At 43.2% G+C, this 72,089-nt stretch overlaps 1 protein-coding gene and 1 long non-coding RNA gene across 3 annotated transcripts; both read right to left on the bottom strand.

The window, feature by feature from the left end:
* Positions 1-6,099: 6,099 nt before the first annotated feature.
* Positions 6,100-25,500, bottom strand: EMP1 (epithelial membrane protein 1). 2 transcript variants are annotated; one of them, XM_066355465.1, is made up of 5 exons: positions 25,347-25,500; positions 11,238-11,350; positions 9,368-9,464; positions 9,114-9,254; positions 6,100-8,065 (listed from the first exon to the last, which is right to left on the bottom strand). In XM_066355465.1, exons 2-5 carry the CDS (start codon positions 11,313-11,315, stop codon positions 7,899-7,901), a joined length of 483 nt encoding a protein of 160 aa, XP_066211562.1. In that variant the 5' UTR covers positions 11,316-11,350; positions 25,347-25,500; the 3' UTR covers positions 6,100-7,898. The 2 variants fall into 2 exon arrangements, with proteins under 2 accessions (XP_066211562.1, XP_066211571.1); XM_066355474.1 differs by having other exon boundaries at positions 11,238-11,331; positions 25,327-25,495.
* Positions 25,501-34,340: 8,840 nt separating this feature from the next.
* Positions 34,341-37,933, bottom strand: LOC136389342 (uncharacterized). The gene is made up of 3 exons (XR_010748299.1): positions 37,858-37,933; positions 35,080-35,190; positions 34,341-34,818 (listed from the first exon to the last, which is right to left on the bottom strand). It is a non-coding gene; the product is annotated as an uncharacterized lncRNA (long non-coding RNA).
* Between the last annotated feature and the right edge of the window lie 34,156 nt (positions 37,934-72,089).

Here is a 72,089-nt window from a genome sequence, read left to right on the forward strand (position 1 = left end):
CAAGATAGAGCATTTTTTTTAGGTTTGCTCACAATCTCCCCCTACCCCATACATTCTAGTGTTATCTCTTTCTCTTAACCAGGCATCGATTTATAAGAACCTTTCAGACCAATAGCCTACTTCAGTCATCCCTTCCAGAGACATCAAAATACTTCATCTTTCACCCTGGGACCTATTTTCCAATGCTGTAATTACCTTTGTTGCTTGTTTCTATAGTCACTCCAATTTCTTCACCTCCCTTTGAAGAGCGATGACCAACACCAAGCACAGTCCTGTAATTCAGACTCTAATCTGACCAATTTGGACTATAGAGAGATCTTCATATTTCTTTACACGTCCTAGCATCTGTCACATGGGCTTTTTCATAATGTCATCTGACTAATGTCCATGCCAGGTCATTGTGACCTGGTCCAGACATTATTCTAGATATTTCTCATTGGTGAGAGTGCTGTTCAGAGCTTTACCATCAGAATAGTTTGCCTGGCGTCTCCATTTTGAGAGTAAGATAGTTTGGACAAAAGTAAAAGATTTAAAAAAGAGAGAGAGAGAACCATTTTAACAACAAAAGCAGATGTTTAAAATGTTCAAAAGCAAAAACTTAGTAAAAGACAGCACTTTTGAAAAGTAAATCAATCAGGTATTTCAACAAGAAGTTTTATGGGATACCAAATGAAAACTCCTAGTGCGACCCAGATCCATGCCCTGTTCTCTTGTCACCCCTCCATATCTATACCACCCCAACTGCCAAGTCCCCACAGGGCTGCGGGACCCGGACTGGAGCTAACTTAAAGAGAAACTAGGATGCTAATTTCAGGAAGCTAAATTTGACAATACAACAATTTAAAAGAAGAAGACAGCTGAATTAAAACAGATATAAGAAGTGTCAGTCCCAAGTGAGTTGACTCAGAATGATGGATGTGCCCAGAAAAGCTTAACTGTCTAGAGGTTCAGCATGGAAACTATGCAACCTCTTTGGGGTTTATATTTTGGGTGCTTCAGGGACCTCCAGGACCACTCTGGAATGAAATCCTTCAAGATTATCTTAGAACCATTTTAGACTTGAAGGGGGGGGGGGGGGGATACCTAAATGTCCAGCTGTCTCCCTGTACTTAACATGTCAAGATCTAAGTTTGCCAACTTCCCCCTAAAGTTAATTCTTCCTCCAGCTTTCCTGTCTCATGAACAGCATGGCCAGTTTCCAGCATCCAGGCTTATAACATCAAAATAAGTTTGGTTGCCTTCTCCTTGAATTCTTGCTGAATCATGTGGCATCTAAGCCATGTTTTTGGTATTAATCTCTTCCATTCCCATCTCACCCATTTTGTCCAGTTACTTCAAGCATACTTCTGTCCTCAACTACAGTAATAGTCTCCCAACCCTCTCCTCACTTTCTTTTTCTTCCCCTAGAACCCACTCTATATTGTTTAATGACTCTCTAGGATCCCACCAAATCAGTTTAAAATTCCAAACTCTCGAAGTCAGGACCTTCTGCAGCACAGAACCTGATCTACCTTTCCAAATAGGTCACTGGCTCCAACCAGCATTCCTGTCTATGCTTTTCTTGAACCAACCTTCTGAACCTGACTCCCTTTTTTTCCCATAGGTGTAACTTCTAAAAATTTTCCCACCCTTCAAGCTCATCTCAATTGCTTTTCAAATGCTGTACTCTACTTTTTTTTTTTTTTTTTTTTTGTATTTTTCTGAAGCTGGAAACGGGAAGAGACAGTCAGACAGACTCCCGCATGCGCCCGACCGGGATCCACCCGGCACGCCCACCAGGGGCGACGCTCTGCCCACCAGGGGGCGATGCTCTGCCCCTCCAGGGCGTCGCTCTGCCACGACCAGAGCCACTCTAGCACCTGGGGCAGAGGCCAAGGAGCCATCCCCAGCACCCGGGCCAACTTTGCTCCAGTGGAGCCTTGGCTGCGGGAGGGGAAGAGAGAGACAGAGAGGAAGAAGTGGGGGGGTTGGAGAAGCAAATGGGCGCTTCTCCTATGTGCCCTGGCCGGGAATCGAACCCAGGTCCCCTGCACGCCAGGCCGACGCTCTACCGCTGAGCCAACCGGCCAGGGCTGTACTCTACTTTACATAAAGCTTATTAAAGGTCTAAACTAATATCATACACAGCAAAGAGGATGGAAAGAAAAGGGGTCTGGAAATATTTAGGAATTAAAATCAACATGATACAGTTACTAATTAGGTATAAAGAGTGAAGGAGAAGGAGGAATCATGAGCAACATTTGGGTTCCTGGCCTGTGCATCCTAGTAGAGATGAGTGATTATTTCCTGACTCCAGAAATGCAAAGATTAGAGGGAGGGACTTAATGGGTTGAATCTGTAGTTTTTATGGGACTAGGTCCAGAAAATTGAGGGATAGCCATTTGTAGGATAGAGGAGAAGTGAGAACTTGGAATGTGTGGACTGTGGTCTTCATATGTGTGCGCTCAAGGTCCTTCATGATGAGGGATGGAGCCAGCAGTGCACAACAGGGAAGGCTGGCTGTGAACCTACCATAGGGTTGCACACATTGGCATCCTATGCTGGAGTTCTGGTCCTCCCAGCCCTTGGCTGGCTCCTGGTAGTGATGGAAAAATCCATCAACACCAATCCTGACATCAGCATCAAGAACAGGTAGGAGGGACAGCAAATGAAGGCAGGGAGGCCAGCGGCATGTCTCTAGCCTGCAGTTATCCAGATGGAAGACAATGGGAGCCTAGAACAAAGGAGTGGCCTTTGGGGCAGGGTGATTTGGGCAGGGTAAAGATGCTGCAAGGTGTATCTCTTCTATCCTCTTATCTCTATTCTAGCTCCTCTCTCCTCCCTGAGGTGGCAATTCTCCAGGTCTCCTTTGCACTCCCTCAGAGCCCTTCCATTTCCTCTAGGTAGGAGACTTACCCCCAGGAGACGGCAAGACAGGAAACGTGTCTGCTTGACTTCTTTTCCCCAGCCTCTCAGCACAGCACCTAGCACCCAATGGTGTATCAGTCATCTTTGCATACTCACCCCATCCCATGAGTAGGCCCCACATGTCTCCTTACAGAAATAAAACCAGGTGGGGCTCCAAACACCCCTTTCTTCCCTTGGGCTCCACACAATCCACGTGGGGCCTTCCTTACTTCCTGTGTGCTCACGAGCTGCCTGCTCCTCTGGACCATGAGTACATGCTTAAAAATGAACCACTCCTTCTCAAAATCAAGTCCAAAATGTCCAGTGAGTTTCCCCCTTTTCACCCTGCTGCCTACCACTAACCCCCTTCCCCTCATTTTTCCATAATGAAATCTTCTTTTAAACTCACTCTTTTTATTTTTTTCTGGAGCATTTCATCTATTTTGGAGCATTCTGGCTATATCTCACTAAATGCAGGGGACAGCTTCTCTTCTTTTTTAAGTGTAGGGTCCTGCATAGTATCCTCTTCATTGTCATACACCTTCTTTCAAGGTCTTTCCGAAATATGTTTTTCTGTGCCTGTAAGCTAGTGGAGTTTACACAGGGGCCATAATGGCTGAGTTCAAAGCAGAGTGGTATAGTTGTCTATTAACTATTTGGTACCTCAAGTTCATCACTTGATTGAATAAATAAGTTGTCGTTTGCCCATAGGTCCTATTCTTTTTTTCCTTTTTTTTTTTAAAGGAAATGACCATCTTTCTACTTATTTATTTTTTTAATTATTTTATTTATTTATTTACTCATTTTAGAGAAGAGAGATAGAGAGAGAGAAAGAGAGAGAGAGAAGGGGGGAGGAGCAGGAAGCATCAACTCCCATATGTGCCTTAACCAGGCAAGCCCCGGGTTTTGAACCGGCGACCTCAGAGTTCCAGGTCGACACTTGATCCACTGTGCCACTACAGGTCAGGCCATAGTTCCCATTCTTGAGTGATAATGGGGAGTTCTGTAGCTCAATTTCCCTATTCTTATTTGAACCAATTCCTTCTAAGAATATTTAATTGATTTTCAATTAAATATATCAATGTTCAACTCAATTTGGTTTTCCCTAAAACATTTAATGCAATAAATAGTTATTAAGCTAATAAAAGAGACTCTGAAAATTTTCTGTCTCTTCACAAGATATCTTAGACCAGTGGTCGGCAAACCGCGGCTTGCAAGCCACATGCGGCTCTTTGGCCCCTTGAGTGTGGCTCTTCCACAAAATACCACATGTGGGTGCAAAGGCCAGCCTAGGAGTACCCTAATTAAGTTAATAATAATGTACCTACCTATATAGTTTAAGTTTAAAAATTTGGCTCTCAAAAGAAATTTCAATCGTTGTACTGTTGATATTTGGCTCTGTTGACTAATGAGTTTGCCGACCACTGTCTTAGACCATCTTGCAAGTTGATCCTCATGTCATTATGTCATCACTTAAAGAGCTGAGTATCAAGTACAGACACTGTTTAAGCTTCTTGTAAAAATGTTTAGTAAGCCAGTGTCATAACATTGCTTAGGGGATGTTGCTCCCTGGGATGATTAGTCCCCCCCCCCCCCACCGCCCTGTAGGGTGGGCCTCATTCAACCAGTTGAAAGCCTAAATAGGGTGGAAAACTGACCTTCCTTAAATGAGGGGGTATCTGCCAGTAGACAGCCCTTGGACTTAAACTACAGCATAGGTTCTTCCCTGCATCTCTAGCCTGCCAGCTCCCCTGCCCCCTGCAGATTTTGGACTTGCCTGCCTCCATCATCATGTGAGCAAATTCCTAAAATAAATCTCTTTACACACACACACACACACACACACACACAAATACACACTCTATTGGTTCTGTTTTTCTGGAGAATCCTGATAAATACATGCCCATTCACCATCCAGGTCTTTCAGGTGGAAGGTTCTATTTTGACAGGACAAGACAATCTGGATAAGAGTTTATTGGAGATTCTGACTAAAGACTCAGAGGCAGAAGGGAAAAAGGCATGGAGGTATGATCCATGACTGGGCATGTGCCATGGGAGAAGGAATTCCTAGGAGAGCTAAGGAGAGGAGCAGCCTCTGATAATGTTGTCCCAGAAGCAATCTAAGAAATCATATAGGTCTCTGAGAGGATATCAATAATTAATGCAATTTGATTAATTGACTTTAAAATATGTTAAAATTTGATTTTCAGGTTCCTCTGTGTATTTTTATGTATTACTCTGTGAAGTCATTTCATCCATAACCACAGGGGACAGGAAGATTGCCTACTTCACATTAAAACCATTCATACCATATTGGTGTCGACATGGTGCCGGGGCACACAGTATCTACCTTATTTTCTAGCACTGATTCCAGTCTTTGTGACTCACAGAAAGCAGTAAAACCTTTCTTTTCTCAAAGAGCCCATACAGATATGCCCCAGTTTGTGCAATAAATGGCGCCTGCAAATGTATGTGTTCTATGCCTTTGTGAATGGCTTTATATATTCAAGACACATTAGAAGACTTGGCTATTTCAAAGAAACTTTGCAAGTATCTCATTTTTTAATGTCATAAGCCATTTTGATTTAAGATCATAACATCTCTCTAATGTATTAGCTTATGAAGATCCATTTTGTGCTTAAGAAGTTTAATTAAAGCAAAATAAAACTATATTTAATAACATTCAATTGCCTGAAAGTTATTCTAGAAATTCCTAATGTATTTCTAGAAAGTAGCTTAATGTCTTGAATAAATACCAAGTTGTCCATATCAAACTGATTGACAACTTAATTAGGAATAAATGTCACTGTTACCCATATTTTTCTATGTTTTTGTTTTTTCAAAAGAAAACATCCACACAGTGAAGGGAATCAGAATCTGTTTTTATATCCCTAGAGTTATAAACATTTGTATCAAAATATTTACAATTATAGTATATGAAATACCAATCTATTAAGCCAAATACAGTACTAGAACAATCCACCATTGTAATGCAAATTACATGACACATTAATGGCACAGAAACAAAGTAAAAGACAAAAGAATACATGGTTCACTCCAGTCATAGTTTGACTTTTTAACATAATGCGAGTAGCTCTTTTGGATATATCGGATATATAAGTATACTTCTGCACATAAGGCAGCCTTCTATAATCATGTCATAATTAAGTGGTAATTAAAACGTTTATCATCCCATAGTTTTTGCTTGCCAACCTCTCTACCTCCAGCCCAGAGAATTTGGTGGTCTGCCCTCAATATTCCCTTAACCAGAATGAACATAGAGAAATACACTTAGTAAGAGTCCTTTTACTTAAATACCAGCCATCATGGCATAAGCACTCCCCTAAAAAGGAAAAGTAGCTAAGAAATGGGATGAGAAGAGAGCTGGGAAAAGAAAAGTAGGTATGTAGTCTCAGATTCTCCCTAGGGTCGATTTTCTCAAGGTGATAAAGGAACTGTCTTCCTAAAACTAAACCCCTTAGGCAGAATCTGAGATGGCTTAAAGTAGCTGCTCCAAGCCAGAGCAGTGCCTGCTTAACCAGGGAATAACATACTACTTCTAAGTCCTATAAAGAAATGCTCTGTGGCAACAGACAGATAAATTACCATCTGACTGGGCACCATAGAGTTTTGGGGTTTTCTTTTCTTTAAAGAAAGTATCTGCCCATCACCTATATATTTTTTTTTATCTCACAGAAATTTTCTTACTTTCCTGGGAGCACAGGCACTCTGTTCTTACCATGACTTAAACATAGTGTGCTTAACACTTCACAATTACATAGCACCTTTCACTCAAGGGTCTGTTGTTTGATTTTGTTTGGTGTGTGTTTCAATAAGCATCCAGAATTGTCTTGCCTCATCTATGAAGCAGGATAGGCAGGTCTTCTGAAAGGTGACCACTCCAGCCAGTGTCACAAGCTAGAGTTGCCACTGAGCCTAGGAGCCCTGATCCCCAATATGGACAATAAGATAAAACATCTGAAAAGTTTATCATTTACAGGGAGAGTAACAGATTGCATTACAAGGAGCTGTGTCTGTCTGTCTGTCTCTCTCTCTCGTTGTATACCTAAAAGAAACATTGATTGCATGGAGAGGGAATCCTAAAATCATAATCCTAATATAGCATGGTTGTAAGACTGCCCCTTGATCCCATAATTTGTGTGGTGCTTCCACCACAGAATCGGTCATTAGTGGCTTTACAGAAACTCCAGAGGAGCCACCCTGGCTCTAAGCGAGAGGCCTAGTAAAGTCCATAGCAAGAAAACTTCACGAGGGAAGGCTGTGTGAGGTCTGGTCTGGGCTCTGGCCAGCCCCCAGACTTCCACTGAGAAACCTTCTCTTTCTTAGTTTAACTAACCCACCATCTTGGCTTCATGACTAGATATCTCTTCCTACCATTTTGTCACAAATACCACTGAATTCCACAGAGCTAAATATCTGTTCTAAAGAGGGATAATGGCTTGCCGGCCCAAGCCCTCCCATGGGCTCTTCAGACTGGAATGTGATGTTTTGCTTTGGGTCAGGATGGCGGGATGGCTTCCAGGCTTAGCACATTCAGTACAAAAGCACTGTCTGCCCTCCCAGAACTTGTACCGCTATTTTAACTTGGCGCAGTAGGTCTGAGGACCACAGTGCAAGACCCAGAATTCACCCTCGGAAGTGGAGCCAGTGGTGTGGCAGCTGGTAGAGCCCCAGGCAGTGTGTGTAACTGAGAACAGCTGGAGTCCCAGTCTGGGGCCGGGACAGCGGCTCTCTGGCCCATATCAAGGGAGCATCGAAGTTCTAGCCAACTACTGTTTCCCAAGGGCAGGGGCTTGACAGTAGAGAACCTCCTGAGTAACAGTTTGGGTTTCAGCCTCTCCCCCACCCCTGGGCCTCCCTCTCCCCCCACCCTTGTCCCTCTCTCCCACCCCCTCCCCGGTTTTGGCTTTTCCTGCAGAGCAGCTTTCACTTCCCTCCCAGATTCCACGGCTTCCTCCTCCCTGCCCCCCACACCCCCATCAGCTTCAGCCTTATTTCTTTCTCAGGACCAGGTAGAGAATGCCAATGACGAAGCTAAAGCAGAAGCAGATCCAGGTCAGGATGAAGGAATAGCCGTGGTGACTTCTGGAGTAGAAGTTTCCCTTGTCGCCCGCATAGTGATGAGTGTAGATGGACACCCCAACCAGAATGCATAGCCCTGCAGGGGGAAAAAAAATTTAGAGTTTTTTTGTTTGGTTGGTTGGTTGGTTGGGTTATTGGGTTATTTTATTATTATTATTTTTTTGGTTCTTTTTGTTTTGTTTTGTTTTTGTTTGTTACATTAAAACCAAGAACAGGTTTTATAATTTTTTTAAGTGAAAGGAGGGGAGATAGAGAGACAGACTCTCCCATATACCCCAGCTGAGATCTACCTGGCAACCCCTATCTGGGGCCGATGCTTGAATCAACTGAGCTATCCTCAGCACCTGGGGCCAGTGCTCATATCAACTGAGCCATTGACTGTGAGAGGGAAAGAGAGAGAGAAGGGGGAGAAGGAGGGAGATGGTCACTTCTCATCTGGCTCTGACTGGTGTCAAACCCAGTATGTCCGCATGCCAGGCTGACACTCTATCCACTAGGCCAGCTGGCCAGGGCCAGGTTTTGCAATTTTTTAAAGATCTTATTTCCCTCCTATCCAGTGGGAAAATGAAATCTGGTCATTTGGCCCCAAAAGGTAGTTCTCTTGGCCTGCTCTAACCCAAGTGTGGTGGTCCTATTGGTAAATTAGAGGTGTCTAGGCTCTCACATCTGCACTGGGTTGTGTGGTTGCAAGTGGGAAGTAAAACACAAAACCTCATGCCCACGACCCAGCACGTGTAGGCAGGCTGCCCGGAGATGCAGAAGAACATGGCATGCCACTAAACTGTGTGTACTGGGGAAGAGTGGCAGGAGGATGAGAGCGGCAGTAATTGTGAGCGTTGTGGCAGTGGTTTCATTTTTTGAAGACTCCCAACTGGTCGGCCCTCTTCAAGCGTCTTATACACAAGTGCTGCTGGTGGGCGGCCTGCCAGCGGGAGCTGCCTCAGAGCACCAGGCTGAAGCCGATGAGGGTTCTCAGCCAAGCAGCTCCCAGGTGTTCGTTCTCAAGAAGAGAACAGATAACAAGAGCCATGTGCTCATCTGTTCAAGTTGCCAGGAGCACCCATGGTAAGATCTACCAGAAACCTTTGCCTGCATAAACTGGAGTCTGGGCCTGAGATACTCACAGCACACCAGCATGGTGGCCCCTGAGAGGAGGAAGCGGTTTCCCTTCTCCATGGTGAAGAGCTGGAACACGAAGACCACGAGGGAGATGACAGAGAAGATGATGGAGAGGATCATGAAGGCCTGAACGGCCTTGAGCGCATCTGCGGGCACAGGAGGAGGAGAGCAAGAGCGTCAGGCCAGTCAGCTCCCTGCAGATGGGACGTTGCCCCATCACGGGAATCGCAGGCACTGAACACAAGGTCTTTATACATACCGTCATTGGCATAGACCAGGGGAGCATCGCAGTTCCCTTCCGTACAGTTTTTCCAAAGACCGACGGATGCTGTTCCAGCATTGGAAACTACCCAGACCTGCAACCAGGAGGAAACAAAAGGATGTTCAAAACTGGACCCTCTGCTTTAAAAGGAGTACAAAGTCAGCTGGGGGCAGGACCATCTTAAGCAAGACACCACACTTAGCCATAAATATGGCTGTGCAACCCATCTTTTGGTGGAAACAAGATTCGACTAAAACTGAAGGTCCCAAGAGAAAAGAGAGAAGAAGTTGTGACCAAGGGAGAAGCAGCTGGCTCTCCTCTCTGGGCTCCACATTCCCCATCACTTGAAACAAGGGGGGTGGAAGAAATCATTAAACCACAGTGGTTTAAAATTTTAAGGTTCTAAGAAATGGAAACCCTGGATGAGAAAACTGGTTTCAAGTGTGCACAATTCAAACACTCCATCCAGATTGTGTCATGTAAAGGCCTGGCCAACAACAGGTAAGGAAAAATGTTCTATTGGAGTTAAATAGAAACACCAGGGTAACTAAGAAAACAGCAATGAGTCTGGGTGTGAAATAAAACACCTTCATGCAAACAGCAGAATCAAACTTTGATGAGCACAACATGCAGTCATTTCAAAGTGAAATAGTACATCAAGAGCTTCCCTGTGGGGGCAGCTGAGAGTGGGAAGGTGGCCAGAACATACTCCCTAAGGCACACCACGGCGCCAGCTCTCCTTCTTACTGGGCCCCCAAAAACCTGTTGTCCTTCTGGAATGGAAAACAAACGCCCAACTGTCCACACAGTGTGTCTGTTAAAATGCCTATTACTGAAAATGCAAGGCCGAGGACGTGCATTTTGCCTGCTCTTGGTTCCATATTCATGACTTTGGCGTCCGTTAGTTAATACTGTTTGAAGTCGTTTATCACACCGGTTACCTTGAGAGACTCAGCGGCCGGGATACAAAACAGCTGAATTACAGTCTGGAGGAGGCCGCAGTCATGCTTACGTGAACCTGGCCTGTCCTCACACTCACCAGTGTTGGCAAAGCCCTTCTACCCATTTACCATTTAATGGAAACAGGGACTTAAGCAGTCTCCGAACTGTCATTTGCCCATCTAGAGACTGGTGGCCTTAGTTTTTGTGTCCAAGGAGCTGTCCTGTTTTTTTTTCTGAGAAAATCACAAGAAAAACAAACTAGCAGCAACAAACTACCTCTAGAGGGCAGAAGAGTTCAAGATTCAGAGGGAAGGGACTTGCTACCTCCCTAACATTTTTCTGTTGTTTTGAGTACGTGATAATCCTGAAAAATTCCACGTTCACACGCTACTACTCTCTGCTCAGAACTTGAACTCGTCAGTCTGGCAACCAAAGCTTCTCATCCCTTCATTCCCATTTCTCCTTCTAATTAAGGTTCCAGAAGGAGGGGAAGTTCTGGTCCTGACACCTGAGTGTCCTTATTATGCCCTGCACAAAGCCTGTCCCCCCACCTGGGTCCCTTGGCGAGCACTCCTGCCTCAGTGTCTCCCTGCTCTCCTTCCACTGTGTATCTTACGCCAAGAGAACACCTGGTCATCCACCAGCCCTCCAGCTCCAACCCAGCTGAGAAGACGCCTATAGAGACTGAAGAAGCTTCATTGAGCCCTCCAGCCTCTAGAGCTCATGCACCCCCTGACTTTTATTCTCCTGTTATTTAGTTTTTTGAAGTGCAAGTGTGTGTTTATTTTTTTTCCCCACAACTAAGCTGAAATTCATGAAGGGCAGGGACTGTGTCTTTTGTAGCCCTTTACATAAATATTTAAATAACTCCTGAATGAATGAATGAATAAATAAATGAACAAATGAACATAAGAACATTACTCACATTGGCAATAGTAGACACAAATAGCATAATCACAGTGGCAATGTGGACCACAAAGATGCCAGCCAGTAATACCAACATCTTGGCTTTTTGATGACTTGGCAAGTGCAGGAGTCCTGAGAAGAAAGGAGAAATCAAATGGGAAACAAAAGGTTACTGCAAGATTCAAGAAGAGAATTCACCTTTCCCACACATGCAGACTAGCTGCTAAAACCTGGAGCTGCAATCAAAACCATTGTAAATTCCAAAAAACAGTTAGCCTGGTTCCCTAAGTGCCTATTTGTCTATTTACATATACTAAATAAAACACAATTCTGCATCTTAAATATTTATATACCCATCTCTCTAATACAGCCTGTTTTAAAAAAACAAACATTTTATGGTAACTGTTAATATTTTATTTTGTGTTTTAGAGGCCAAAAATAAGACTTGGATTTTAAAGGCCTTTGGACAACTATAATTTCCAGTGCAACAATGTCATATAAATTTCCATTTCCCACTAGGGAATGTCCCGGCCTCTGTCAAACTGTTCATCCAGGAATTTTCATAGAAATGGGTGCCTTCCACAGAATAGCAGCTATTACTCAATGCCTATAGACAGAATAGGCTACTAATTTGATCCCAGGTGAGATATAAAGTGTGAGAGCTGCAACTTCTATTATTACAATGCTGTTTGATATTCAATAATTATAACAACCTAATTATAATTTAATGGTCTGATCACCTACTTATTGACTCTTTCAGACCTGTTTTACTGCACCTGAGCCCTTGGGCTGTGTGTGCCCCATGGTAGAGAATCTGCTATTGGTCTGGGAGTCTTATTATATTTCCTAAGACACGGTAGGACAGTTGGGGGGCTTTAGAAGTATACAGCTTGAGAGACCACCAAATGTGCTTTCTACTTGTGCATGACATTTACACAAATTCCAAGCTTTCAAGACTCAATACAGAAGACAGGCAAATGCATAAATCACATAGTGGGAGGATTGGGAACTAATATAGATCAAGAATGTGCACAGATAAACAAAAGTGTTCAGCCATCATCTCAGCAGTGCAGAAAAAGAGAGCCCATTGATCATAAAACCCAGAAAAGAAAGGGGGTGTAAAGGATGCACACGGGAGGTTATTCTGATTTATGTCAGTTGCAGGCGTGCTTTGTCTTGCCTGAGACAGTGACAAGAGGTGCTGGCTCCCAAGGACTTCAAAGCAAAGGACTCTGGCTCATTCACACCCTAGGCAGGGTGGACTCGTGGACGGCCCCGCCTCGGGTGGGGATGCCTCTGCACATCCTGCGATCCTCCCACCTGTGTCTCTCACTCCACCTCGTTTAATTGAAGCTTTGAGTGTGCTTGAGCCACTTTCTTATTGTGCCGGGTATTTACTGGAGAGCGCTAATCCTATCGTTCCAGCACTTCAGGTGCCTTTTATCTCCACTCAGGAGACATGACAGTGCCCTCTCACAGGCCAGGAGTGAGGGGCCACACGGGCTTCCACCCCCACCCCGCTCCCACCAGCCTCACCCTTCTTCCCACCCAGCTATTTTGTAGGAATTTGTCCAATTTCATCGCGAATGACAAAAACGATGAGGTTTCTCCTGCCGCCTCAGGGGGAGCACTTCGCAAGCTTTCGTGTCAGCTATGAGTACATTCAGATTAAGTTTTGCTTTTCTCAGGTTTTTGCACAATTTCCTGCTTGACTTGAATGCACCGTGAAAAGAGGTTTCGGAAGACAGGTTGAGTGAGAATCCTAAAAAGTTATTTGACCCTTTGGCCTCAGTTTCCTCCTATATGAAGTTGGGGGAGGAGGTTGCAAGACCAGCTGTACAGGGAAATGTGAGGGTTAAGTCGGATCAGATACGAGAAACTCCTAGCACAGTGCCTGGCACACGGCAGTTGCTAAGGGGGTTGCTCTGCTTGTAGTTACTATTATTATTGTATGAAACTGAGTAGCTATTGCCAGCCCAACCCAGTCCATCAGTCACCAGGCTGCCCCATGTTAAGTGCAAGTAACAGGCGACCTGCCATCTGGTTCACAAGGGCGTGTGTAGAAAATCATTTCGGTCCTACTAGAAATTGCCATTATGACTAATCCTCACCGCTTCAGTGGGGAGACCGCTAAGAACACACCCTCAGGAACGAGGAGGAGAACGTTTGTTCTTCCCAGCCCTGCATTCCCTTGGAGGTTCTGCAGAATTTTCTGTCTCTTGGTCAGCCTGATTTGCACCTGCACACACTCTCCATTTTGATTATTTGAACATCATTGCATTCCAAATACCCTCTTCCCCCTGCACCCCCACCTCGGCCCGTCCATGCACCCCTGGGGCACTCGAGTTCCTAGCCTGCAACATCTCGCTTCTAATCTAAACCACAGCCCCACCTGATCATACTCCCCTGCCCAGCATAGGGAGGAGGGAGGGCTGGGGTGGGAGAGGGGATCAAGCAGAGAAGCGACAGTCTTTCATCTCAGGTTTCCAGTCACCAAAGAAAGGAGCTCAGTGCCTTGGAATTGCGAGTGTTCTTAGTGTACAGAAGACACAATGCTCTCTGCTTCTGGCTGCTGGACACAGCCAGAGGGAGAGGCCATTCAGCTGGAGCGATGACTTCAGCTTTTCCCCGCCCGACATTCACCAGGTCTTTTAGTGTCATCTATTGTCCGCGTAGAGGGGCTCCCATTATTTCAGTGGCCCTCCCAACACATCAGGAAACAGAATGAACTCTATTCTTAAATTTCTGGCTTGGATCATCCCTAGTTACCCAGTCCTTGTACTAACGACTCCTCAGCAGAGAAACCTTCAGCCTGAGGAGGGGGCGGGGGAGAAAACCCTTGTGATCTTTATGGACAACAAGTGACACCTAATAGGTGAATGTCTGAGGGTCCCACAAGTAGCAGAGCAGAGTGGGTTTACATAACAGCAGACTCCATTCTCTTGACTTGCACCCACCCATCACTTGCAGTGTAGTTTACAGGGAGCCTCATTCCTGCCCCTTCCCCCACCCCCAACCCTCCATGTATCTTGTTACATACACAAGCACTGAAAAGAAACCATTTATGAGCTTTTATATCATTAGAAGTATTACTGCTGCAACTTTCTTTCCTGGCAGTATACTTCACTACAGCAGTAACTGATTTTTCCCTCACACCTCTCTAAAGTGCTATGGACGGCACTCTCCAGTGGAAAGCATACCCCTAGTCAGAGCTGGGCAAATGGACCAGGGAGTAGATGAGAGCATGGCAATTCTGCATGCTTGGCTTGCAGTACCTGCCTCTCTCCAAGCAGTTGGTGCACCAGGCATTCTCAGTTTGTCAGTTGGTCATTGGGAACTTCCTTACCATCAGGGTTATTTGTGGTGCTGGACTCTCAGACCCAGACCGCCAGAGCTAGTCAACTTATGGGGTCCTTAAAGGATAGGATGTCAGCTGGCTGTAATATGTGGGATTCCAGGAATACATTTCCCCACCCACAACTGCAAGCAAGTAAGATCTTCCCCTTTACCCTCACCAACCAGCATGCCTGGGACAGATGTGGTCAAGGCTGGGTGGGAAACTGAAAAAAAATATAGGAGGCATGAATGTTGACTCTAGAGAGACGTGACTGTTAAGAGAAATGGAGAGATGCAGCTTATTGGCACACATTGGTTCTTGTTATCCCCTCTTAGTTCTTCTTTCTGCCCTAGCACATAAGCCTGCTAGTTCCCTTTCTACCACCACCATTTTTGTTACTGACCATGCTTCTCCTTTCCTTCCCACAAAGAGAAGCAGTCCCTTTATGCACCTGTCCTGGATATAAACCTCGCAACCACTGGCCATTCTAGATTTGGATTAAGTTCTTTGCTAATAGAAAATGTATTACAGTTAGTATAAATGACCTGAGGAGGACACTTGTCGGCAATTGGAGCTGTAAATGACTACCTCACGTGGGCGAGGGGGATAATTGCCCTCTTCAGTTGTTACATTTTTATTGGTTTCTTTACTCCCTCTTATAAAGCCCCAGCATCCCACACACACACACACACACACAAATGAAAGAATCAAAGGGACATGGTTTTGAGACTGCCTTGCATTGCCTCTTTGCTTTCATTCGGGTAGCCTAACACTTTTAAGGTCTTCTGACCATGAGAAATTAATCAGGCCCTGTGGACACCATTGTTTTTGTTTTGTTTTGTTTTGTTTTAATGAGCAACCAATACTGCAGAGACTTGAAAAATAACTGATTTCTAAAATAACAGTAAGGGAGTTTAGATGTTGATCATTTGGCTCCATGGTTGCTAAGCTCAGGGTCAGAGAACTTCTTCCCACCATGCTGTCTGTGTATTTACTGAGCAGCCACCAGAGTCTGGGCAATCTGAGGTACAGTCATTGGGGGCAATACAATAAAATAAAGTAACCAAATCCTACTTCTCCAGCAAAGGAAGTGGCAGGAACCCTGGGCTTGAGTCATGGAAGAGCTACCCCGTGCCTGGCGGCATAGCATAATCAGAAACAGGGAGGCTGGGGGCTGTGTGAGCAGTGGGAGAGTCCTGCAGAGCTCAGATGCCTGTGATTCATCTGAGAGTGGGTGAGATTCTCTCAGACAAAGGCAGAGTGGAGACAACCTCTACCAGATGGTGCAAGAGAACTTTCTGGGAAGCCTGTGGCTCTGGCTGGCTAGAGAAGGGAATTTGGTCATTTCCCTGGCAACCAAGGATGGCCCAGGCTTTTCTGGGGAGAAGAGAGTAATAACAGCCAGATACTAAGTTCCCTATTTCTCCTTCCTCTCATCCCAGTTTTATTGCCCAAAACATCAAACACAGTCAGGCCATGAGTTCTTCTTCCATTCTTTATCTCACATCCAATCTTTATTTCTGTTGTCCAGTTCAGGTCCTAGCCTGGACCATAGCATCAGCCTATTCCCAAGACCCTTTCCCTGAACTTCCCCTCTAATATGTCCTCTATACTGCCAGTGTGGTATCTGACCATGTTACTCCTCTGCTCAAAGTCCTCCAAACTCCCCACCACTAGGAAAGAGACTCCAAACACTGCATACGCACTGGTCCTGGTCATCCTAGGAATTTAGGGGATCCTAGAAATTTGGTTTCAAAAAGAAAAAAAAAGTGTTCTTTCTCCGGAAACTACCTATCAAATTCTTTTCTAAAAGCTCAAATCCTGCCAACTCTTGGAAACCTTCTCAGATACAGAGCTCAGAAGTCATCATTCCATCTGCCTCCCCGTTATTCTATAGCCCTTTATTAAACCACTAGTGGCAGCCTGCCTCATAACAGAGTTATTTTTGGAAGTGTTTGATTCCCCATCCCAAAGATTCTAAGTTCCTTAAGGGAGAGTCTTGTGTATAATAGGAACCAAATAAATATCTGTTCAGTGAGCAAATAAATATTTTCTCCTTGATAGAAAAATAATCAACGTCAAAGTGACTAAATGCTTTATAATAAACAACAGGAATCGAGAGGGAAAATGTTTTCCTTTTTAAACATACATAAACTTTTGTCCTTTATTATTTTTAGACATTATTTACATATTACTATAACTATGTATTGAGCATCTGATCACATGCAAACTCTATATTATATATTCCCATATAAATACTTATGTAAACACATGAATATTTCCTGAATGCCTTTGATATTTGAATATGTAGGGTATATATGTGCCTTTTATTCCAGAGGAAATAAGTAAATGCAAATATAATATCTTAAATTTCTAAACACATCCTCTTCAACTTAAAGAATCTCTGGACTGCAGGAGGGCTTTAAATTTCCTCCCCAGTACATGAAAACTAATTTCAAAGCTACAACAAGAAATTAAATCATGCTTAAATTCCTCTGGTCACAAGGAGCTCACTACCTACCAGACAGCTCCCCACCCCCAATTAGGAGGGTCCTTCTAACAACACATCAGAGTCTGCTCTGGGCAAAAACTACCCCTGAACTTAGTCCTGCCCTTTGTCTAGTGCTTCTTCTTCAGCCCTCTTCGAAAATGGTTACCTTTGCAAAAGAGCTTTCAGTTTACCAGAGAATTAGCCAGAAGACCTCACCTTAGATTCCCAAATCTCATCCATGTTAAAATACAGTCCTGAGATGACTTGACTGCTAGCCATTACTCTGCTTTTCGTTGGTTGATGGTTTTCCAACAATGACATCCCACTCTCTTCCTGGATAACTGCAAACTTTGATGAAAGCTTTCTCACACCATCTGACCAAAGACATGCTGCTGCTTCCGAGGTGCAAGAAAGGAGAAAGGCCAAGCTGTTCCTAGTCATATGACCTCCATGAGTCAGCCCAGGTCACTGTGCCATCTTCCTCAGCACGACGCCCGAAACTTCGGCTGCTACTTCTCCCTAAGGACACCGTTTAAGGCGTGGGACAGGTGTCCTCCTAACCTTCACACGTCGAGGTCACTTTGCTTTTGTTGGTTCGTTTGATGTGTTTATTTCCAGCTGAGGATCACTTGGGTTGACAAAGTGAATATCCATTCCACACAGAAGCAGAAAAGGAAATGACTCTCTTTTGGGAGTAGCCGTAGAGGATGCATCCAGAGGAGGAAAGGGCTGGGAATAAAGTCAGGCCAGTGGATGAAACCTTGGATGAGTTTTTCTGGCCATTGTTATTATTGTTTTATATCAAGTGTATTTTCCATTCTAAATATTGTTTTTGCGTAGGGGTGGGAGAGGAGGCCATCAATTCCTCCGTGGGAGACGTTGTGGAGAAAAAGGCTCTTAAAGAACCGTTTGCTCCTGTCTCGGAGTATCTGATGCTTGCTGTGGGAGGCGAGAATGGCGTCCTGCACCTCACTATGTACACATCACACCAGGCCTGAGGTTTTTCAGTGCAGGGAAATTTTTATAACCCAGAGAAACATCAGCCATCAAGCAGCAAAAGCAACGGGGATCTACATGCTCCAAGGAAAAAATCTGTTTATTCATGGTCTTGGGGGGAAGGGGACTGTATCTCCCACATGTGGGCTGTCATATATGGGAGTTATTACAGAAAGGATAGTATTTTTCCAGCACTGGTATAGACTAGCATAGACTCTCTCATAGTTAGGGAGGAGGAACCAGGGAGTGGTGGTGGTGGGGAGGGGGGAAGCAAGCATGTTATTTAAAAAAGAAGAAAGATCACCTATTAGAAAACCAGCTTCTCATAAAATTTCAGCCTCTGACCAACTGCTGACTTTGGGAAAATCACAAACCTCTCTGGTCAGTGGTTCCTAGAAAGACAGCACCTAATGGTAAGGCGCGCACAGATTTGCAGTTCAAATCCTGGCTCTACCTTCTTTTTTTTTTTTTTTTTTACAGAGACAAAGAGAGAGTCAGAGAGAGGGACAGACAGGGACAGACAGACAGGAAGGGAAATGAGAAGCATCAATTCTTTGTCACAGCACCTTAGTTGTTCATAAGGTGACCAATCGTCCTCCTTTAGGGAGGACAGTCCTTCTTTTGTAAGTTCCATCCTCCCTCGTAAAGTGTCCTCCTACATGTCCTCCTTTTTGATATTGGAAGACTAATCTGTAAATGTCCGTATTCAATAGATGCAGAGTCAATCCAGTGCATGTGATGTAACATATTTGTATCTAAATGAGTACTTTTTTCTTATGATTATTATTAAAAATTAGTAGGCATGTAAGCATAATTACAATATAAAATATTACAAATGTTTTTATTGTGCATTTATCACATTATAGTGTATTATTGTTGCAATGAATAAAATGTTTGTTTTATTTACGATATTGTTTTCTTCAATTTATTTTTGTCCTCCTTTTCATTGTAAAAAAGTTGGTCACCTTATTGATCATTGATTGCTTTCTCATATGTTCCTTGACCGGGGGGCTACAGCAGAGTGAGTGACCCTTCACTCAAGCCAGTGACCCTACACTCAAGCCAATGAGCCCAGCTCAATTCGGCAACCTCGGAGTTTAGGATCTGGGTCCTCTGGGTCCCAGTCCAATGCTCTATCCACTGCGCCACCGCCTGGTCAGGCCACTTTCGTTTTTTGGGTTTTTGGTTTTTTTTAATTTCTGTTTTACCTAAGTATAATTGACATAAAAGTGTAAGACATTTAAAGTATTCGTCGCAGTGATCTGCTGACTCCACTGCTTCTTAGTTATGATCTATGACCCTCATGGGTTGATGTGAAGACTGAAGGGCTCATGCCTGGCACAGAGCATTTATGGTTGTTGGTTATTCTTTTTGTTTAATTATGTAAAACAAGAGACTTGGGCCAGCAAAAATGGGCTTTAAGCTTCTCTGGCAGACTCTGAGGATCAACAGCGACACTAAAGCCAAGCAAATAGCATGAATCTTGTTTTTGCAAATGCTCCCAAGGAGAATAACGCTTCTCTCTTCTTTCTCCTTGTCCACGATCGTCATTTGTCCACCCAGGGTGGGGGTGAGTCAGGGCCACATCTGCAAAGCCTGCGGCCAGCCTCGGGCGGCCGAGAAGCCAGACCCTGCGCATGCGCCCAGACGGCAGCCAGTCAGGCCATCGGGCGAGGTCTCCTGGGTGAGGATGGAAGCTTCAGTGTCTTCTGACAAAGAGGTGTGTCTGGCAGCCAGAATGTCTTCCAGGGAGAGGTTGCCAAGATAATAACCAGGGTTTGGGTAAAAAAATCAAGGTGTGTCCTGGCCCCAGAGGCGCTTGGGCGGGTCCACAGTAGATGGTGGCCACGTGCTTTAACCAGCAAAGCTGCAGCCTTGAGGGGCAGCAGCAAGCCAGAGGGGACCCGGCCGCTCAACCAGAGGTGCCCAGAGAGCTCTTGTGGGACTGTGGGTTTTGTTTCACTTTTTGAGGGCAATTGGTTGTTTAGAAGTTCAGAGGCAGTTAGGTTGTTCAGTCCACTATCCTGAAGAAGAGAAGACACCCAAGTCCCCAGAGAGACAGCAGAATCAGAACTAAAGCCCCCCATCTCCTGCCACCTGGGCCAGGCCTCTTCCCCTCCTGTGTGAGCTCTCTCTTAGATTTGGCTTAGGCTTCAGCAGAACTTCTAGAACTACCCTTCACTCTGTTCTTCCTGTTACCTCCTGGCTAATCAGAGAGTCAGCACAGCCCCTCCAAAAACAAAGGGTCTTTCAAGGGCCACCGCTTCTTCCCACCTGGCCACCAAAGGCCCAAACCCATCCCACACTGCAAAGCCTGAGAGAAGCTTCAAAGGTTCTGTCCTGCCCCCCATGCCCAGCACGGAGTCCCCTCCCCGCTGCAGCACGGAGCAAAGGGAAGTTCTGAAGTGGGAACACACCCAGTTGCCCAATTCATTGTTTCAGGAAAGTAATCCTCTCTCCAAAGCCCTGTCACCAGCCCACTGAGCAGAAGCCTTTGATTATAGGAAAGAAATCTAAGTATCAAGGACCTCATTTTGCTCAGCTCTGATCTGATCTGATCTGATCTGATCTGAAGTGTCCGGAAAATCACTGCCCTATTGGCAGAAATATTCCATGGAAACACAAGTGACAGGAAGAGGGTACTGACCAACATTTGTGCCTGAACAACACAGGATTCTTCACCCAGCACAATGAATGGAATATGTGACCCTAAGGGCACTGTCCCAAAACACTGAGGGTAGGTGGTCCCCAAAGAAGAGGGGAGGGACTTGGGAGTAAAAACACTGTCACCTTCTGTCCAACTCTTTCACCCCTTTGGTCTTTCTCTTTCCACTTGGCGTCTGCACAACCCTCGGGCCCCGGGGAAGCACACACAGTCCCTCCTCTGCCCTTTCCCCCAGCACCTTCCCTCCTCCTCTCAGTCGGGTCCTCACTGGCTCCCATCCACACCTAAACAGCCACACCTCCACGCTGCAGGGTCTCTGTCCCTGAGGAGAGGGTGCAGCTCCTTTCCCAGGACCTGCTCAGTTTCTCCCAGAGTCTGGCTGGGTCCCTGGCTGATCTGTCTTAACAGGCTGAGATCGCCTGCCCTTCCTCATCTGAGCTAGCTTCTTTGTGTTTCATTAATCAACCTCGTCCCTTTCTTCCCAGAGCTGGGTGAGTGCTCATTGTTATTAGATGATATATAACCTGTGAATACCACACCTAAGGACTCTCCGAGTGGATGGAGCAGGGCGAACTGCCTGGGTCCTCAGTCCTCTGAAAGCCCTGTTTCAATGCAAGCTGTTGCCTCATTTCACTTTTCTACCAATTGTTATAAACTATTAGCATGAGCCAAGGATTTCTCAAAACAGGAATGTTAGGTCCTTAGAACAATAGAATTTCAGAGCCAAGGGGCCTTGGATACCACCAAGTTCACTTCCCTCGATTGAGAGGACCAGTGACCTGCCCGACTGGAGTCCCACGGCGGAGTCGGACAAGACCACACAGCCCCTCGGTCCCTGCTCGGCCCTCTAGCCTCTACTCCAGGTTTCTGCCACCAGTTTTAACCTATGCCTAAAGAGTCTCCATTTCACTTACCCTGACGGAAGAAGGAATTCATGAAATAGGCTCAGAAAATACAAAAAACTGCCACTTCCACATAAAGCCACTGGTACCAGGGACAGAGGGATCCATTTTAGTTCCAGGAAAGGGCCATTTATTTCCACAACAGGGGAGAAAATGTTGACCTACGTATTTTGTTTAAAAGGAAGAGAAATAGCAACCTCCATGTGGGTGTGCAGTTTTAGCTTTATGCTTCTTAGCGGTGGATCTTCCAGTTGAATTGAGAGAAATTATTTTACCCAGAGTGCTAGGACCGGAAGTGTTACAAAGTATAATCTTGAGACATGTGTGTGTGGGGTGAGGTGTTGGGAACTCAAACGACTAATCGGAACCAATCAGAACTATTGGGCTCCCTTGATTACTGAACAGAAATCAGAGTCATCTGGGCAGAACTGGGAAAAGAACTAGAAACGGGAAGTTTTATGGTCAGAAGATTCTAGTTCTGCACTGGTTAAGAATGATGAGCTCTCCTCAAGGGACTGACATCTGGGTGCCTGCCAGCATTAGACAGAGGTTAGTACACTGGCAGCCTGTTCTTGTGGTTACCATGACAGGTGGTAACAGTGTAAAGGTATGGGCTATATGAACTATGGGCCAAGTTAAGGGGCAACCCCCAGAGGGCCAAGTTAGAGGCCTCTGTGTCTGCTATTAAGCTGATTTAACCATGACCTTGTGGGTAGCAGCTGGATGTGTGTCCCTGAGTATGCATATCTGAGAGTCCCCAATGTCTCTGAGCTTTCATATATACACGTGGTCAGTGAAAGAGGAAACCACACTCGTGTGCAGAAAATGAAATACAATACCTCGGAATCCAATCAGATGGCTATGGTTTACTATGTGCCTAGTTTCAAAGCTTCAAAATGTTTCCTGCTCCTCTGGCCAGGTCTCGGGCAATATTATTAATAATAATCAAGTTTTATCTATTAAATATTAAGTAAGGGTTAAATGTTTAGAGGGTAAGGAGTATTGTGTGGAGCCACAACAAAAACAAACTAGTTGTTTTCTGGGTCACTTCAGGACCGCAGAATTGGGAACAAAAAATAGGAGTTATAGAGAAACCAATTTTGCTGGCTTTAAGAGACTCTAATAATTAGAGCTATCCAGTGAAGGGAGGTGAGCACAGAGGTACATTCTGAAGTACCGAGTACCCCCTACCCGAAAGTTTAAGGAAATGTCAAATGGCCGTCTGTCCAGCATGGTGTAAACATAAAATTTTTGCATATGATGAGAGAATGAAAGAGTTAATCTTCAAGATCCCTCCCAAAATGAGAATTTAATGAACAAAATTAAGCATAATATATTAATATAACTAAATTTATCTTGCACCCCTTCCTGTGGCCATTTTCAGATGCAGTCCCCATCCGGCTCTGAGGAGTCTATGAGACGGCCGTTCTGCTTCTTCACACAGGACCCAGTGATCTCAGTGGGTCCAGCTTGAACCAAAACCCACGGAGCCAGCCAGACCAAGTCACGCGGCTCTGCATCCCCAGGATGGTCTTGGGGAAGCCCATCCAGTAATGCGCCCCCAACCCCCAGCCTGGATATCCCTCTGGGAACTGCAGGGGCCCCACACCCGTCTCCAAAGGGAAGCAGGAAGAGTTGAGAAAGCCACAGTAAGTCTTTCCAGCGGTTTGTGGAAGGATATCTTTCCTTCCTCAGTGGTCTGCCTCGTACTTCTGGGAGGTAGCCAGCGTCTGTGCTGGGATGTGAACTGCTTTGGGTTTGGTCCTTGATGGCCTTCTGACAACTCCCAGGACAGTTTAACATCCTCAAACAAAGTACAGTCTGGGGGGTCCTCGGACCAGGATGCCAGACCGGATGTCCTGCAGCCCTCCAGACAGCCCTCCGCCCTCGCCCCATTCCTTCCAGTCTGGGGTGGAATTCGATCCTCCTCAGGAGGGTGGGAGGCAGCAAGGGCGGAGAATGCAGCCCTCACAGTTCTGCTTGTCAACGACTTCCAGCTGCAATCTAGAAAACTAGCTGCATAAAAACACTCTCTCATGACTTCTTGGAGGAAGAGGGGAAAGCAGGAATCAGAATAGCAATTTTTTCCCCCTCCAATTGCCCTCAGACCCCAAGAAATAACATGCAGCCTATTCTCTCATTTAAAAACTACAGTATAAATGAGAAACACCACACAAACAATGCATTCCATGATGGTTTACACCCCCAGAATTTTCAGTATTTTCTATTTGCTGACTGGTTACATTAATTTATTAATTTTAACCTGCACAGAACTAAAAGATCTGTGCTAACTTCATAGAATGCCATTACTATCAACTTAATCATGGCTTCCCTAATCCACATTCAGGTAATCTGGAAATAATAAACATTTAAGCAAACAGGGGAGTTCTCTGCATCTTAAAAAGTTGCTTTTGCATATAGTTAATCATCCCCCTGGGGCAGTTTTACCAGGAGCATTGCCTATGCAGTGTACACAGGCTGATTGCATTTAAGTCTTCTCTTCCAACAGACTGTATTTCTAAAGGAAAAGTCTAATTTCATCAGACAAGCTGAATCCTGTCATTTTCCCCATCTTGTTGGGGGGGGGGGGATCTACCAGTATCTATGTTGAAATAGGCCACACCTCAACCAAAATACTAACCAGAAAAAAAAAAGCAAACAGAAATTACCCCTCCTTCCTTTCTCCAGATTCACTTTGTGATTAGCACGAGTGTTTGCATCTGTGCAACCACAATTTAGAAGCATGAGAAGATAAATGTTTCCAAACAGTCACTGCCTGCCATGCAGAAGAAGTCCACATCCACCTTTAAAAATTTCTTTTATCACTTCTGATATACCAACTTTTCACTGAGCCCTACAATTCAGCTGTTTCTGAGGGGCGGAAGCACAAAGTCATTCAACACTTTTGTTAGAGAAACAGATGAAGTTCCCCTGCCCCACCCTTCCCCCCAGTTCCAGCTCCCCTCTTGTCTCTCCCAGCTTGCACATCTGCCCAAGGAGAGGAGGAGACCTGGAATCTGTATCAACCTATTGAGTCCATCAAGTGAACCCCTCCCGTGTTTTATTTGAAACACCAGTTGCTTCTCTCCCTCTCCGTTCTTTCTCTCTCTCTCTCTCTCCCTCTCTCTCTAACAGTTTTCTTTAAACAAAACCCACCCCTCTTCCCCATCCTGTGGGGAGAAAAAACACTCAAGTTTAAACAGAAGTGAATGAACAAGCAAGTAGTCAAAGCAACAGCAAAAATAACCTGAAAAGCAGCTCTCTAACCACCGTTACCCCAAAAAAGACCAGCAACCAACCCACAAGCAGAGACAATTCAAGTCCCGAAGCAATTTGAATCAAAATGGAGGAATGGAAAACATCTGGCAAGCTCAGCAAGTCGTTTCAAAGGTATGTAGTGTTTCCTCCATAAAAACTATCCTGTCCAGGTGTGTTCCAAAGTCCCTGCTCCCTTCACATCTTCAGAGCAAGAACCCAGGAACTGCAAGACTTAATCACAACCCAGTCCTGCTGATTTCCCTGATCCCCCGCCCCGCCATCCAAACACATTTTTCTGAACCTTATGGAAAAGTTGTTTCAATATCCTTTTTTAGCCAAAGTTTCAAGCATTTATTCAGTTCAAGGAATCACAGAAAAACTGCAAAGGGAAAAAGCAAAACTTAGATGAGATCAGAAGGAGAGCAGTGGAAAGGAAAAGAGTTCTCAGAGTGTCCCCACAGCACTGGGAGCTGTCCTACCTGAGGTTCTCAGCGATGGAGGTGCCTTGACTGGCAGGAGCTGGCAGCTGTCCGGTCAGGTCAGTCGTCCGCTCCTCTCGAGGTTTGTGACCACAGTGAGGGGAGGGACCTGCCTCCCGAGGTTATAAGTTTCCTGCGCTGGTGTGCTGGGGTGTGTGATGGGCGGTTTCTTTTCACTGTGTTTTAAAGGAGTTTCTATGAATCAGTCTGACTTGAAAAAAATTTTTTTGTTGGTAAGCTACGCCCTGCTAGGTTGGCAGTCAGTCAAGAGAGGCTGGGAGTGAGCCATCTATTCAAAGAGCCTGTTTAGGCTCCCTCTGACTCAGTCACCCAGACCACAGTGGAAAAAGGAGTGACATTGCTTCAAATGAGTAATAGGAGTCACACAAATAGATCTGTTTACTGAAGCCCATTCCCTCTTACCAAAAAGGAGACTTGGTTACCATAGGGATAAGGCAGAATACACCATATCTGACCGAACTTTCATCTGGGGAGGGAGAGAGAAAGGGGCAGTGTCTTGCTCATTGAAATCCTCTCTAATCATTGAAGGGGGAGTTCCATTCTTCCTCTCCCATTAAATGCATCAGCTGCTGCTCACAATCAAGAATGATCAGATTTATTTCTTATTTACTTCCCTGCCTGAACCTGGTGCACTGTCCTGTAAGGTGAGGCCCGGAAGCGGAAGGGGACATGCCAGGAGCCCAGGTAACGCTGCCTCTGAATGAAGGAGCACTGTTTGGAGAGCAGACTGGTTTATCAGTACACTCTGAATGCCCAGGTGGACTCTACATATGTGGGAGGAAGTCCTCTGGAGAGGAACTTTGCTCTCTGATCTCCATGCACTAATCATGTGGACCTTGCTCTACAATTGACTTTCTTGTGCTCGGCCAAAGCATAATCATCACACCCTCCGTCACCACTCCTCTCTCACTCAGCCCTGGAGCCAGGAGAGGCCAGAGGAGTCATCTAATTCCACAGCCAAAGCATTCCAGGGAAAAAGAGAGCCCAGATGCCTGAGTTCAAGCCCAGCTCTCCCCTTTATTATCTGTGAGACTATGGGCATATTAACCTTTCAATACATCAGTTTCTTTGCCCATAAACCAAGGTAAGAGGTACCTATTTCAAATAATTATGGTGAGAAATACACATAGAGAGCTTATAGCAATGCATGGCACAGAGTAAGCACTCAATGCCTATTACTATAGTGATTGTTTTACTAAAGAAGAAACTCCAGCCCAGAGAGGTAAAGTGACTGATCCAAGGAGACACAGTACGTTAGTGGCAGCAGCTGGGTTCCAAGTGTGTCACACCCAAGCAACTCTATTTCTAGTATTCTCCACTGCATCATGAAAACCTAGTTTAGTTCAAATTATTCTTTTTTTTTCTTTTTTTTAATAATTTTATTTTTTTAATGGGGCAACATCAATAAATCAGGATACATATATTCAAAGATAACATGTCCAGGTTATCTTGTCGTTCAATTATGTTGCATACCCATCACCCAAAGTCAGATTGTCCTCTGTCACCTTCTATTTAGTTTTCTTTGTGCCCCTCCCCCTCCCCCTTTCCCTCTCCCTTTCCCCCCTCCCCCCAAAACCACCACACTCTTATCAATGTCTCTTAGTCTCACTTTTATGTCCCACCTACGTATGGAATAATGCAGTTCTTGGTTTTTTCTGATTTACTTATTTCACTTCGTATAATGTTATCAAGATCCCACCATTTTGCTATAAATGATCCGATGTCATCATTTCTTATGGCTGAGTAGTATTCCATAGTGTATATGTGCCACATCTTCTTTATCCAGTCTTCTATTGAAGGGCTTTTGGTTGTTTCCATGTCCTGGCCACTGTGAACAATGCTGCAATAAACATGGGGCTACATGTGTCTTTACGTATCAATGTTTTTGAGTTTTGGGGGTATATACCCAGTAGAAGGATTGCTGGGTCATAAGGTAGTTCTATTTGCAGTTTTTTGAGGAACCACCATACTTTCCTCCATAATGGTTGTACTACTTTACAGTCCCACCAACAGTGGATGAGGGTTCCTTTTTCTCCACAACCTCTCCAACATTTGCTATTACCTGTCTTGTTAATAATAGCTAATCTAACAGGTATGAGGTGGTATCTCACTGCAGTTTTGATTTGCATTTCTCTAATAACTAAAGAAGATGAGCATCTTTTCATATATCTGTTGGCCATTTGTATTTCTTCCTGGGAGAAGTGTCTGTTCATGTCCTCTTCCCATTTTTTTATTGTATTGGATTGTTTGTTTGTTTGTTTGTTGTTGAGTTTTATGAGTTCTTTGTATAACAAATTATTCTTATATAATTGTTTTTTATTTATTATTTCTTCAATCAACATCTAAAGGTCACAACGTACTAAAGATTATCAGGGTACTGGGTCACAGACATGAGCAAGACCCCGGTGTGTGCTTTTAGAACTTAGATTTCATTAAAAAAATAGCAGACTGGTGGCTAGTCACCAAAATTTTGATAAAATTAGGTGGTAAAATTATAAGTGAATTTTAGTTTCTTCAGTGTCACATTTTCATATTTTCCAAATTTCTTGCAGTGAATTTATTTAGCTTTGGTTTCTAGGGAAATTTTAATAGAAAGGAGAGAATTTTTTCTGAAGTAGATGACAAAGAAAACACCACACACACACACACACAGTGCTTTGACTCCTCATCTTCCCAGGTTCAGTAACTGAATTCTGTCCCTATGAGGATGAGACAGTGTAGATGTTTCATTAAAAACTGATGATGTCGCCTGACCTGCGGTGGCGCAGTGGGTAAAAGCGTCGACCTGGAACACTGAGGTCGCCGGTTCAAAACCCCGGGCTTTCTTGGTCAAGGCACATATGAGAGTTGATGCTTTCTGCTCCTCCCTCCCTTCTCTCTCTCTCTCTCTCTCTCTCTCTCTCTCTCTCTCTCTGTCTCCTCTCTCTAAAATAAATAAATAAAATCTTAAAAAAAAACTGATGATGTGACAGTAGATTGCTTCAGTCTCTCATATCTTTCCTTCTTCCTCGCCCCTAGCACTAGTTTGATAGTAGTAAAAAAGCCTGTTTGTGAGGAGCCATTCCCAGCAATGGCTTGTGTCCCTGTGACCATGACCTCCCAGCAGCCTAACCCTCAGGGAAGGCAGGACGGCGAGGCCCAGGAACCCCTTTCAGTAATAAGACCAGAAAGACACCCATTGTCCCCAACAGAATCCTCCACTCGCCCTGGCCTTCTCCCACCCTCCCATGTGTCTTTCACTCCCAAGCCCTCCTGCCAGTTTCAAACTCTCTTTCCGCAGCAGCTTGTAAAGAAGGGCTGGGCTCTAGAGGTAGAGTCTTGGAGTGCTGAGGCATCTGGTCTGGTGGCATATTTTCAAAGAGAAACCTTGGGAGCCACATCAGGAGAGAAGCATACACGCTCCTGCTGCCCTCTCAGGGTAAATGTGAAAAAAGCAGGGACTTCTCTTAAGGTGCTGAAGTAGAGGAATGTTTGGTTCTTCTGCATTCTCACATCAGCTTTAAGAGGCAGTGGATTGAAGGGGATGGAGCTCCTGAGAACAGGACTCAGAAAACAGAAGTTCTCATTTTCCTCTCTGACTGCTTGGCAATGGGGTGAGCTAGTGATCTGCTCTCCTGCATTTCAACCCTACAGTCAGTAGAGAGCATAACCTTCCAATGGACCTAATACATCTCACCTTCCATGTACTTTTGGAGATATATGGTTTGGAGAGAAAATGTTAAATGCTTTAAACTTTTAACACACACACACACACAGGTACCATATAAAGCTAAGTTATGTATACATATTTTAAAAAAATAAATGCCAGCCCAGGATCTCTAAAGGCTCACAATTAAACATTGAAACATCACTGAGCTCATTTTATAAAACAAAGTTATCAAGTCTGGGAAGGAAATCGGATCTGCTCTGGCTGAAGCGCCAGTTTATTGTGCCCTCTGGATGGGATTAAGACATTAAGCCTGTTTCTTTCCATGGCTGTGAGCTGGACAATTTTAAGTCTGCGGATAGCAAGAGGTTTAGGAGTCTAAAACCACACAGGGCTGGAGAATGCAGCTCTGTCTGGTGTCTTCTCAGGCTTAGCAAACAAGTTGGGGTAATCTACCTTTCTGCTCCGTGCTCCGATTTTCCCTCGTTTGGAAGGTGCATGAGGTACATTCACTTTCCACATGAGTCAAGAACTGAGCAAAGCCATATGTCCCCAGTAGAGCCATATATTCTTGGGAAAGAATGTCCCCTCTTGCCGAGTGCCACAGTCCATCTCAGACACGGCAGTGTTCCCCTCCTTCTCAAGCAGTAAGAGTCGACTTCTGAAATGATGCCATCTGGGGCAGGTTTTAAGTCTGAACTGGCATAAATGCTTTTAGTGAATGTATGTAGCAGAGCTTTTCAGGACTAGATATAAGGAGAAATCTCTTAAGGTAGGTCTGACCCCCCAGGAGCCCTGGGGGAAAAAAACTAAGAATAGCTTGAACTTGTTTTTGCTCAAATTCACTTAGTCAAAAAGAATCTCAAGCGTGTCCCCCAAAGCTGTGACATGTGTAGGGGATGTCAGTGCTCATATTGGCAACCGCTGCTTGAGAGGGAAATTGATTCAAAATATATTCAATAGTATTTTTCAAAGTGTGTTCCTTGCCACTCCCGTGTGAAATCGGAGGATTTCCCAGAAATGTTGCCTCTTCCCCGTCGCTTCTCTGCTATGTCCTGCTCTTCCTCTCATAGGCTCTTTTCTTTCTGCTCTTGTTAGCCTTTTTAAAACCTTCTCAGCGAGATGTAACTTTAATATAGTGAGGAGTCTCTAAAATTCCCTTAGTCTTCCCCTTTCTTGTCTCTTAGCGAGCTTGTCCCGAGACCGCTTTTGGAAGATAAAACTGATGAAACTTCAAGTTTCCAAAAATACAGGCCCTTGGCCTGACAATTCCAGCTGAGTGCAAAGTCTTGCCAACAAAATGCTGTAATGGACGTGGTTATAGAAGAGGCATGGGTGTGTGACAATGACATTTGAACTTGGCAGGTGAAATAAACCTGCCCTGCCACCGTGAACAGTTACCAGATTGATGCTAATTGCTTTGATCAACTTGTTCAGGCAGTTGGGATGTGTATAGATGATCAAAATGGCTAAAAGAACAGACCTCCCAAGCTATGTCTGCATGACTATGGCTTCATAGGCAGAGAAGAATTGCAAGCAAACAAAATAAGAAGCAAAAAGATCCTGTCTTTCTCCCACTAAAATCAACTGCAATACCAGAAGGAAGATCTTAAAGGTACATATGTCGCCATCTTCTCGTCTGCCCCTCACGCTACTGAGTGCATGATTCCTGCTGCTTAATGGATCATTTGAGGTACTGAACATTCATAAGTAATGAAAAATTAGCAGCCCCTCCCTTTGCATAGAGCGGGCAGCAGGTCCAGTAGGTAGATGCTGTTAGATAGCAGGACTCCATTAAAATCTAGTATATTTAATCAATGAAGTGTCCAATTTCCAAATAAAAGCATCTGGTGTCCTCCTCCAAGATTTCCCCCCTCAAACTCAGCTGCTGGTCAGAGTACCCTCTAGCTCAGCCTCCACAGCTATAAGAAAAACAATGAAAAGATATTTTTTAATTTGCCCAAGGAAATCGTTGTGGAAAGGGGGCCAGGCAGCCCAATCTGGAGGGTCTTAAGACGTATTCCCCACTAGGACTGTGGTCAGCAGAGCGCGTAGGGACACTCCAGGGGTTACCTTGGAGACCAAGTCAGTGCTTTCAGGCTCACAAATTGTTTCTTCGTGACAACAAATAAAAGCTAAGTAAAGTGGCCTGATAATTTAGCCTCATTGGAAATTCTTTCTGGTTAAATTTTAGGGTAATTAGTTGAACATTTTTATAGGGCTTACAAGGCTTAAGTGACTTCTTTCAAATCCTTAAGACACGCACACTACACAAGGTGGCATTTGCCATTTCAAACACGCAGATGCCAAGTCCACCCTTGTCCTTGTGGGTGGCATTTGGGAGGGAGGTGTTTCGAGGCCCTCAAACCTGGCAGACTCTGTGGTCTCAGCGTTTTCAGCTCTTCTTGCCTAGCACGGCTGGCTGAATGCTGACGAGCACACAAAGCTCCTTTCCAGACCCCACACTGATCATCCTCTTTGGTTCACACACTAGGTTTCAGCCAAATTATAGTGCTATTCGGTGTGATTTGTTCAGTTACATTTTTCTAGTTATAATTTCACCTTAGCCATACTTGCCTGTGACCCAAGCATCTTAAATTAGACTTGGGGGGTCCATAAATCTCTGCCACCTTTTGTGACTATTTAGGGAGAGGTCACATCCACAGAGGCTCCAACTCTATTCTTCCTAATTTTTATTCTTTAATTAATTAATTAATTTTTGAGAGAGAGATAATGGCAGGAGGAGAGAGACAGGAACATCAAGTTGCTCCTGTGTGTGCCCTGACTGGGGAATCGAATCAGCAACCTCCGCTTCAGATTGACGCTCCAGAGCAAGGCTTAACTTTTATTGATTTCTAGAGAAACAGAGAGAAGAAGGGGGAGAGAGGGGTGGGGAAGGGAAGCATTTGTTGTTCTACTCAATCATGAATTTTTTAGTTGCTTCCCATGTGTGCCCCGACTAGGGATCGAATCTGCAAACTTGTTGTTTTAAGACGACAGGATTAACCGACTGAGCTAACCAGCCAGAGCAATAATTTTTATTCTTAAATGAAGACTTTGTTTTGATGTTCTGGGGATGTCTTCATATACACCCCTTCTACTAAGAACTTGTATTTGAAGATGGAGGCATGACGCCCTCCATATGCCCTTCCTCTGGATTGTGTGTGGGCAGCACCTGCCTGTTACTGAGGGGAAAGCCACTAGAAACCAACCACGCATGGGGAAATTCCCTCCCACCATCCCACAGACCTCAGAAAGCACACACAGAGTTCACGACCCCTCCCTCTAAATGTCCTTTTACCATTTCATTTCTGATTGTTAAAAAAAAAAGGAGTCGGCCCTGGCTGGTTGGCTCAGCGGTAGAGTGTCGGTCTGGCGTGCGGGGCACCCGGGTTCGATTCCCAGCCAGGGCACATAGGAGAAGCGCCCATTTGCTTCTCCACCCCCCCTCCTTCCTCTCTGTCTCTCTCTTCCCCTCCCGCAGCCGAGGCTCCATTGGAGCAAAAGATGGCCCCGGCGCTGGGGATGGCTGCTTGGCCTCTGCCCCAGGCGCTAGAGTGGCTCTGGTCGCGGCAGAGCGACACCCCGGAGGGGCAGAGCATTGCCCCCTGGTGGGCAGAGCGTCGCCCCTGGTGGGCGTGCCGGGTGGATCCCGGTGGAGCGCATGCGGGAGTCTGTTTGACTGTCTCTCCCCGTTTCCAGCTTCAGAAAAATACAAAAAAAAAAAAAAAAGAAAAGAAAAGGAGTCATTGACTTGGAACAAAATTCCAATAATGCATGAAAAAATATAAATAAGAAAATTAAAATCAGCCTGACCAGGCGGTGGCACAGTGGATAGAGCGTCAGACTGGGATGCAAAGGACCCAGGCTCGAGACCCCGAGGTCTCCAGCTTGAGCGCAGGCTCATCTGGTTTGAGCAAAGCTCACCAACTTGGACCCAAGGTCTCTGGCTCGAGCAAGGGGTTACTCGGTCTGCTGAAGGCACATATGGGAAAGCAATCAATGAACAACTAAGGTGTCGCAACAAAACACTAATGATTGATGCTTCTCACCTCTCTCCTTTCCTGTCTGTCTGTCCCTATCTATCCCTCTCTCTGACTCTCTCTCTGTCTCTGTAAAAAAATAAATAAATAAAATCATCCACAACCTCGCCTCTGAGATAATTATTGTAAACGTTCTTTCGTATATATGTATACATATATAGAATATCACCCAAGATAATGTACATGCTGCACTGACATCTGCTATTATCACAAAATAGGTCACAAGTGTTCCTCTAGCATCTAGCTCAACCCCACCAGTTCCTATGTCACCAAATCTAAAGTTATCTGTTATTTGTAATGGCTACAAAGTATTCTGCTACATGCATCTACCATAAAGTATTTTCTAAATTCCCTGTTAATGGACAATGGATAGTTATGTTGCTTTGATTTTTTTTTTTGCCACCATAAACAATAGTGTGGTGAAAAACCTTGTACATAACTTTCTGCACATGTAATGACATATTTGTCCTCTTTTTAAATACTCTATCCCCCAATCATTGGATTAGCATAAAGTACAGATTTCATCACTCAGTTGTGTGCAATCTTAGAAAACTTAATCACTCTGGACCCCAGCCCTCATGATCTTGAGCGCTCCTTTTAGCATTAACATTTTACGATGGTCACTTTCCCAGTTCTAAAACTCATATAAGGCCCTGGCCGGTTGGCTCAACGGTAGAGCATCAGCCCAGTGTATGGAAGTCCTAGGTTCAATTTCTGGTCAGGGCACACAAGAACAGCAACGATCTGCTTCTCCACCTTGCCCCCTTCTTTCTCTCTCTCCTTCTCTCTCTTTCTCTCTCCACCCTCCCCCCACAGCCATGGCTCTAATGGTTCAGCAAGTTGGTCCCAAGCACTGAGGATGGCTCCATGGCCTCACCTCAGGCACTAAAATAGCTCCGTTGCCGAGCAATGGAGCAGTGGATCCAGATGGGCAGAGCAGCGGCCCCAGACAGAGGTTACCAGGTGGACCTCAGTTGGGGTGCATGTGGGAATCTGTCCCTCTGCTTCCCTGCCTATCACTTAAAAAAGAAAAAAACTCATGTTAAGCATGCATGAATGTATGACAACCACCTCTCTTTAGCTTCTTCCTTCGCTTTTTAATCTCATCCACTATGATCAACAGTTCATACTATTGTCCTTCTGATCTTGCATGTGAGAACATAGATCCAAATGGGATTGCTGAACCCTAAATATATAGGGCTGGTTATTTGCCAGGAATTTGAGATTTTAAAGATACTTTAGTCCTTGCTAAAGTCCATGAACTGCTTCGTAAGTGTTCCCAGCTCGAGCACACACACCCACTTCCGAAAATTTCAGGCTCATGACATCATTTCACTCTCATTGTATTCCTTAATTCCATAGTTCAGGATGTGACCCTAGCCAGTTGCACAGGATGAAGACCACACTGAACTCAGACAGGTCACAGGACATGTGACAGTGATCTGTCCCTGAGGAGCTTAAAGTTCCTTGCCTCCTGGTACCGTGCAGTGCCCTCATCCAACGGGATGCCATGAAACAGAGAAGTCTGTACTGGCAGGGCTCTCACCAAGGAATTTCCAGCCTTAGCAAGGCCTGTACAACATGGTGGCAAGATGACAGCTGCACTGACTCCTTAGCTCCGTGCTGGCTGGCTGATGGGCGGGGCAGCCGGGCGGACTCACTGAGCCCTGGCTGGGGGACTGTCCGGAGCCTGCTGAAGGAGTGCCCTTGGAGCAGCTCTGAGGATCCAGGTCCAGAATAGTATAGACTCCAATAGGGAGGCCTGCTCAAAATAATAACAAGAGTAAAAATTTACTTTTGCATAGCATCCTTTGGACATACATCCCCTGAATTTTAACCTTTTTAAAAATCCTTAATGGACAAGTAAAATTGAGGCTCAGAAAAACCTCATTGCTTGACCAAGGCTACAGAACTGTTAAGGAACAGCATCTAGATTTCTTAGGGGTGTGTGTGTGTGTGTGTGTGTGTGTGTGTGTGTGTGTAACTCTTTCTTTGCTATCACTTTTCTCTTTCCTCTACTTACCTTTTTATGACTCGTGGAAGCTACAAAGGGTCTGCTGTAGATCCAGCATTGTCCAAAAAGGTGGAGAGCTCCCAGTATGTAAGCTGATTTTGAACTGCTCCAGTTGACCTCCTATACACACAAGGAGCAGCTTGTGACTCCAAGAGACCCTCCCCCCAACCTTTGCCAGTGTTCTCTGAGTGGGAGAAGTGTTCTCTGGGTTCCTCCTTCCAGGCTTCTCTTGCATGCCCTGGGATCTGATGAGAACCAACCTCCCTAGGGAACTGGCTTGTGTATCCTGCTCTCTCTACCAAATTCAGTGTAGTGAACCAGCTCAAGTTTGTATTCCAGGCACCCTTTGGACATACTGGAGACTTTCCTCCAGACAGAACTCTTAGTTGAAGTCAAAGAATTAAAGATTATAAGGGCTTTGCCTGACTGTGGTGGTACAGGGAATAGAACATCAACCTGGAATGCTGAGCTTCCCAGTTTGAAACTCTGAGGTTGCTGGTTTGAGTACGGGCTCACTGGTTTGAATGCAAGGTCACTGGCTTGAGCAAGGGGTTACTGGCTCAGCTTGCCCCCCCCCCTTCAAGGCATGTATGAGAAGCAATCAATGAACAACTAAAGTGAAGCAACTACAAGTTAATCTCATTCTCTCTCCTCCTTCCCTGTCTCTTCCTTCCTCTTCCTCTCTCTCTCTCTCAAATAATAATTAAAAAAAGAAAAAAGATTAGCCTGGCCTATGGTGGTGCAGTGCCAACCTGGAATGTTCAGGTTGCCCATTCAAAACTCTAGGTTTTCCCAGTCAAGGCACATATGAGAAGCAATCAATGAACAACTAAAGTGAAGCAGCTATGAGTTGATACTTCTCACTCCCCCACCCCTCTCTCTCCTCTTTCTGTAAAATCAATGAATAGAATCTTAAAAAAAAAAAAAAAAAGATTATAAGGGCTTTATGACTGAAAGTATACACCTGGTGAATAAGTCAATGGGGGGATTTAAGGATTTATCTTCTCAAATCTTCTCAAGAGAGAACATAAATTATTTTCTCTGAAAATATCTAGAGGGGCTACCATCCATGCAATTTAAAAAGAAGTTATGGTCAGAGAAATGGAAGTAACAGTGATATTTAGAATGAGGGAAAAACACTTAAGGTCTATCTGGGACAGTGGAGCTCCAGTCTCCACGTTCCAGAGCCGCCATAGTGTGGGAAATCCACATAAGGGGAATGCAGAGGCTCGGGTGATGAAGACCACAGCCCCACTTGAGAGAGGGCTGGAGGAGCATTCTTCTGATTAGAAGGGGGGCATCCATCTATGCACATCCCCAAAAAAGCAACACAGAAGTCAGTAAAAGCTCAATCCTCTAGGCTGCAGCAAAGTAAGGGCACAGGAGGGTAGGAGTCCTTCTTTATTCATAGATGCATCCCAAGTAGCTAGAACGGTTCCTGGCACTTGGTAGACATCTGGTAAATATTTGTTGAGTGAATGAAACAAAACCTTTGAAAGGATTTGAGTAAAAAATGTGAGATACTCTCAGAAAGTAAATAGAGTGAGTAATAGCATGTAGTCCTTGCCCCTTAATTAATCCACCAAACAATAATAATAATACCTGAAAGAAAACAGATCATTCACCACAACAGTGATGAGTAACCTAAAAATGCACAGGCAGACTCAGATTACAACTATTGCAACACATAAGACAGACAGCTAGAGGGGAGGAACTGGGGAAGCCATGGACCATGGCAGTACTCACGTATGCTGACCATTTTAATAGAGGGCAGAGGAAAAACATGACTGCAAAAAAGGAATATGTCATAAACGTGAGCAAGCCATATGGGCTTCCAACTGTCACAAAACTTTATAAAGCATCACAGAGGGTATCAGGTCACAGAAATCACTGGATTGGAGACAAGGCTCAGCCCAACGAATCCAAAAGCAGAAAATTCGTGACCTTCTCTCTCACACGTGCACTTCTGTATTTCTTATTAACAGAGCCTTCCCTGACAGCCCACTTCCTAAGACTGGAAGAGGTGATCCTTTGTGCCCCCAGATCTCTCTGTGCTTACCCTCCAACAGACCTTCTCACTAAATGCTGGGTTCCTCCACAGCAAAGTACTATGTCAGTCCTCAATGGATCTCAGCCCCTAACCCAATACCTTGCATACTGTACCTACTCAATAAACAATTGTTAAAAAGTTAAACAAATTAATGGTTGCATCATAGACCCAGTCAATTTAGACTCCTCCTTCTGCCGCCCTCCGTGTCCCAAATCCCCGAGTTCGAGTTAATCCAGTTAAAGTGTATTCAGGCCTGGCCGCATCTCTTCATATCTATTGCTATGGCCTTTGCTCAGGGCTTCTTTGGTCTAGATTCTTACGTGGCCCCCTAACATTGGTCACCTTACCTCTGAACACTCTATTCTAGACTGTCCTCTGTACCCAAGGTGGTGAATTAGCAGGCACACACATATAGTTTGTTTGGCTCTGAAGAAGTTCTAAAAAATAATCTGAATTAGTTTTCTACATTTTAAAATTAAGAAATTTCAAATATAATTTTGGTTTTCCAAATTTTTTTTAAAAATCAGACAGACTGGCAACAAAGGGACTCCATCCCCACGTGGCAGCACTGAACTGGGAAGAGCTGGAGGCGTGGGGCCTGCCACCTTCCAGAGATGCCTTCTCCACACACGGCCAAATTCTTTGGCTTTACGGGCCTGATTCCCTGTAGGCATGAGGGTTTGTGGCTCCCACTGTCCCCTGCCACCTGAGTTATCTGTATGAAACCCAGATCTTACCAAATCAGATCACATGACTGCAATCTAACTTTGCTGGCAGAATAAAATCAGGGCATGCAAGGCCCATCACACTGGCCCCGTCCGCTTGTCAAGCCTATGCCCTCTTGTTACCCACCCTGCACCTTGAACATGCTGGGTTTTTTCTCATCCCCGAGGCTTTGCTCAAGCTCTAGTCTCTAGTTTGAGTGCCTGGCCTTATGCTGCAGTGGTAGAAGGAGTGTGCTGGAAGCATACTGCTTAGATGCTAACCCTCTCTAAGCCTTCATTTCCTCATTTGTAAAATGGGGATAATACTAGTTGACTCCTCATGGGATTATTGGGAGGAGGAAATAAATAATACTCGTAAAATTCTTCATAAGGGGCCTGGCACGTAGCAAGGGCTTAACAAGCGATACCCGTGGTATTGTTGCTATTGTCCTGCCTTCCTCTCCCTGAAGAAATGCTGCTCTACCTCCATAGCCAGTTCAAATGTCACCTTCTCAATGAGGCCCTCTCCAGCCCTCCACCCCACCCAAGGTAGAGTGAGTAATCCCTCCCCATGAGCCAGCGGGTTCTGCACATACCTCTAGGATGGCATGGACCACACTCTCACCCTTAGCTGACCTGTGTCCATCCCTCTGTGCACCACTCACTTCCTAAAGGCTAAGTTGGCCATCTTCGAACACCCAGTGTCTGGACATTGTAGCTATTGTGTTTCTTCAATTAGTTGTGTTGGAGGTGAAGACAGAAAGAACCATAGGATCAAGCAATTGTTTCCCAGAGTTGTATACACCAAAGAGCATCATGGGATGCCATGTGCCACTAGAATGTTGTCAATAAAAGACAATAAAAAGGAGAAGGACAAATTTGGAGCATTAAGAGAAAGCTATGTCACTTAACTATATGGCTTTTATTTCTCCAAGCCTCAGTTTTCCCATATGTAAGATGGAAATAATAATGCTTTTCCCACTTTACTAAAATACATGAGGATCTTGTGAAGGTAACATAAGTGAGAACATTTTACAAACTATAAAACCTTCATTCCAGTGCCTAGCACAACCTGTGACTCTTATTTAATGTGAGAATTGGAGGGTACAAAAACGAATTTCTTATAGGATCTGGATTACCAACATATAGTTATAAAGTGTGGGTGGACAAGCGAAAATAAGTCTCCAAAACAAATACTGAAAACCCATGAAGAAACTTCACTGAGAAGATGGGCCTGGTTTGAATCCCAGCTTTGACCCTTTGAAGGACTCTGGGCAAATTCTTAACTTTTTCAAGCCTCAACTTCTTTATCTCTAAAATGAAGAGAATAAAATCCATCCCAGAAATGACATGACATAGACAAGATACTTGAACAGGACTTGCCACTAAGGCTCTCAGTAATATCTGCAGACTCTACATAGAATTGCACACCTGCCTGACGAGGCAGTGGCACAGTAGACAGAGCGTCAGATTGGGACGCGGAGGACCCAGGTTCAAAACCCTGAGGTCGCCAGCTTGAGTGCGAGCTCATCTAGTTTGAGCAAGGCTCACCAGCTTAAGCCCAAGGTTGCTGGCTTGAACAAGGGGTCACTTGCTCTGCTGTAGCCCCTCCAGTCAAGGCACATATGAGAAAGCAATCAATGAACAACTAAGGTGACACAATGAAGAATTGATGCTTCTTGTCTCTCTCTCTTCCTGTCTGTCTGTCCCTATCTGTCCTTCTCTCTCTGTCTCTCTCTGTCTCTGTCACAAAAGAAAAAAATTGCACACCTGAAATCTATATATTTCTATGAACCAATGTCATTCCAATAAATTCAATAAAAAACTAAATAGCCTGACCTGTGGTGGCACAGTGGATAAAGCGTCAACCTGGAAACGCTGAGGTTGCCGGTTCAAAACCCTGGGCTTGCCTGGTCAAGGCACATATGGGAGTTGATGCTTCCTGCTCCTCCCCCCTTCTCTCTCTCTCTCTCTCTCTCTCTTTCTCTCTCTCCTTTCTATAATGAATAAATAAAATCTTTTAAAAAAAAACCTAAATAAAATGTCGATAGACTCTATGAGTGATCATGAATGAGCATTAGATATAAGAAAACTAGAAATACCAATTTGAATATCAGTAAGACATTAATAACATTAGAATTGGGCCCTGGCCAGTTGGTTCAGTGGTAGAGCGTCGGCCTGGCGTGCCGGGTTTGATTCCTGGCCAGGGCATACAGGAGAAGCGCCCATCTGCTTCTCCACCCCTCCCCCTCACCTTACTCTCTGTCTCTCTCTTCCCCTCCCACAGCCAAGGCTCCATTGGAGCAAAGTTGGCCAGGGTGCCTCTGCCTCAGGCGCTAGAATGGCTCTGGTTGCAACAGAGCAATGCCCCAGATGGGCAGAGCATCACCCTCTGGTGGGCATGCCAGGTGGATCTTGGTCAGGCTCATGAGGAAGTCTGTCTGACTGCTTCCCTGTTTCCAACTTCAGAAAAATTAAAAATTGTAAAATAAAAAAATAATAACATTAGAATGAAGGAATATTATGTATTTTCTGATTTGGGATAGAGGGGACCTGAGTGTTAAAACCCTCTACCCAAATGAGAGCCCTCAAAACTCTGTTTCTGATCTCTCACCTGGCCCTCCGTGGTCATTTTTTATCTTGTCTCCCCACTCCAGAGACCCTCGTTTGAATCTTCTCTATTCTTCTCAGAGTGGGTTTTAAAACTACCATGGCCTTCCTCTGGAAAGAATTCAATGGCATCCCATTGTTGCTAGAATGCAGACTCTACTTGGCTAGCATTTAAGGCCTTTCATGGTCTGACCCTACCGTGTCATCTTACAGTAACCTATTATTTTTATTGAATAAAATATATATAAGTGAATGAATGATTGTGAAAAAGTACTATAAATAAGTTGATTTTTCTGCCCCTTCCAAAAAAATCACTCATCTTCTGCCTGACTGGTGGTGACACAGTGGACAGAATGTTGACCTGGGACTCTGAGGTCCCACGTTTGAATCCCCAAGGTCACTGGCTTGAGCATGGGCTCACCAGCTTCAGCATGGGATCATCAGCTTGAGCATGGGATCTTAGACATGACCCCATGGTCATTGGTTTAAGCCCAAAGGTTGCTGGCTTGAGCAAGGGGTCACTTACTCTGCTGTAGCCCCCGGTCAAGGCACATATGAGAAAGCAACTTAAGTGACACAACTATGAGCCAATGCTTCTCATCTCTCTCCCTTCTTGTCTGTCTCTTACGTGCTAAAAAAAGAAGAAAAAGAGCACTGGCCGGTTTGCCCAGTGGTAGAGCATCGGCCTGGCGTGCAGGAGTCCCAGGTTCAATTCCCGGCCAGGGCTCACAGGAGAAGCGCCCATCTGCTTCTCCACCCCTCCCCCTCTCCTTCCTCTCTGTCTTTCTCTTCCCCTCCCGCAGCCGAGGCTCCATTGGAGCAAAGATGGCCCGGGCACTGGGGATGGCTCCGTGGCCTCTGCCTCAGGCGCTAGAGTGGCTCTGGTCGCAACAGAGCGACGCCCCGGAGGGGCAGAGCATCCCCTCCTGGTAGGCGTGCCAGGTGGATCCCGGTCGGGCGCATGCGGGAGTCTGTCTGACTGCCTCCCCGTTTCCAGCTTCAGAAAAATACAAAAAAAAAAAAAAAGATAAAAGAAAAAGAAATGACTCATCTTCTATCTTTAGGACTCACTTTGACAGACATCAAAAAGTCAAAAATTAAGCAATGGTGGATTGTGAGGCCCTGTAATACTATGTTCAAGCACACAGACATTAGTGTTAGACAGAGGTTGAGTTTGAATTTTCACCCTACAGCCTACTAACTTTGAGGCCTGGGCATATTATGTAACTCTCTGAGGCTTTGTTTCCTTCTCTGCAAAACAAGGATCAGAAGAGTACCTGCTTCATAAAGTTTTCATAAAAATAAGACAAGGTGATGCAGATAAAGCACAGTGTCTAGCATGTGATAAGTGTTCAATAGATGTTTAAAATAAATTAAGGGTTAAGAAGTCTTAGTAACTACCTTGTTGATAGTGAATCAGCAAGTAGCTGAATGCCTGTCTGTTAGACCTATATGGGAAGCAGAGAGAGGTCCAAGTCACCATCATGATGTGGAAGCTCAGTCATGCATGGGAGGGCCAGCATACAAAGCTGTAGAAACGCTTGTCCCTTGTGCTGAAAGGGATACCTGAGCTCCGTGGTAGGCATGCTCCTTGGCGAAGTATCTAAAACACTCAAGAAGCCAAATGTGATATTTGCAGCAGTTCCTGGTCTTCTTACCACCCAGGGTTAGCACTCCATGGACCTTTAATTTGCCCTGAAACACTCAGCTATCCCCATCCCATGCTTTATTTCCCAAACTTCCATGTCTTTTCTGGTCTTCTTGACCCACTTATGATGCATTCCTTCAGGCCTTGTGCAGGCCACTTTTAGTGCCTGAAACTTTTCATGGTGTCATGGTTGGCTCTATCAGGATTTTCTCATATGGCTTTTGAGCATTCGCATGGGTGAACTGTAAAGATCCATAAGGGGGGGAAGAAACAGTGTACAGGAAAGGTGGAAGTGCCAGGGCCAGCTCTTCCCAGGTCCCATCCTGAATGTCACTTTTCAGAGAAGGACTGAGAGGTGATCATCAACTCTGACTCTGATGAACAGCGCCTCCCAGTAGGAAGGTTTCCAGAGCTCAAGGCCCCTTGGCTGATGCCTGCTTTAGACCTACTCCGTGGTCAACTCCATCTCCCTTCTCCCTGTTTTGTCTCCACTCCCTTTTCCCAACAGTGGTCCCAAGGTCCTAGACGTGCCCCTGCCTGGTGATTCCAGGTCAGAGTGTACAATCCAACCACACCCTTAGTGTCTAGTCAACAGGGTGCATCATGTAACCTCTCTTTGTCCCCCATTTAGTCACTGACCCCAGGCTGAAACTCTACAGTGAACTATGAGCTTGACTACTATTAACACCCCCTCAGACTTATGATGAGATTCCACAACCACCATAGGGTGCCCATCATTTTATTTCGCATAGTTATGCGATATCATGACAATGATAATAATAGGTATGACTTTATGCATACCTTACAACTGCCCTGTTTCTTTTAAAGGTGATATTTTCAATTTAGAGATGACAAAACTGAGGCTCAGAGAATTAAGTAGCGTGTCCAGTCACAAGGTTACTAAGTGGCCAAGGAAGACTTGAACCCATGGCCCTCTGGCTGAGGGCAGGATCCTGTTTTTCTGTCCATGCCACCTCCCCAGCAAACTCTGCTAGAGCAAGGGACACCCCCACACCCATGCTGGGGGTGCCTGAACATCCCTGGTAAATTTCTGGATGCTGATGTATCCACCCAAAGGATATAATCAGGCAATATAATTGTTTTTCTTAAAAGTGTGTAACATGAGACACAGAGAAAACGTTTATTGCAGCGTACAGAATTTCACTATAATGGTATCAATTTTGTCCCTCTCATTTCTTCTTCCAACCAGGGAAAGCGTTCTTGATTTTTCAAAGCTTGAGATCTAACCTCACCCCTGCATGGATTTGCTCTGGCTGCTCACTGATCTGCCCTTCTACTAAAGCACTGATCCAGCCGGGACCATGCAGTTTCAGTTCTTTGGTCTTTCTTGTTTTTACTCAAGTGTCATCTGAGTCATCTATTCCAAAACTGAAGCCCCTCCCCAAGACTTGCTATTCCCCCTCACTGCTTTATTTTTCTCCTGAGCACTTACGCTACCCAGCTTAGACACTGTACTGATTTCTCCTAGTTATGCCCTGCCTTTCCATTACAGCATATGCTCCTCGAGGGCAAACTTCTATTTCTGCTTTTTTTCACAGCTGCCTTTCCCAGAGCAGGATCAGGTACGTGCTCAGTACTTATTGTTTGAATGCTTAGTATGCTTCATCTCCAGGTTACTGCAGCTAAGTTAGCTCTTCCTTCTGAAACAACTATCAAGTCCTCAAAGATAGCAAGCAGACCTTACATACCTTCTCTATCCCCATAACACTTTGAAAGGAGCCAGGCACATAGATAGAAGTTATTTTTTAAACCCACTTGCCCAATTAATTGTGAAGCAAATTAACCAAAATCGAGGACCCTAAGCCCTATGTGGAGGTTACCCGGATCTTCTCATCATTATGAATTTACCTCTGTTTTGAGGAATTTTAATCTGCGTGGCAGCAGATTGAGGTAGTCTTCTTCATGGTAAAAAATTATTTCTCTTTTATTCCTCAAAATTAACTGCCAGTGACCCTTTGTGCCTTCTCAAACTATTTTTCTCTTCTCCTTGCCTTGGAAGCCCATTGGGTCCCTTCGGTACCTGTCGCTCTGACAGCTCCCTGAAGCTAAGAGAGGAATTCAGCATGTTGTACAAGTTCTTGTGCCTCCAGGTTCAGGGTCAGGATGCGCATGCCCCAGAGGAGCAGGCGCGACAGGCTTACGTCACAGAGAGGTTTTGCCCCAGTCTTGCCCTCGTGAGCCAGGATGGGCGTGTACCACCTGCACTGTGCACAGACTGTGCCCAGGGGAGATCGCTGGTTTCCGTGGCTGTCTCACCCACAGCATGTCTCTGTGTGCACGCGTGTGTGTGTGGCAAACCAGCTCTGCCTGATTCACAGCCCTCCTGAGATAGGCTGGCTCCCCGGGGAGCTCCAGGTGCTGAAATCTCTTGGGAAGGAATAGCCTTGGCCCTAAGAGAATTCCCTAGGTGCCAAGTCAGAAGATTAGTTCCATCTGCCACCACCCAAATCAGGTCACAAGTTGCAGTGGTAGACAGTGAAATCATCTTTTCTTCTGGTTTTGGTGGTTACTATTTTTAACTGTGTTGTTGAATGGCCAGGAAGAACCTGAAGGGAAGGTAGCCAGAGCAGCGTAGCCCAGTTTCCTGGCTCAGGATCCCACAGCCCAGGCAGTTTCCTGTTTGCCAGAGGAGAGCTCATGGGGCACTTGGGGGGGAGGTATTCCCTTACAGTTTTAAGGTTTTGCAGCAGGAAGAGAGAGAAGAAATCTTCAGTTCTGTTCAGGCTCAGCCCTCATATCAATTATTTTTTCTTTTGGGTTGGGGTGGGTGAGATTGACGAGCAGGAGGGAGCAGGAGAAGGAGGGAGAACAGAATGAAAAAAAAAAAAAAAGGAAGCTTTAGCGGAACAAGATGTACTTTAAAATTCTGTCTGTTCTCCATCCAAAAACTGGCTTCTCCACAGGTGTAGGAGACCACTGCAACTTCTACAGATTTATGTTTGGCAGGTTTGTGGAACGCAACGCTAACAACACATTTTAAATGAAGCAAAATGAAATGCATTTGTAGTCCACAAGAAAGTTCTTAGTGTTTTTGTTTTTTGTTTTGGGATCTAATGTAGTGCTTAGAGTTGGTGCTGGCTGAAGCATCACAGATAGTCACACTGTGTGAAGCTGGCGTGAGTCTGGGGAGGAGCCAGGTGACCCAGACCAGGCTGGGGCTTGCTGGAAAAGGTCCAGTCACTCAAACTCCCCCCGGATTTTGGAACCTCCAGGAGCGGGGTGTAGCTCCAGGATCCTACCAGTTTTCTACCTACCATGTTTTCCAAAGGTTTTTTTTTTTGTTGTTGTTTTGTTTTTAATGACCTGATTCTCTCCATCAACACCACGGCAACTCTCTAGCCTCCAAAGGTCTCCAAGGATGAGGGCTTACTTAGGGGTCAGTATTCTGGAATCAGCATGCAGAAGTCATGAACACAAACCCAACATTCGGTTCTAATCTCCCAATTATGTTATGGAAGTTTCTGTCTGAGCCGTAAAATATATTTATGTTATTTCCTTAAAAATAATAAAATAAAATACATAGGCTTAATTGAACTTCGCTGGCCCACATGGGCATCTAGCTTCTTTATCAGAGCCTTGGTTTCCTCATTTGTAAAATAAAGATATTGGATATTGAATTAATGGTTTTTCCAGCTCAAAAATCCCAAGATTCAAAAAAAGTACATTGACTATCACTCCTCCAATTTCATAGGCTTTTTCCTAAATCTTGCTAAATTCTCCTATTGCCTTACTTCCTACTTTGAGGTATTTTTCACCATTCCAAATGTACCAATACTAGTTCCTCTTTAAGCTTCTCAAGGCTGGACTATCAGAACAATCTTCTTAGGGGTTTCATTGATTTTAACTGTTTTTATGTGTTAAGTGATACCACAAGTAGCTGTTCAGAATAACTAGCTTCACAGATTATTTCTTATCCAATTCAGAGCCTGTATATAACTTCTTACATCCCACTCCCACACCTTCCTTTAATCCCACTGTCACTTGGTTTAACATGACATGGCCCTAAGGCTCTAGCTACATTAGTATATTACCCAGCCCTCCATTCACCTCCAAGATTCCCACTCCTTTGCATACAAATCAACAATAACATCTTCATGTGGCCTCCCAATTCTCCGAACCAGTTTTTGTCCATCCTTCCTGCAAACCATGGCCTGGGTACACTTCCAGGAGACGGACACCATTTCCTTCAGGGCTCCCCTCACACTCTCTTCTTTGCCATTTTGACAACATACTCCATGTCATTTTCTAATGACCTCATGTTTATTTATTGACCCTTCTCTAAGGAAAAACGTCCAAAAAAAAAAAAGGATCCTAGGGAAAGTATGGCCTTCTCTCCTTTATTTGCAGTTTTAAGGGGTGAAAAGGCTCTTTCCTAAAAGTTTATTTTGAAGGCTCAGAAATTAAGCTCTTTTCTCCACAGTCTTTTTGGATTCAGTAGTCTTCTCAATGCCATAAGAAAGGTTTCCTGGGCCCTGGCCAGGTGGCTTAGTAGGTAAAGCATCATCCTGGTGCTACAAAGCATGGTCCCGGTGCACCAAGGTCAAGAGTTCAACCCTGGTCAGGGCATATTTGAGAAGCAACCAATGAGTGCACAACTAAATGGAGCAACCAAGTGTAACAATAAGCTGATGATTCTCTCTCTCTCAAATCAATGGAAAAAAATGTTTTAATTTAAAAAAATAAAAATAAACAAAAGGTTTCTAGTGCAACGTCCACAACACCATTTCTCACCAGAAGACTGCAGAGTTATGCAATGACTTGCTGCTTTAAGGCTTCCTCCAGAGGACTGGTTCAATCCTGCAGGTCTGTCTGTGGAGCTCCAGGAACACAGTGGAGCACACTGATTGTCATCCTTGGAACAACGGCACTGTGAGTGCCTCACATGTGTGTCTGTGTGCCTCAGTACTCACAGAAGGATCCGGGATGAGGGTGTAAATCCACCCTCCACCATACCTTTACTCTATGCTTACATAGGCTTGTCCTCTGGTGCCCAAGGTGTCAGGGGTATACTCAAGAAAATAAACCTGTGGGGAAATGGTTTATACATTTTTTAAAATATTGAATAGAAACACTACCTTGCAACAGGTTTTAGAGTGAATATCTGCACTTTCAACTGTTTGATCAACTGAGTATTAAGCCCTTGATCCTGTTTCCTCATGCTCCAATAACGCCAGTCCTTTGCTCCATCACTCGGGGTCAGATGCACCAGTCACAGCTTCTGCATCTCCAGAGCAGAGTCATGAACCTGAAAGGAATCTCCTCAATCAGGTTCAGCTACAGAGGTAAATCAATCTCCCCAATGAAAAGGCTGGTGGCAGGTTCACACACCTATGGCAAAAGTCATTCTGAGGGAAACATTGACTTTTTAACCCAAAATATTCCTGCCAGTGTAGTCGTGATTTTTAATCTTTTAAGCTAGCACATGCTTTTCTCGTTCCTTGCACTTCATTACATTCTCTGACACATATGAGCATTATTACTTTAATTAATAAAATGAACTCAAGTAGATTGGTTTGGGCATTTGAGGATTTCTTGAACGCACAGAAGGCCTTCTGGGGTAAACTGAATCAGAGCTAAAGTCTTTGGAGAAGAAGCTCTGGAGTCAGATGGTTGAGGTTTAATCTGATTTCTAGCTGCAGGGCCTTGGGCAAGGCATTCAGCCTCTTTGAACCTTATTTTCCTCGTCTATAAAATGGGATAACACCATCTAGCTGATTAGGTTGTTAGAAACAACAAATGTGACAAATGTAAGCAAATTGCTTGACACATAGGCATGCAATAAATGGTAGATTTAATCTAATAGATTAATATCAGAGAACTAAGTGCTATAGCATACAGAAAGAACACAGGGATGCAGAACATTTCATTCCTAAGGCATTTTCTCTAAGTCACCAAAAGATAAGAATAAACACATGCGTGCAAAAGGGCAGAGCTTAACATAACAGACGGGTGAAAAGAAAGGTGGAGGACAAGACAACAGAAAGGAACATTCCAAAGGAAATGATACCCTTTGGACTCCAAAAACAAGGGCTGGGTGTTGAGTGTTAGTCATTCCTCAGGTGCGACTTGCTACAGAAGACAGGGCTGAGATCCTCCCTCCAGTAAGGACCTGAATTATGATAGAGCCATTTACCTTCTCTCTGGAAAGGCCTACTGGAACCAGAGACTCAAGGGCAACAAATATATGCACTTCCTATGTTCATTGCAGCGTTATCTATTATATAATAGCCACAATATAGAAGCAACCCAAGGGCCCACCAATAGGGGAGTGGATAAGAAAGCTGTTGGTACGCACATTGGTACATACAGAGTGGGGCAAAAGTAGGTTTAGAGTTATGCGTATGGAAAATAATACAATAGTTAAATAATAATAATAAAAGAAAATAACTCTGTATTTTGCATGCTCACAACTGTAAATCTACTTTTGTCCCACCCTGTATACACAATGGAATAATACTTGGCGATAAAAAAAATGAAATTTTATCATTTGTGACTGCATCGATGAACCTGGAAGGTATTATGGTAAGTGAAATAAGTCTCAGGAAAGACAATACCATATGACTGTGCTTTTATGTGAAATCTCGGAACAATATACATGAACAAACAAAACAGAAACCTACTCATAGACACAGAGAACAGACTGATGGTGCCAGACTGGGTGACAGAGGAGGAGGGATTAAGAACTACAAATTGGTAGTTACAGAATAGTCATGGGGATGTAAGAAAACATAGTCAATAATATTGTAAAAACTACATATGGTGCCAGGCGGGTACTTGAAATATTGGGGAACACTTTGTAAAATATATTGAATGTAAACTCTAATTAAAATTTTTTTTTAAGTTTTTAAAAACACCATCTCTCCTGGAGTAGATGTGTGGCTCATCTAGGAGGTGTGGGAAACGCCTCGAAGAGAAGGCAGAGGAGAATCTTTATAACTAACCCTGATGCGTGTGCAGGATGCAATGATTCAAGGCCTGTGGTGCAGCATTTTAGGGCAAAGTAATCTCATGGTAACACCAGGCTCTCTGGAACTTTTTAAAAATGATGAATACTGCCAACTTACAAGAACAAAATAATTTGCCACCACAAATGCCAAACAGAATCTGTCTGATTCCAAGTCATGAAATACACCAAGTTTGTATTTAGAAGTCAGAATGGTGTAGATATATTATCCAAACCACAAACTGAACTAAACCTGGTTTACTTTTCTAAGCTTTAAACCAGTTCGAGGTGGGTGTAAGTGTACAGATTTTAAGATGTATATTCTAGTGTGCCAGGACAGAATCAATTTTATAAAACTGAATTGGGTCTTAATTGCAATATCAAAATTTTCTTAGAATCAGGCTTAACCTGTAGCTTGAGAATTCAACTCCAATTAGATAAAAACAAAAGGAAATAAAGAATTCACGATTAGCCAATAGTGATGATGATGGAGAAGATGATGATGGTGATGATGATCAGCATCAGGAGACTGCTGTACTCTCTGGGACTTGGTTCACAGAGTAATGACACATATCTATGTACCACAGGTGTACTGACCCTGGGTTGCCCTTGCAATGATTTCAGTACCTTCTAACTGGACAATCTCCCTTCTGACTGGTAGGAAGGAGCTTTGAGAAATGTGTTGAGCTGCAGATCACAGGGAAAGATTCTGTCCCACATAGGGGAGAGAAAAAAGATGGCTAGTTAACTTTTACAAATTAGTAATTATTAATTGTATTATTAAGATATTGTCCAGAGATTATGCCTTATGTGCGTGTGACCAGTATGTAGGCATTGTTAAATCTGTACATGTTAGTATAACATAAATGATTAGCAACTTGAATTTACTGATTTTGTTGGTATCTGATCTTTAAATCCTGAGAACACTAAGAGGGAGATAAAAATGGTGGACCACCACCAGTGGGACCAGCACAGAGTGAGTTATTTGTGTTGCTGAAAAATATAGAAGGAAGAGGGAATAAAAATCACATGTCCAGAGTGACATGGAAATTGGGGGTCAGGACAGTCTACACGGAGGAAAGGGAAGGGGTGGAAAGGTTGGGGGATGTACGCCTCCAGCGGTCATTTGGCCGATCTCTCTGGAGAAGGGGAAGATGCCCCGCAGAGGAAAGTAAAGGGGTTTTATTCTAGGCAGCCAGGACTTTGACAATGACTCAGATTTCAGGAATGTGACAAAATATGATCACTTGGCTACAAAGGCTCAGTTTTCTGTGGTTTCAGATTTACTCATCCGTGAAACATGGGACTTCCTGGCCATTGTAAAAGAACAGAGCAGGTGATCCCCGAGAGAATGAGCTGCTGATTCAGAGCTGAAGAAAGAGAGGGCTGTGCAGTTACTGGCTCCTTCTCCTTCCGCATTTCTGACCTCAGTTCTCTTCTCCTGCAAGTAAGGTTCAAAGTCTGTCCTGCCTGCTCTGCAGCTTTGACAGTTCTCCACTGGTAACTCCTCTTAGGGACAGAGTCAGATCTGCTCAGAGTAGCGTTGAGTTCCTGCAAGCACGAAACCTTGAGTTTTCTCTCTAGCAGCCCAGTTGGAGGCGTGGCCTCTACGTGGATTGCATATATAAAATGTCAGCCCACGTGGGAGTGATTCCATCCAGTTAGCCTGGCCCCACATTGCAGAGTTTAACTTGGATTCCGTTTCTCTTCCCCTTGTCCTACTTTCCCCTGTGGCTTAGAGCTGTTTTTCCATTTTATTTCACAGACATGTGAGGCATCTCACTCCTCCATTTCCCCCACCCAGTGCTTCCACACATCTGGAAGAGCAATGTTCACATCTGGAGACCATTCTCTTCTGGAAGATTTCTTTCAACATTCTTTTCTTTGAAACTCAATCCATGTAGCCTCTTGTTCAAAAGGGCCTCTGAACTACTGGAACCATTTGCAGAGGCTCAGGAAAAAGTCCTTAGCTTTAGCCCTACGTGGTGGAATTTATGACTCAACTCAAACCCAGCATTTTGTTTCTGATTGCTTTTTCTTTTTGTAGTAATTATTTTTCTGAGTTTCATGTTGAAAAGGACTGGGAGCCTTAACCTAAGTCATATGTAATCGAAAGGTTGAAAGTGAGATATTCGGGAATCACAATGGTCTCTGTGAACTTGGACTAGATAGTTATTGCCTTATTAATAAAATTGGGGTTCATTGTTTAAAATTTGATTAATAACCCTGCCTTGTTATCCGATGAGATTGTGCCGAGATAAGGTGAGACAGTTATCTGCATGTGCTGTTCTCACACCTGGGTTAGGGAAGGATTGATGGAGAAAAGGGAAGGGGCGCCTGTTGCCCTGGGACAGTCTCTGCTTTAGCACAAACCCCTCTCCATTAGTCCATGAAAAACCCTAAGGCTGTGGTTCTATGATGCACCACTGGGCAGGGGAAAGGCAGAAATATCTGGAACACGAAAGTCCTGCAGTCAGCCACATGCTCTCATCCTGATCAAGTCAACAGTAGAGTATTTAATCAATGATTCTCAAATCTAATATGCATACAAATTACCCGGCCATTCTGACAAAACGCAGACTCCGGCTCAGCAGGTCTGGGGAGGGGCTGAGGTTTGTAACTCTAACAAAGCCCAGGTGATACCTACGCTGTAAGTTCCCAGACCATACTCTGAGTAACATGATAGAGGGAAGCAGAACTCTAAGCCAAAAATTCAACCTCGGCCAGGGAGTGAATTCGCCAGGTTTGCAGTGCAAATCTAACTCTCAGGCAAAGTCAGTGGAAGGAGAGGCATAGAGGGAAATGAAATTCACATTCCTAAAATGCACAAAGACTTTGTTCAGCCCAACTTTGACCCTCTCCTGCCAGAAGGCAGGAGTCACGTGGCTTCTTGGGTGTGAAGGGAAAACTAATTGCCCTCTTTCACCCATTCCCCTCCTTCAAGTATTTCCTTCAGAGGTAGGTTCACGCCTAGTGGAGGGAATGCCAACTATGGATGGCTGCCTTTGACCTTCAGCAAGTTGTCCAACTCCCAGCCAGGAGGTTGCTACCAGAGGGAGAAGCACTGCCTGCCAGCCTCTCCTGCCCCTGGGCTATGTTGCCTGGCAGCCAGAGGGCAGGAGGAAGGCAGGGAGGAAATAATGGTAACAGGAGAGACCAAGCTAAAGCCATCTGAGGGCTCCTGCTTACACAGACACATACACTAAGCAGGGTAGAATGTTAATAAGCCTCAGAGGGAGGACACCAGTGGGTGTGAACCTAGAAAGCAGGAGGCCAGAAGTTTACACTCATTTTTCCGTTTTATTATTTTTAAAATACAAATAATAAAGGGAGGAGGGGAAAAATCCTACTTTGTAGATGAGCTGGCAAGGCAGAAGGAAAAAACTGAAAAACTGCTTATAAAAACCAAGGAAATCATTAAAGGGTGTGGAGGAGGCTGGGAAGAAGTTGGTAAAAATTCTGTACTAAAAGCTAAAACATGTCTTGAAAAGTGGCCAAAGAATAGTTTATAGTAAGGTCTAAAGAGCTAAAATGAGACACCACCCAGGCGTGAGCTCCCCATGGCTCCCGAATGAGGTGGGAAGAATACCACAACGTGGCCCACTCGCCCCACCCCCACCTGCAATCTCATCCAAGTATCCCCGGTCAGGGGCCACCCTGGCCTACAAGAAGGCACGGGACAACAGACGGTAGACCAGGGAGGCAGCTAAAGCGGCAGGAAGATCTTTTATCCCAGTCACAGTTCTGGGACTCCACTGTCCTCACAGGTTGAAAGCCTTTATTCGGGCCTGTCAATTGTCTTAAATTGTTGTAACTGCATCTGCTCTGACCTTCTCCGCACTCCAAGCCCTCCCCCAAACAGCCATAAGAATGAGCCTTCTAAAACACGCTGCTTAAAATTTTTCATAGTTCCCTGCTGCCAACAAAAAAAATTCCAAACTTCTTAGCATGGCATTCGATGCTTCCCACAGCCTGTGCTAGTCTACTGTCCCAGGTACTCCCGGGTACTCTACCAACTCCAGCCCCCACACGTCAACTCACCCAACCACACATGCCACCCAGCCATGCACCTTTCCTCTCCTGCGCCTTTGCACATTGCCGAACTTCCGCAGTTTGTCTTCTGAACAAGTCCTATTGACCATTTTAAAATCACACAGAGATAACATTAAATTATTTTTAATTAATATATGCACATAATTTAATTTTTTTAAGTGAGGAAGATAACATGCAAAGAAACAATCTCGTGACTTCATCTTCCCCCTGCCCATCCCTTATCCCCAACTAAATCACCTTCCGCTCTTTAAATTTTCTCTCCTGGTGGTTATTTTCATTTCTCTAAGAACTATTTCTTGATTTCCTTAAAGTTATTTCTTGATTTAGCAATTCTACATATCCCCCCCTCTTTTTTTTTTTTTTTTTTTTTTGCATTCTGACTCTAATAAATGAGCATTTTTGCATACATGGAACGTATTGCTATTTTCATTTTCCCAATGGAAACCTTTAATCACTTTAAGGTAAGTTACAAGAAAAACCAATAAATGATAAGGAGGAAGAGTTCAGGCTGGGCAGTCAGCCCTGCTGGGTCCCAGTCGCTGACTTACTACTTATGCCTTGTGTGATCTCGTTCAGGTGACCTCACCTTTCTTTGCTTATGATGTCTTCATAAATGGTGCAGGATACAAGTTAGTGTCTCCTTCAGCTGTAAAATCTGTACTGATATCTCACTAGGCTTGCAGCAAACCTGCATCTGTATCTCTCTTCACTTCTGTTCGAGGTCGGAGATCCTGCTTCCAGAACCCTACGTCTCTCTCTAGCTTGCTTTACTCCCTCGTCTGGTAGAAGTGCATCCTCAAATGGCCTCCTTAAAAAGATGTGTAGACCTGAAACTAATATAATATAGTATGTCAATTGTAATTGAAATGAGTTTTTAAATTATGTTTAAAATATATTGAATTAAGCCTTTCCAACATCTCACTTGTCTGAAAATGTTATTTCTTCTACCTTCAAAATTCACAATTATTATTGCTGGATATAGAATCCTAGCAGAAAGTTATTTTTCTTCTTAATTTGAAGCATTTATTTGTCTTTCAACATTTAGTATTGTTTTTACAAGTCTTTATGTTCATTAATGGGTGGGTTAACATTATTTTCTTCATTTCTCTCTCTCTCTCAAAACATTTAAGATCTCTCTTTTATCATTAATGTTCTGAATTTTTAAATGTTGCATTTGCTATCTTTTGTTTATTATGTTGGGTATGAGGTAAATGCTTTTTTTCTTAACTTTTTTATCCTTCAACTCTAGGAAATTCTCTCATAATATTTTTTATTCTTTTCTTTTCTCTCTCTCTCTCTCTTTTTTTTTTTTTTTTTTTTGTATTTTTCTGAAGTTAGGAGTGGGGAGGCAGTCAAACAAACTCCCACATGCGCCCGCCCGAGATCCACCCTACATGCCCACCAGAAGGCGATGCTCAGCCCATCTGGGGTGATGCTCCACTGCAACCGGAGCCACTCTAGTGCCTGAGGTGGAGACCATGGAGCCATCCTAGCACCTGAGCCAACTTTGATCCAATGGAGCCTTGGCTGTGGGAGGGGAAGAGAGAGACAGAGAGAAAGGAGAGGGGGAAGGGTGGAGAAGCATATGGGCACTTCTCCTGTGTGCCCTGACCGGGAATTGAACCCAGAACTTCCACACACCAAGCCGATGCTCTACCACTGAGCCAACCTTCCAGGGCTAATTTTTTTGTAATTGTTTCCTATGTGTTTTTCTTTTTAGCTCTCCTTTCAATTGGATGTTAAGTTTCTGGGTTATTCTAGATGTTATTTTTTTGTTTATCATTTCATATATCTTTTTCTTTTATTTTTTATCTATTTTATCACTCAACTTTTTTTGTGTGTGACAGAGACAGAGTCAGAAAGAGAGACAGATAGGGATAGACAGACAGGAAGAGAGAGAGATGATTGTTGTGGTTCCTTAGTTGTTCATTGATTGCTTTCTCATATGTGCCTTGACCGTGGGCCTTCAGCAGACCGAGTGATCCCTTGCTCAAGCCAGTGACCTTGTGCTCAAGCTGGTGAGCCTTGCTCAAACCAGATGAGCCTGCGCTCAAGCTGGCAACCTCAGGGTCTCAAACCTGGGTCCTCCACATCCCAGTCCGACATTCTATCCACTGTACCACCGCCTAGTCAAGCTCAACTTTTTTTTTTTAAGTAAGAGGAGGGAAGGCAGTGACACAGACTTCCACATGCTCTCCAACCAGGATCCACCCAGCAACCTCCTTCTTGGGACAATGTTCGAATCAATCAAGCTATTTTTAGCACCCGAGGCTGATGCACTCAGACCAACCGAGCTATGCTCAGCATCTGGAGCTAATTCTCAAACCAATTGAGCCACTGGCTGCAAGAGGGGAAGAGAGAAAGAAGAGGAAGAGGGAGGGGGAAAGAAGCATATAGTAGCTTCTCCTGTGTGCCCTGATTAGGTATCAAACCTGGGACATCCATATGCCAGATTGACGCTGTCTCCACTAAGCCACTGGCCAGTGCCTCATCAAACTTTTTAATTAATACAGAGTTTAACTGATACAGAGTCTTTATAAATATCTCTGAGGATACAAATTTATTTCATTTAAGTTCCTTATTTACTCTAAACTATCTCTTGTTCTCCTATTTGTTCATTTCCCTATTTCACAGTGTTTCTCTTTATGTATCACAATGTTCTCAAATACTTAGTCACTAGGGGAATTAGTAAAACTGACCACAAATTCAGTGTACACCAGCAGTCGTAGTTGACTATCAGGCTGCATTTCAGGGTGAACAGAAATGGAGTCCTGATCTGGCATTAGCTTCCACACTAGGAACAGCTTGTTCAGTGTCTTTAGACAGGAACAATCCTTTCCTCATGGCCTCTGGGTAAAGAAGTAAGGGATTCCTATGACCCTATATCTCCCTCTTATCCACTGTCAAATCCAAAGTTCTTAGTACTGAGTTCTTCCAGGATTCTGCAAGAAAAATCGTCCTTGCCAGCCAGCTGCAGTGTATCTGTCCCTCACAGCACCTCCCTCTGTCCACCTCGCTTCCTCAGCCTTCAGCCCTCCTCCCACTTCCTAGAACCCAATGTCACACCATCACTCATCCTCTGAAGACCCTCTCCACACTTTCGGCACTGTTGAAGTTTATACCAATTCTAACTCCTTTGCTGTCATGTCATGAGGGCTCACAAGGTAAAGAAAATAAATGTGCTTTCCAAGAAACCAAAACCAAAAAATGACAATTCCAAAAGTTTCCAGAGAGAAGACAGAGATGCCCTGAAAAAGAACAGAAATTCTTAATATCAACAATGGATGCTGGCCAAAAGAATAATTTTTTTTATTGTTGAAAGACAATAACCTTCAACTTAAAACAAACTGTCTTTAAAATTGGGGGCAAATTAACTATATCTCAGGCATATTCAAACTTCTTTTAATAGTCGCTTAGTAGAAGTATTTCAGTAAGAAGAGAAATAAAAACAAGATAAAACTATGAGATTTATGTTAAGAATAAATAAATAAACACTGTATACATCTTAATTTTTTCTAAAAAGGAAACAAAAAAATGAAAGTTAAAAAATAGAATAGAGAAGTAGAATTAAAAAGACTTATGGAGTGTTATACAAAGTAAATAAGTGGGAGGATCTACACCTAGTCACATTATATTGAATTTATAAACTGGCAAAAAATAAATTTAAGACTTGCATAGATTACCAACCATTATGGAAATTAAAATGTCAACTACTTTTTGCCCTGGCCAGTTGGCTCAGTGGTAGAGCAGCAGTCCAGCATATGGATGGCGTGGGTTTGATTCCTGGTCAGGGCACACAGGAGAAATGCCCATTTGCTTCTCCACTATTTTCCCTCTCCTTCCTCTCTATCTCTCTCTTCCCCTTCCGTAGCCAAGGCTCCACTGGAATTAGTTGCCCTGGGTGCTAAGGATGGTTCCATGGCCTCACCTCAGGTGCTAAAATAGCTCCAGTTACAACAGAGCAATGACCCCAGATGGACAGAACACCACCCTCTAGTGGGCTTGCCGGGTAGACCCCGGTCAGCATCAGGCATATGAGGGAGTCTGTCTCTCTGCTTCCCCATGTCTCACTTAAGAAAAATACAAAAAAAAAAAAAGTCAACTAACATATTTTCCTATGTATAAGGTGCACCTTAAATTTTGGGGCCAGAAATTTGGGGAAAAAATGTATTACTTTTTTATAAATATGTTACATTGTAATATATTTTTTAAATGTATTACATTTATAAGTTATTGAACTCAAGTTTTATTCATCATAAAATTTATACAACTCCTCATCACGTCAAATGCAAGTAAAAAAATCTACAACCACTGTATAAAACACACCCAGTTTTTAGACCCCAAATTTTTTGAAAAAATGTGTGTCTTATACATGGGGAAACATGGTATTTTTTAGATTAATAACTGTGACTTTTATTCCAAAACTGGATAAGAAAATACACACAAAAAGTTATAGTATCTTCATGCATAGGTAATTATTATGTCTCACATATGTAAGAAATTCTTGAAAATCAACATAAGATTAAAAACCCAAAAGAGCCCTGGCCGGTTGGCTCAGTGGTAGAGCATCAGCCTGGCGTTCAGGAGTCCCAGGTTCGATTCCCGGCCAGGGCACACAGGAGAAGCGCCCATCTACTTTTCCACTCCTCCCCTTCTCCTTCCTCTCTGTCTCTCTCTTCCCCTCCCGCAGCCAAGGCTCCACTGGAGCAGAGTTTGCCCAAGCGCTGGGAATGGCTCCATGGCCTCTGCCTCAGGTGCTAGAATGGCTCTGGTTGCAACAGAGCGATGCCCCAGATGGGCAGAGCATCGCCCCCTGGTGGGCATGCTGGGTGGATTCCGGTTAGGCACATGCGGGAGTCTGTCTGACTGCCTCCCCGTTTCCAGCTTCGGAGAAATAAAAAAAAAAAAAAAAAAAAAAAAAAAGCCCCAAAAGAAAAAATGAACAAAACATGGAATACACAATTTAGAGAATGGATACCACCTGAGATAAGATATGTATTTCTAGGAAGACCCAGAAATCAGAGAAATACAAATTCTAAAACAGTGACTTACTAGATACATCCAATACACAATGATTAGAAACCTGAGTAATACCAAGTGATGGAGAAGATTCAGAGAAATAGACTTATTCATGCATTTCTGGAGCAGCCTTAAACTGGCACAGCTTTTCTAGAAGGCAACCATGGAGTATTGAGTGAAAATTAAATATTCATATGCCTTATGCCAGGGGTTGGGAAACTTTTTGGCTGAGAGAGCCATGAACGCCACATATTTTAAAATGTAATTTCATGAGAGCCACACAACCTGTGTACGTTAGGCATTATCCAGTAAAAATTTGGTGTTGTCCTGAAGGACAGCTGTGATTGGCTCCAGCCACCCGCAACCATGAACATGAGTGGTAAGAAATGAATGTATTGTAATACATGAGAATGTTTTATATTTTTAACGTTATTTTTTTTTTAATTAAAGATTTGTCTGTGAGCCAGATGCAGCCATCAAAAGAGCCACATCTGGCTTACCAGCCATAGGTTCCCGACCCCTGGCTTATGCCAACACTCACTCATTCTGGGTCTGTGCCCAGAGAGGCTCTTACAGAGGCCCATAGAAGCACAGGTACAAGAGTACTTGTCTTATCACTAGAGGCTATTGTATGTGAGTCAGTGAATGGCAGCTGGGGAAGGGGAGGGAATGAAAGAGGGGGCAGAAGTGAAATGGGAGTGAAGAATGCAACCTTGCACAGCTTGTTAATGAACCGAGGAATGCGTCCAACTCAGCTCTGCATCTGCTATTCCACAGACCAAAAGCTACCATGCACAAGTAGCTGTTTACCACCTGAAATCTCACTGTGGGTCAGACACGCAGGTAGAAAAATAAACGGGACAAGATTTAATAAGAGATTTAACCAGACAAGAGCAGCAGGCTGCTGCCCCTGCTCTGATCTAAGAGGTGAGCTATGGAGGGAATAGAACCGCCCCTTTCTTGACCCTCCAGCAGTCTCCCGTCCCTCGTCCGTCCATTCATCTAGCCTAGTGGAAAAAGAGAGAAGGCCTCACCCTCTATAAACAAACCGCTCCCTGACCCTCAGTAATCTCCAGGCATAGATTTCCCACCCAGACCTCATTACCTTCCACAGAACCCTGTGGAGCAGGTTGCTCAAGCCCCAAGTGATCCTGCCCACTTCACCCGGAGTCACATTACAACAGTGTTGACAGCTGTCCCTTGTCGCAGGGCGTCAATGCAGCCATCGCATACGTGGGTCTTGGACTCTGTGGAGAAGAAGGGCAAAGGGACCAGATGGAGGCAAGATGCTGTGTTTTCTAGGAAAGAGTAAATCATGTTTATAGCGATTACTTCTGCACCCCTCTAGATAATCAACCTGAACACCTGGAGAGAGAGGCACCCACTTCTCACGGATACGGATCAAAATGGGTCTGTGGGAGTAGCACAGGAATAGAGAGAAGGTGGCACAGAGATGAACTCTCCGGGCTGAGGAGGTTCCGAGACAGATATTTTCCCGCTGTGAGGACATTGCTGGCCCCTTTTTTCTTCTACATATGCCTGCATCAGCCTTCTCCTTAGAACCAAAGCCGCAGTTTTTCTCTCTGCCATGGATTCCTAGTCCGTGGAGCTTGCCTCACCTGGTCCCCTGGCGCAGGCACACAATGCACCTTCCTCCCCACCTCCCTCAGTCTACCGGGCATGGAGCCCTCAATTTTGGCTACTTCAGACCTCACCAGACCACAAAATGGCCCTAAATCTTGTTCAGTTTGCTTGATCTCTGCTACCAAATAGATGGACAGTCAGCTATACTCATACAGCTTACCCTGTGGACAAAGCAGGTCCTGAGGCCTTCTCAAGAAAAACTACAGAAAGAACCCTGGCTGTATAGCTCAGTTGGTTAGAGCATCATCTCTAAGTGCAGAGGTTGCTGGTTTGATCCCTGGTCAGGGCACATACAGGAACAAATCAATGTTCCTGTCTCTCTCTCTCTCTCTCTTTCTCTCTCTCTCCTCCTTCCTCTCTCTCTAAAATCAGTAAAATTTTTAAAAAATTAAACAATGGAAAAGAAAAACTACAGAAATAGAAGTTATAAGCCCTGCCCTTAGAAATGTAATTCCGTGTCTTTGGGTCACCTGTTAAGCATAAGCCACTATTCTCAACACTTTTATATAGTACATTTTTTTATTGATCTCCACAATGACCTCAGGGGTTAAGTTAAAGCCTCATTTTCTCTGTGGTCTAAATGAGTAAACTGAGTCTCTTGGAGGTTGAGGATGTGCCTCAAATAACAGCTGGTGACAAGTCCAGGACTTCTGACCCCAAGCTCAGGAACATTTCACAATGCCGTTGTTGCATTAAAAAGAATCTGTCCTACTTGGAAATGCAGAGCACTTCATCCTGAAACAGACTCAAAGTATTTTCAAAATAGTGTGCAGACGAGAACAAAAGCGTGATAAAAGAAACTCTGGGCTCATGTGTTCTGGCCTCTTTGCAGAAAGGAAGGGTTTAGCAAGTGAACGGTCCTTAAAGGGAGCAACCTTTGCAATCTAGTTGAAAGAACAGAGAGCGATAGAATGTCAGAGAAGAGAAAATAAAGTTGGAATAAGGATCTTCTCTGAAGGTTACTCAGACATTCCTCCTGTCGGGGAACATATTTTCCACTCAGTCTCCAGAGTAAGAGGAGTCATGATGAAACGTGGCAGGGTGGATTCAGGTTAGACGGCACAAAAAATATTTCTGGGGATGAGGTAGTTAAATACCACACTATTTCATTAAAGGAAGTGGTGAAATGTAGATTTTTTTTTTCCCCCGCAGATGGTTTTGGCTTACTCTTGTTGGAAACGGGAGATGGAATACTTGAGTTCTGGAAATCTCATCTGAAATTGGCAATTCTGCAGCTGTAAGAGAAGTTTATTGTGTTCCCATTAAGAGAGTTCAGGGCAACCCGTATAATGACAAACTATTACACAACCCCAGACCCTCCCAGAGAGCTTACTGCAAGGGCTTTTCTCACCTTTCCTCCCTGGTTCCCATACTCCAGCAAGCATGAACCAGAAAGAGCCTGAGTCACCAGGTCTCGTGACTGAAAGTGCACTTGGGGCCTCTCCACGCTTGGCAAGGCCACATGAAACCGAAATCACAGGTGCCCTGCAAGCTGAGGAGCGCTAGGCAGTTACAGGTTTGTATCAGGAAGCATCCCAGGGCTGCTTCCTCACCATCCGAGCTGTAGAAAAAATTTGTACTTGGGAACGAGTCATTCCAAGGCACAATGGCCTGGCTGTAAGATCACTTGTGGACCATGTAAGTGACCGTGTTCACCTTTGGGGTCTTCTGGATGCTGCAGACTCAGGATCTCCCAGGAAAATCCCAGCTCCACTCCCTCTGTTAGCCTCCCTTCACTGATCTTTCCAAAAGACGTTTGTAATGGCCCCTTCCCTGCTCTGTGGATGCTGTTCAGGTATGTGTCAGTCAGATAGGCAATTAGTCACTTGGTTTTGCAAAAAGCACCAGGACAACTCACACCCCCGCAAAAATAATGTTGTTTCACTGATCAGGAATGATTTCACTGCCCCTGCGGGAAATCAGAAAAGGCCTTGAACAGGAAAGTCACGGGAAGAAATGTTTCTCTTCCTGCTCTAATGATTTCCATTTTCCTGAGAATCCGGACGCAGACCTAATTTTAGTCAGACCTTAGGAATCACCTAGGTCAACCTCACCATCTTCCAGGAAAGGGAGCCTAAGTTCAGAGAGATGAAGCCTCTCGTCCAGGTCACACAGCTGGCCGGTGCCCTTCCCCTGGGAGGAAGGGCACACATCCACGGTGAAGGAGGATGAAATAGGCCATTTCCCTCTTGTGTTTGAAGAAATGGGGTTTCTCTAAGGTTGACAAGTACAGTTTTAGACATTTTTCCGTCCTGTCCGTGTCCCAACTACCACCAAACAGACTCATGAATTGCCTGCTCTCCTGCTTCTAAGAACTCACTAAGACTTTTATTTCCATGAAAGGATTTTAAATTTAGAGGCACCATCAGTTCCTTCAGCAGAACTAGGAACGGCTTCCTGACCCACAAAAGGAGGAGACTGTCCTCCGCAAGCCCAGGTTGGGTGGCAAATGCAAGTATTTTGCCATCCAGTTTTGTCACCTACCTTTTTTTCCCATTCTTCCCTCCCAATTCCCAGATCTCACTTCTTTATCACCAAAATGGATCAGTCAATTATAAACAATGTGGATGTTTTAAGAGTCAGGGTTTTCCAGTCAAAAGGCCTAGACATTAGCAGGCACATTGGATAGAGTGTCATCCTGGAGCAGCTGAGGTCACCAGCTCAATCCTGGGGTCCTGGCTTGACTCTAAGGTGGCTGGTTCGAGCCCTGGTTAAGGCACAGATGAGAAGGAATCAGTGGGTACACAACTAAGTAGAACAATACGTTGATGCTTCTCTCTCTATCTAAAAAAAAAAAAAGGATACTTAATGATTGGCATCTTTAAATTGAGGAATTAAGGACAGTAATGCTATGGTGCTATGAGAATGAAATGAGATTATATTTTGGGAAAGCCCTTTTGGAATTCTTGAGAGGAAATGTAAGAAATTTTCATGACTGCTTCCAAGCTGTCCTGTGCCTGACCATGCAGTCGAGTTCACAGCCCAAAGGAAGGGTGTCGGCAGCTGGGCTGGGCCAGAGGTAGGGCTAGAGATTGGAAGTGTAGTCTCTGCCACCTGTGTACACAGGAAGAAGCCTCTTCCCACAGTCCTGAGAGGGGCCATGGCAGGGGCACGCTGTGGCTAGGGCCAGCTGTGAGCACCATCCCAGAATGCACTGCGGCTGCTGCTTCTGGTCAGCCCCTGAAGCTGCTTTTTTTTTTTTTTTTTTTTTTTTTTTCCTTCTGATTTTGGTTCTCATGGCTTCTGGAGCATTTTAAAGAGGCTATGTCACTACTGGCCTGACAGACAGGCAACTTGCTCTAGGGCAACAACTCATTTTTTTCCCAGTTGGAGCTTGTGCAAGCAGTTAATATTGGGATGTGGATGCCTAGAATAATTCACTATTACTTCATGTCCTTCAGGTACTCAGTTTTTTGTTCCTACTCCAATATCATCAGTAGTCTTCACAAGAAATGATAACTTTCTGTATGACTAAGATTGATGCTTGACCTTCATTCTCCATCTCAAAAAACTGTTTCTTCCAGAAAGAGCAACATATTTTATTCCAGATAGCCACACCAACCAGGTCACCGCTTCTTCCAGAGCCCTCTTCCTTGGGTGAGCCTGGCTGCCTCCCTCCAGCACCCACTTCTCTCCACAGACTGATTCTCCTCTGTCTAGGAGCACATTCCGACTTCTAATCATTTGAATTTTTTTTTGACATTTCTTCCACTACTTATAATCCTATTTTTATTTTCATTCCATTGCCACACTTCTTTCTCTCTCTCTCTCTCTTTTCTTTTTTTCCAAGTAAGAGAAGAAAAGATAGTGAGACTGACTCCCACATGCATCCAGACTGGGATCCACCCAGCAACACCCGTCTGGGGCTGATGATCTGCCCATCTAGGGCCATGTTCGCAACCAAGCCATTTTTAGGGCCTGAGGTAGAGGCTCCACAGAGCTATCCTTAGCGCCTGGGCCAATGCACTTGAACCAATCTAGCGATGGCTGTGGAAGCAGAAGAAAAAAAGAAAGAAAGAAGGGGGGAAGAGAAGGAGTGGAGAAACAAACGGTGCTTCTCTTGTGTGCCTTGACCAGGAATCAAACCTGAGACATCCATATGCTGGGCCGACACTCTACCACTGAGCCAACCAGACAGGGCCTCATTGCCACATTTCTTAAATCAGTGGTCTACAAAAGCAGTCTCTTTTCCTGAAAACAGTATATTTTCATAACTCATGCTCTATAGAAACTTTATTCCGAAAGGTCACCAAGGATTTGTCCAAAGGTCAATGACCAGTTTTCCGTCCTCTATCTTCCTCTGCAGTATTGGTGGGTGTTACACTCAGTATAGTTTGCTCCTCCATAACATCAGTGGCAGCACACAATCTTCATGTCTCTCTTTCTCTGCCTGCTCCCATGTCCCTTTTGTCAATTCTTTTTCTTTTATTGCCTCTTAGTACAGACATTTGTCAAGATTCAGTTCCCAGGGCTTTTCCTATTCTGTTCTTCCCTTGTTAATTTCATTCACATTTTTCATTTCATTCGGAAAATGTATCCAAAATCTATATCTCTATATATGACTACTCTTGCCTAAAAATGCCTATTAGATGTTGTCTTCCTTGGGGTCATCACAGTGAGTTGATATATCTAAAATTAAACTCATTATTTTTCTGGCCTCTGCTTTTCTGTTAACAATGCTTCTTCAACCACCAAGTCAAGTCAGTTCTCTCTAAAGACATTAGCGATCTCCTTTCCTTCTTACTCATTTTATCCCTACTGACTTAGCACTTCTGAGTTCAGGTAATTCATTCACTTCACATATGTATTGGGTGCCTGTTCTGTACCAGGTTTTGTGTTAAGAACCAGGTAAGCAAAAACAGGTACAGACTACCTCTGTTCCAGCAAGAAAATAAAATGGTATAAGGTGCTCAAGAAAATATTAACAAATATATAACTACCAATTGAAACAAGTCTTCTGAAAAAGACTATAATTACAGGTTGAGACATAAAGTATGAGTAAAAGTTGACTAGAAAAATGAACATGGCACGCTGATAGAAGAAAGAAAGTTACTGATAGAATAATTTATTCAAAGATTCTTGCGTCTGAAGGAACATAGTAAGAAACAGAGAGAAGTCAGTGAGGCTGGAGCTGACTGAGCAAGAAGAAAAATCAGACTAGGAAAGAAGGAAGGGAAGGTTGCCAAGCCTGGTCAACCAGGGTAAGTTATTCAGTCAGACTCCATCCTAAAATCGATGAAGAGCACTGGTCTCTTATCTGAGATTCTGGATTTTCCTACTCCAATCCGTGCTGCATGTCATCACAGGAGCTTTCATAACATAATCCTCCAACCTATCTAGATTTACTTTCCAAGACAAGTATACACAACTTGTACATCACAGTCAGCTGGTTTACCATTCAATCTCTGGGCTTTCCTGACTCTGTGCCTTTGTTCATCTCCCCTACTTCTGCTTCAATTACCATCTATTATTCCTCTCTACATCATGCCTAGCCACCATTGAAGGGATTGTTTACATCCATTGTTTTCTGGAAACCACAAATATCCTGATCATCCTAACTTAAGATGACTTTCCATGTTCTCAGCAACGTTGACATTTGCCACTTATGTATTGCAATAATAGCCTTGACTTTAAACTAAAAAGTCTTGTTTTGGATCCTGGTTTGGAGAAAATCACTAAATTCTCAAAGCCGCAGATATTTAATCTTATCGATGGATAAAACCTTGTACTTACAGGGTTATTGGGAGAATTAAATTAGAATACATTATTTAAGTATCTAAAAAAAAACAACCAGCACATAGAAAACATTGAATACTTATTATTCACCTTCCTCCTTTCATTTCTTGCTTTTCTAAGGAAATGGTAGGATTTTTGAAGAAAGGGACTATCTATTGTTTATCTTTATATTTATACACTTATCATAATACCTGACATATAATAGGTAGCCAATTGACAATGTTGAATAATTAAAGAATGGTTTAATCAAGTGAAATTCAACAGCAGAAAGTCTTTTAATTATTTAACCATATTAATAGATTAAAGAGAAGAAAAATCTGATCATTTCAATAGATGCAAAATAATTAGCCAAAATTTAATCTGGTCATAAAAAAATTCTAACAAAGATTAAGTATAATGTTCTTAATTCAAAAGTCTGTCCACCAAAGTCCTGTAGATATATTTAATAGTAAAATCTTAAAAGCAATGATATTAAAGTCAGAAATAAGACAAGGATGCTTGTATTGGCAATTTTATTCAGTATTAGAAATCTTAATCAATAAGATAAGACAACAGTTAGAAATAACAAGTGTACACAGTGAAGAATTTACAAAACTGCCCATACTGGTAGAGAATAGTATTATTTACAGAAAATCTATATAGAAAATTAATATTAGTAAAACTAATAAAAATACTCAGCAATATTATTAGAAAGAAAATCAACATATAAAAATCCATAGAGCCTGACCAGGCAGTGGCACAGTGGATAGAGCATCGGACTGGGATGCTGAGGATCCAGGTTTGAGACCCCAAGGTTGCCAGCTTGAGCGCTGGCTCATCTGGTTTGTGCAAAGCTCACCAGCTTGGACCCAAGGTCGCTGGCTCAAGCAAGGGATTACTCGGTCTGATGAAGGCTCAAGGTCAAGGCACATATGAGAAAGCAATCAATGAACAACTAAGGCCGTGATGGCAAACCTTTTTATAAAAACTGCCCACTTTTGCAGTGCTGGTCAACCTGGTTCCTCCCGCCCACTAGTGGGTGTTCCAGCTTTCATGGTGGGTCAGTTGTGTTGCTGTTTGGTTGCTCTGCTACCACCCACCACGAAAGCTGGAATGCCCACTAGTGGGAGGGAGAGACCAGGTTGACCAGCACTGCAAAAGTGGACGGTTTTTATAAAAAGGTTTGCCATCATGGAACTAAGGTGTTGCAATGTGCAACAAAAAACTAATAATTGATGCTTCTCATCTCTCCATTTCTGTCTGTCTTTCCCTGTCTATCCCTCTCTCTGTCTCTGTAAAAAAAAAAAAATCCGTAGAGTATATGCACACAATGAAATATTATTTAGCATTAAAAAGGAATGAAGAACTGATACATGTTACAACATAGATAACTTTAAACATTTTGCTAAATGAAAGAAAGCAGTCACAAAAGATGATCTATTATATGATTCCATTCATATGAAAGTCCAGAATAAGGAAATATATAAAAACAGAAAAATTAGTGGTTGGGGCTGGAGGAAGGAAAAAGGATGGGATAGTAAGGGGAATAACTAAAAGATACTGGATTTGTTCTTGAGGTAATAATGAAAATGATCCAGAATTGGCTGCGGTGATGGTTGCACATATCTTTGGATACACTAAAAACCATTGAATTGTATACAGTGTGTCCGTAAAGTCATGGTGCACTTTTGACCGGTCACAGGAAAGCAACAAAAGACGATAAAAATGTGAATTCTGCACCAAATAAAAGGAAAACCCTCCCAGTTTCTGTAGGATGATGTGGCAGCATGTGCGCATGTGCAGATGATGACATAACACCATGTATACAGCAGAGCAGCCCACAGCCATGCCAGTCGAGATGTGGACAGTACAGAGGAAAGTTCAGTGTGTTCTGTGGCTCATTAAATTCGAATCCGTGACCAAAGTGCAACGTGAATATCGGCGCATTTATAATGAAGCACCACCACATAGGAATAACATTACTCAGTGGGACAAGCAGTTGAGGGAAACCGGCAGTTTGATGGAGAAACCCCGTTCTGGTAGGCCATCAGTCAGTGATGAGTCTGTAGAAGCTATATGGGATAGCGACCTAAGGAGCCCTAAAAAATCTGTGCATGAGCCCACATCGATCTGCACTGAATAGATATAAAACTAGGAGAGTTTTCCTTTTATTTGGTGCAGATTTCACATTTCTATCGTCTTTTGTTGCTTTCCTGTGACCAGTCAAAAGTGCACCATGACTTTATGGACACACTGTACTTTAAATAGATGAATTGTATGGTATGTGTATTAAATCTCAATAAAGTTGTTGAAAAGTCAATAAATGTCTATAAATAAGTAATAAACAATTAGAAAGCTTAATGGAAAAATCTCATTTACAAAATCAACAAAATCCGTAAGGTGCCTCTAAAACTAATTAATATTGTTTAAACTCTTCTTTGAGAAAATTACAATGTTGAAGTACAGAACTAAGTAAATAAAGAAATAAAACATATCAGTATATGGAAAAGACAGCAATTCTCCTAAAACAAATATATAAAAAGAATATGACTCTATTCAAATATTTACTTGACCCAGAAATTCACATGGAAGAGAAAAAGAGAAATGAGCTAAAGATAGTCAAGAACTCCTTGAGTAGGTAAAAAAAAAAGTGAGAGACAAGGCTTGCCCTACCAGAGATCAATACTTGTTATGAAGAAGAATTATTGACAGAGTATATTAGTAAGGAATGAAAAAATGAGTCAATAGAACAGAATAGAGAGCTTAGAAACAGACCCTTGGGTAAATTAAAACTTGATGTATAAGAGAAGTGACCTTTAAAAAAATCAATGAATATGTTTTAAAGATGGGATATTTTAATAAGTGATTTGATATAATTGATTACCTACAAAATAATATCCCCTCCTCCCACCAACCAGAGAATGGATTAAAAGTAAAGAAAACTTCACAACTTTTAGAAGAAAACTGGGAGAATACAAATACCTTTATGGTCACAGAGTATAAACTTTCTTAATCAAGAAAAAAAGCATTTACTTTATATTTTTTAAAAATGGTTTAACTTGATTAACTTGGTTTTTCTGAAAATCTATACTATTACAACTATGAAAACAAAGTGAAAAAACAAGTCACAGGTTGAAACATAATATTTTCAATGAATATACCATAATCAACAAAGGTTTCATGTGCAAAAATATGAAATGCTTATATAATTCAATATGAAAGAAGAAATAACCCAATAGAAAATTGGTCATAAAATACAAATAAGATACATAGAGAAAGAGAAACCCAAATGTCCAATACACTTATGAAAAAATATTCAACATCACTAAAATCAGAAAATGAGAATCAAAAAAAAAATTAAAGCTTGTCAATAACCAATCTTTACAAGGACGCAAAGACATGGGAACTCTCATATATTGCTGGTAAGGATACAAATTGGTACAACCCACTATGGAGTAAAATATGGCAATATGCAGTAACATTAAAGCCATGCATTCATTCTCTGGGACCCATCAACTTTCCTTTCAGGTATATACACCTTGGGAAAACTATAGCACCAGTGCACAGCGAGGCTTGTTGTAAAGTGTTTTGCAATAACAAAAACTAAAAAATCCAAATGGGAGAATAAATAATTACAAATGAAAAATCTATAGCAGTTACAGTGTATTAACATGGAAAAATCCCATCAAATTAATTTGGTGCAAAAAATAAAAAAAAAGAAGCCACCTCCTGAATAACAACATACAGTATGATACCATTTATACACATTATTAAATTATGTGAAACAATACTCTGTATAATTTATGGACACACACATGTGTAGGAAACATGAAAACATGCATAGAAATGACCAGCAGATCCATTAAGAAGTGGTTCCTGGGGGAGGCAGAGAATAGTGGAGGGTGGAAACCAGGGGTCAAGTTCCACAACAGATTCAATTATTTCTACACTGTTTTGCCAAATATGGCACAATTTAAGATTTTTAAAACTGATAGTGAGTACAAAGAATTTGTTTTTCTTTTTTTTTTTTTTTTTTTTGTAACAGAGGCAAAGAATTAGACAGAGAGAGGGACAGATAGGGACAGACAGACAGGAAGGGAGAGAGATAAGAAGCATCAGTTCTTCGTTGTGGCTCCTTAGTTGTTCACTGATTGCTTTCTCATATGTGCCTTGACCAGAGGGCTACAGCAGACCGAGTGACCCCTTGCTCAAGCAAGCTAGCAACCTTGGGCTCAAGCCAGTGACCATGGAGTCATGTCTATGATCCCATGCTCAAGCCAGTGACCCCGTGCTCTAGCTGGTGAGCCCACCCTCAAGCTGGCAGCCCCAGGGATTCAAACCTGGGTCCTCCGCTCTATCCACTGTGTCAACTCCTGGTCAGGTAGTACAAAGAATTCTTATAAATATTTCTATTCATTTCTCTATGTTTGAAATATTTAATAATAAAAAATGTAAAACTTATGTTTTTATAAATATACTAGACAAAAGGTTAATATCTTTAATATACAAAATCTCTTGCAAATAAGTACAAAAACATCCACTAGAGAAAAATAAAAAATAACATGAACAGGGTTTACAGAAAATAAAATAACAATAGTTAATAAATATTTTAAAACCCACTATTAAAGAAATTCAAATAAAAAGTAACCAGATATCATTTTTGCAATTAGATTAACAAAAATATTTTTCTTAGTAATACTCAATGTTGGAAAAGGTATGATTCCATGAACACTCTCACGTTTCTGGTAAGAGTTCAAATTACTGCTAAAGTTAGAAAAAAATTATTTAGCAGATTAAGCAAAAATGTCCTAATTTTTTACCTTGTAATTGTACTTCTAGGTGTCTATCAGAAACCAAAATAAGAATGTAATAAAGATTTGTGTTCAAAGATGTTATTTGATGGATTGTTTATAATAGCCTAGAAAAAAAGAAAAGCACATAAACATCCAAAATGAGGGAATGGTTTAATGACGTGTAAATTATGATTTATCCATAAGATGGGTAGACTATCATGTAGTCATTCATTTACAATGATGTTTATAAAGAATTTTTAAAGATACTGGGAAATAACTGTGATGTAGAATTAAGTCCCAATATAGGGCAGTGACCTATTTTGCATTGTTATCCAGCTATGTAAATATACACAGGCATTTTCATTATCGACACATTCATCATCCAATTCTCCATAGTAGCAAAATTTAATGAAATGAGAGAAATGTTGGAGAACTGTACAAATCACATGCAAAGCCTCTAGCAAATGAGGATCTGGAGAATTCAATCAACAAAAAATCGAAGAAAACAAGGACGACAGCAAGATGGGCCGTGCAAGACAGAATGATCAAACTAGTATTCTGAGGCTATGAAGGAAATTGATGAACTTTTCAAACATTTTTACAAAGTTGGAGTGCTTCATGGTTGTGTTACAAAATAACCCAGTGTGAAGTAAAACGTAGTATTAAAACTATCTTTCCTTTTCTTTGGAAAAATCATCTCCTGATCCTCCTTCCCACAATTTTATTTATTAATACTTTCTCCTAAAAACTGGTGTATAATTACAAATATAACCTACATTTTATTTAAAATGTTTACAATAATATTACCTGTATATTTTTGTTACGTTTTCAAAATAAAAATTACAATTCATCTTTTAAAGAATTGTTCAAAGATCAACTGAAACATATAATTTTTAAGAGTGTGTTTGAGCTAAAATTGATTCAAATCCATTAGAAACAGGCCAGGGAGAGGAGTCAGGGGGAGTACATACAGACAGAAGCTGCAGAAGCAAGGAAATTATTTGATTGGCTATAACTCAAAGCCTAGTGGGGTTTTTTGTGATTGGTTGTCCTTAGTGTTTTGATTTCATAACTTTGAGACATATACAGGTTTAGATTTTGGTTTGCCTACGTAAGCTGCCATGGCATTGGAGCTACCTTAGTCTAATGGCCTCCTTGTTTAATTAATATAACACCATTTATGAAATTTTGATTCCCATTTTAATTGGTTAACTCATATAAATCTAGTTAACAAAGACTTCCTGATTATTGTATATAGAAAATAAAAAGTAGAATAGCATTGTCCAATAGAAATACGATGTGACTCAGTTGTATAATTAAGATGAAATTAATTTAACAGTATATTATATTTAACACAATTATCCAAAATATAATAATTTCAAGATGCAATCAATATAAAAATTTTCAATGAGGTTTTTTTTTGTTGTTGTTGTTGTTTACTAGATCTCCAAAATCCAAGTGTATATTTGACACAGTACATCATAATTTGACCTAATCACATTTCAAGTATTATAGTTCAGTTCTAAAAGAAAATGCATCAAAATATTTTTCAAAATGCACCCAAGATGGTTATGTGTAAATAGAGGAATTCGATGCAAAAAGTTACTTTCATAATTTAAGTTTTTTTAACTTTGTCATTTAAGTATCCCAAATTTTTAGCTGTCTTTTTTCAATACTTAAGGGTAATATTTTTCTATATCTCTCACTTATGACTTAATTATCTAAATAATACTGTTTATCTCTACTTCCCTTTATTTCCTTTCTTAGTTGCATTTCACTTCCTGCTTTAGCTTTTCTGGTTTTCTCAGCAAATTATTTC

The sequence above is a fragment of the Saccopteryx leptura genome, chromosome 1, assembly GCF_036850995.1.
Source record: "Saccopteryx leptura isolate mSacLep1 chromosome 1, mSacLep1_pri_phased_curated, whole genome shotgun sequence".
NCBI lineage: Eukaryota > Metazoa > Chordata > Mammalia > Chiroptera > Emballonuridae > Saccopteryx > Saccopteryx leptura.

Excerpts from the sequence above, each read along its gene's own strand:
- EMP1 (XM_066355465.1), bottom strand. The coding sequence starts at position 11,315 with ATGTTGGTATTACTGGCTGGCATCTTTGTGGTCCACATTGCCACTGTG. Across the intron at positions 9,465-11,237 it reads TTGTGTCTACTATTGCCAAT|GTCTGGGTAGTTTCCAATGC; the intron begins GTGAGTAATGTT and ends TCCTGGTTGCAG. Across the intron at positions 8,066-9,113 it reads GGCCACCATGCTGGTGTGCT|GGCTATGCATTCTGGTTGGG; the intron begins GTGAGTATCTCA and ends TTCCCCCTGCAG.